The 71,203-nt window shown below is 31.7% G+C and overlaps 7 protein-coding genes and 1 pseudogene across 8 annotated transcripts; 2 read left to right on the top strand and 6 right to left on the bottom strand.

Annotated features, from left to right (window-relative positions):
• Positions 1-2,816: 2,816 nt before the first annotated feature.
• LOC149497376 (uncharacterized) lies at positions 2,817-4,276 on the bottom strand. Its single transcript, XM_089719425.1, has 2 exons — positions 3,934-4,276; positions 2,817-3,416 (listed from the first exon to the last, which is right to left on the bottom strand). The coding sequence occupies exons 1-2, from the start codon at positions 4,060-4,062 to the stop codon at positions 3,144-3,146; spliced, it is 402 nt and encodes a 133-aa protein (XP_089575551.1). The 5' UTR covers positions 4,063-4,276; the 3' UTR covers positions 2,817-3,143.
• A 13,427-nt stretch (positions 4,277-17,703) lies between these two features.
• STOMAGEN (stomagen) lies at positions 17,704-19,035 on the bottom strand. Its single transcript, XM_089719424.1, has 3 exons — positions 18,646-19,035; positions 18,293-18,339; positions 17,704-18,054 (listed from the first exon to the last, which is right to left on the bottom strand). The coding sequence occupies exons 1-3, from the start codon at positions 18,710-18,712 to the stop codon at positions 17,872-17,874; spliced, it is 297 nt and encodes a 98-aa protein (XP_089575550.1). The 5' UTR covers positions 18,713-19,035; the 3' UTR covers positions 17,704-17,871.
• A 2,043-nt stretch (positions 19,036-21,078) lies between these two features.
• Positions 21,079-24,116, top strand: NS2 (asparaginyl-tRNA synthetase 2). Its single transcript, XM_012229631.4, has 8 exons — positions 21,079-21,805; positions 21,915-22,151; positions 22,249-22,839; positions 22,935-23,120; positions 23,215-23,279; positions 23,362-23,494; positions 23,601-23,659; positions 23,801-24,116. Exons 1-8 carry the CDS (start codon positions 21,290-21,292, stop codon positions 23,982-23,984), a joined length of 1,971 nt encoding a protein of 656 aa, XP_012085021.1. The 5' UTR covers positions 21,079-21,289; the 3' UTR covers positions 23,985-24,116.
• Positions 24,117-29,548: 5,432 nt separating this feature from the next.
• LOC149497374 (cysteine-rich repeat secretory protein 55-like) lies at positions 29,549-30,523 on the bottom strand. Its single transcript, XM_089718794.1, has one exon. It carries the CDS (start codon positions 30,422-30,424, stop codon positions 29,648-29,650), a length of 777 nt encoding a protein of 258 aa, XP_089574920.1. The 5' UTR covers positions 30,425-30,523; the 3' UTR covers positions 29,549-29,647.
• Positions 30,524-40,021: 9,498 nt separating this feature from the next.
• Positions 40,022-41,061, bottom strand: LOC110008632 (cysteine-rich repeat secretory protein 55 pseudogene; annotated as a pseudogene).
• A 3,169-nt stretch (positions 41,062-44,230) lies between these two features.
• Positions 44,231-46,398, top strand: RABA5B (RAB GTPase homolog A5B). Its single transcript, XM_012229648.4, has 2 exons — positions 44,231-44,766; positions 45,966-46,398. The coding sequence occupies exons 1-2, from the start codon at positions 44,427-44,429 to the stop codon at positions 46,271-46,273; spliced, it is 648 nt and encodes a 215-aa protein (XP_012085038.1). The 5' UTR covers positions 44,231-44,426; the 3' UTR covers positions 46,274-46,398.
• Positions 46,399-46,606: 208 nt separating this feature from the next.
• On the bottom strand, positions 46,607-57,909 carry LOC105644349 (lipase class 3 family protein). 2 transcript variants are annotated; one of them, XM_089719762.1, is made up of 14 exons: positions 57,422-57,909; positions 56,305-56,414; positions 55,754-55,816; positions 55,468-55,657; positions 55,205-55,309; positions 54,987-55,117; positions 54,274-54,856; positions 52,753-52,818; positions 52,302-52,444; positions 50,210-50,491; positions 49,221-49,551; positions 48,984-49,136; positions 47,558-48,091; positions 46,607-47,081 (listed from the first exon to the last, which is right to left on the bottom strand). In XM_089719762.1, exons 1-14 carry the CDS (start codon positions 57,686-57,688, stop codon positions 46,893-46,895), a joined length of 3,147 nt encoding a protein of 1,048 aa, XP_089575888.1. In that variant the 5' UTR covers positions 57,689-57,909; the 3' UTR covers positions 46,607-46,892. The 2 variants fall into 2 exon arrangements, with proteins under 2 accessions (XP_089575888.1, XP_089575889.1); XM_089719763.1 differs by having other exon boundaries at positions 52,302-52,378.
• Positions 57,910-68,437: 10,528 nt separating this feature from the next.
• On the bottom strand, positions 68,438-70,925 carry LOC105644359 (cytochrome b561 and DOMON domain-containing protein At3g25290). The gene is made up of 3 exons (XM_012229666.4): positions 70,161-70,925; positions 69,505-69,759; positions 68,438-69,016 (listed from the first exon to the last, which is right to left on the bottom strand). The coding sequence occupies exons 1-3, from the start codon at positions 70,794-70,796 to the stop codon at positions 68,738-68,740; spliced, it is 1,170 nt and encodes a 389-aa protein (XP_012085056.3). The 5' UTR covers positions 70,797-70,925; the 3' UTR covers positions 68,438-68,737.
• Between the last annotated feature and the right edge of the window lie 278 nt (positions 70,926-71,203).

Genomic DNA, 71,203 nt, shown 5'->3' with positions numbered 1-71,203 from the left:
GTTTTTTTAATTAATTAAATAGAAAATACACAATCTTATTTGAAATCTTGAATGAATTTTGAGCAAACCTCAATTTGGTTACTACATTTATCATTTTTTTTTTATTAAAGAATCGTAGTTTTCTAAATATTTACTAGATTCAAAATGAAATTCTTATAATTTTTTATTATAGTAATACTTTTAATTAAATATATATCAACCTACTATTACTAGTAAATAAAAAGAACAATTATTACTTGACACCAGAACTTAATTAATTACGTCCACGAAATAAAGTCACAATAATTAAATATGCAATTGATCTTAAATGATACTATAATAAACAATTAATAGTAAAACATATATGCAATAATTTGAGAGTTCCAAAAAAAAAAAAAAAAAAAAAAAAAAATCAATGTTTGGTAGTGCTTTTGTCATTCGATCAATGATTAACATATTCTCCAATGGATTGGATGAATAGATGGCATCAAAGAAGGTTATCATATGAACAAAAAAAAAGAGTCTTTGACGAGTCAAAAAATTTGTCATATTTAATCGTCTTTTGCACTTTTACTTAATTCTTATTGTTATTATTACAATGCAAACTCAATCTTTTCACCACAGAACTTGTTAGTCTATGTGGAGACCAAATCATTCTTATCTTAACATCTCATCCATTACTATACTTTTGTTCTTTTGCTTCATTGTTCTTAGATCAAAATTAACAAATAAAACCAAAATTTCACAATATAAAACTTCTACAAAAAAAAAAAAAAAAACACTAAAATTCAAAAAATGATGTAAATATCTTTGCAAGACAATGGGCCCGTCTATTCAGTTGTTATTGACGAGCCCGAAAAAGGCTTTACTTGTGACATGAGATTTAATTCTTCGACGACAAGCCCAATAGCTTTGCTTGGATCATTCGAGACACATTTGGAAATACGTACGCTGCAAAAAATATGCTGCAACACGGTGTACTTTCCCCAGTATGGTTGAGGCCTTGAGTTTCAGACAGGCTCTTGATACTAATGTTTTCAGAGTCTTGTTTGAGACAGATAATTTTCAACTGGTCCAAGCTATGTCAAAGACACATGCCAGACTCTTCCTATTAGTCATTAATTATTGTAAGGTCTCTCTTTTTAACGAGCTTAAATGTATTTCGAGCATCGTTTATTAAATGAGGCAGAAAAGTTGAAGTCTGTTAAATTTTGATTAGAATCAGATTCAGAAAAGTTCAAATTGAATAGTAAAATTTTAAACAACTTTTAGATATAAACAGCTGTAAATAGTGATCCCTTATCCGTGGATTCTTCACTGAATTGAAATCATAAAAAGTTGAATGAGGCAGTCACTTTGTCTGCTGTTCTTGACTACGACCTCAACTTTGGTATGAGCTTAGACAAAACACGAAGGTCACCAAACATATTTTTTCCGTGATTCCAAAGAAGTAGAAAGTAGAAACAGAAAGGGATAATGTACATCACACTATATTGCTCGATTGAGACTTCCAACTTTCTGTAGCCCGACGAGTTTTGACAATTTGAATCAAAATCCACTAAATTAGTCAGTGGAGCAATTTAATTAATTCGACCTTTTTTTTTTTTTTTTTTTTTTTTTCCAATTCTGTTTTTCATAAGCTTAACACAACTTATATACCTGACACAAATCCAAGTTCAATAAAAAAAAAATTACCAATATAACCTTACACATTTTTATTATCTCTTTTCCTCTTTAAGTTGTTTCCCTATAACTAATAGGTCAATGTTATCCTTCCAACTTTCATTTCAAAACTTTATATAAGGCAACTGGAGTTTTAATTTTGGTTAATTTCCATAAAGTAACGTGGCTGAATTTTCATCCACAAGGAACAGAACGCATTTGGGAATTGAGGTCTTCGTCCCACGTTTTCCTTAAGAGGAAAATATTTATCCCTGAAAAAAATAATAATAATAAAAGAAAATCTCTTCACATAATTTTAGTACCCTGTCTATATCAAATACTGGAAAGAAAACCTTAGTGCCCTCTCATTTCCCACGTTTATTTTCTTTTGTTTTTTCTTTTTTGAAAAGAAAGTTTTATTTTCTAAATTGATTAAAATATAACATATACATCACCATTATGGTTTTTGTATCAATTTGACCAAATCCTTGCTAGAGGCTTGACATGAAAGTCTAAATGGAAAACAAGGCATGTAAACGTTGGGGATCATATTCTTCCTAGAGTTTCCATTCGTTTTGCTCGATTTCAGATTTGAGAGATCATTCCTAATTGTCTGGTGGATTATTATTCAAGATTGCAAATACTTTTTGCTGTATATTAAAAACTGAGATTTACATTTCTTATTAATAAAGAAATTAGGAGTAAATCCAATATTTTTTATTCTCCTTTATTATCACTAAAAAAATAATCTTTTTTCTTAAAAATTCAAAACAATTCGTAATTTCCTATCTATACCCAGAAAGCGAACAACAAAATTAACAGGGAGTCGATCGTATCATTATAAAACTTAACCAGTAGGTAAACTAATTTCGCATACTACATCAATCAAAAGCAATTTTTTAAATTATTTATTGGAAAAAAATGTAAAATAGTAAAAAATTTCTTAAAAATTATTTTTAATTAATTCGGCATACCAATACAGTGGAAATAGATAAGCAAACATTCATACCCCTGTCTGCCATTTACGCAATTACGTCATTAATTTATAAATAAGATTATAAAAAATCTGTTTACTTCATTTCACATCCAATACCAAAAGGGTTTGAAAAGGAAACAGAACATGAAAAAGAAAAAACCATGTCTATGTTGGATTTAAAGCACAAAACGCCAAAAGCGAAGAAAAGGAAACTATACGTTTTTATAATAATAATAATAATAATATCACTTCCAAGTTCCAAATCTGTCAGAGGGATTTGATTCATCTGCTAAAACAGTAACAAAATCTGCCGTAAACATAAATGCCCAAGACACAGTCTTCATGCAATGAAACCAAACCAATTTCCCCCGCCCTCCCGACTCTACTACTAGACTTTTTTACCACCATCACCACCTCTCTAATCTAAATACCTAAACCCAGTTGTCCATTTCCCAAACATAGCAAAAACACTTTTCAATTTTCAACCTCGTAGGTGATTTTCTTCAGGATCAAAAAGAAAAAGATTTTAATTTTCAGTGCCATTATTGCTATTATTATACTTCTTTGAAGAGCCTTTGCAAATTCCAACTGGGTACTTGATTGCATTTAGTTCCACTTTTCTCAATGCAGCTTTCCCCAGGTCTATTCCACATATATCAGATAGCCTTACAAGATAAAGCAACACATCTGATAGCTCTTCTCCTAAATGCACTTTCTCTTCTTCTTTCCAATCTGGCAATCCTTTTGGAACTTCTCCTTTCCACTGAAATATCTCTGATAATTCCCCAACTTCACCTACCTGTTATTTATCACTAATTGTCAGCTTAAATAGAAAAAGAACTTTCCTTTTTAGAGATTTTTGTAATTTGTTTTGGGTTTTCGGGTCTTGGGTAGAAAGGTATATAAAAGCTAAAAAGAAAGGTGGTACAAGAAACCAAAAGGCTCATCTATTTGTATAGTTGGTCAAGTTTGACTGGAGATTAAAAAAGGGTTTAAACAGAAACTAAATCTGGTTAAAAAACCCTAACTTGAGATTGAAGAAATTTCTTTGGAGAAGAAAAAACAATATAAAAACAAAGGCCCACCTTGGAGGTTGGTTCTTTACCATTAAGATAAACAAAAGGTGAAAAGCAAGAAATCATTAAATTTTCAAATAAATCCAACTGGTTTTCAATTGTATTCATTTGGTCAAACAATGAAACAAAAACTCTAATAGAAAATGAAAGAATTATACAACAATAACAGCAAATACCCACAATAAAAATTAATGATTTATAACAAAAGGATGTGGAGATTATATTGAATAGAAAGCATACCAAAGCCAAAAGCAAATTTCTTGGACTATGAAATTGATCCCAGTCTCTTTCCTTAGCAAACTCAGCCATTTTTGTCTTGAGAAGATCAAGAGAGACGCTAGTTTTTCCCTCCTCTGATACACCAGTCATGATTATTTTTTCCAAGAAACAAACAAGAACAAAAGGGAAGGGAAAGAGAAAATTTCAGTAGAGAAGAAGACTGATGCAGCCTATCAGAGAAAAGGTGGTCCTTGTGTGTACATGTATATATACAAGAAAAACTTAGAGAGAGAGAGAGAGAGAGGGAGAGAGGCCAAAAAAAAAAAGGATTTCTTTGAAGAAGAAATGGTTTGTTTTTCTAATATGGAAAGAAGTTAATTCTCTTATTTCTTTCTTTATATGCCTTGTTAGAATAGAAAAGAAGACCACCGGCTAATGCCAGTTGTCCCAGGTCATAATTCACTGGACATATGGACCTTCCTTTCCAGAGAGAAGGACACGTGTCAGTATGACCTGCTACATGCCTCGATCTTTGTTAGCCACGTGTCCTTGTGGGTCCTGCATTTTTTGCCTATTCCCTCATTTGGCTGATATAACAATAAAAATAAACATATATTAATAATATTTAATTTAATTTTAAAATCTGTGTTTATGGGGAGGATGTTGTTTATTCTGTTACGGAAGTAGTGGCAGAGTCCCAATCCGGCTGTGTCAGAGTGCCGCTGCCACAGTGTCCGCCATGCCTTTCCCCGTCCCAACACGCGCACGGCATGCCGGTAAAATCGTATTTACTTCACTCTCCTGTAAAACGAATTAATTAATTTTTGCTTTATCCAAACGTAGCTTAAAAAAAAAAAAAAACAGTCTATAAAATGATTTTCATATGGAAAAAAAAAAACCTATCATATTTCCATATTAAAACGAATAAATTCTTCAAATAAAATTCTCCTAATAGGACTAATTTTAAGTTTTTAATTCTTAGTTTGATACTTGAGTAGAGGTAGTACTTAAATAAATTTCTCTTAACAAATAGGTTGTAAGTTTTTTATTTTTTGTTTTTGTTACTCATTGATTGAGCAAGAAATAAATAGCAGGGGTTGAAAAATTTTTTAAATTTAAACGAGCAAAAATTGAAAATTTTATTATTTCATAACTAAAATTAAAAATTTTTGACATTTTAAGGGATAATTTTTAAAAGGAAGATTTGGATTAGGTGTGAGGACCTCTCCTAGCACTAACACCTCCTCATTGTTGTTTCTTTTTTAATAGCCTCGAATTTAAATTTATTTTCAAATTATATATATATATATATATTTATCTCTAAGTTATATTTAATGTGTCATTGTAATCGTTAATTATTCTAGCAACGCATGATTTCTCAAACTCTTCATTAATAAAGACATTGCATTTATATAAACACTACTGGCCAAATGAAAACTGTTAATGATCTTCAAATAAAAAAAAAAAAAAAAGAAAGAAAACTGTTAATGAAAATCCCTAAAAAGTTCAAATAGCTAAATCTAGCCCACCTTGCCAATTAAGTAATGATGGCATTAAATGTCAAAAAAAAAAGTAATGATGGCATTAGGTTGCGACAGAGTGAGTTAACGGCGTCAATTAATTTACCAATTAGGGAGCAACGATGGGAAAATCGCTAGCGTGCATGCCCTCACCGGCATTACCAATTTGGGTGTGCAGTGTGCAGGTAATAATGTGAAGAGTGAAAAGGCGTAACAAACTTGGCATTGCAAATAATTGCTTTGTAGCTATCAGTATTTTTTTTTTTTTTTTTTAATTTTCAATTTTCAAACAGGCCAAGTTATGGTAACTGCCTTATTTTCCTTTTCTATCCTTTAACATTTATGCAATAATGATTTTTCTTTGTTCTATTTATGAGGTCATTATGATGCCAACTTGACAATATTAGGTAACGTGCAATGCCCGCCTATAATTTTTGGAAATATGCAATAATTAATCTTTATTATGTTTTTATATGTTTTCTCCTTCCCGATAAGAATGCTTGCTTGTACCTTATTTGTCACAAAATTTCGAGGACATTGAAATAGCTATGCTTCCAATTTGGGAGATACCTAAAATATTTTTTCTTTTTTTATTTAATGACAAAATGTAGGAAAGCATGAAGATATTTCTTTTATAACTTTTAATAGTAATTATCATTTTGTGATGGATTTTTTTTTTTTTTATATTCATAACAAGGCTTACTTATCAGAACAATATTGTGAACTAGATAATATAGAATAATTCATCATAATACTAAAAATGGGGTAACTTACCAAATTAGTGAAAATTTCTATGATCGAAATGATTTTATTATGAAATCTCTTACTCCTCACATAGTGAGAATACCAACTAAGTTATAAATTCATACTTAATTGCCGAAAACTCTTTTATTATTAAGTTGATCCAAATTTTTTTTATATATAAAATAATAATATAAATAAAAAATTTTCTAATATCATATATGCTCATAAATAAACTGAGTCGTTGGATATTCAGCTCGATAAAAAATCGCTTAAACTCATTTGAATATCGACTTATTAGCTTACAAGTTAAGCTTTATTAAGTCGACTCCAAGTCAAATCAATAAGTCAAAAAATAATTAAACTTATATCATAACTAATAAGTCAAAAAATAATTGAACTTATATTATTACGAGACCGTTTTGATTTGGTAAATTTCAAGCCGGAATTCGAGTTATTTAGAGTTGGGTTTCAATCTAATCCAATATTTTTATAGATTATTTGTTATTTGGAAAATAAGAAAATATCTTAAATGTTTAAACTATTTTTTATAATAAAAAATATGTGAGCTCAAATAGGTATGATGCCAACTTGACAACATAAGGTAACAAGCAATTTTACCTACAAATTTTGTAAATGTGAAATAATTTATATATATAATATTTTTTCCTCGTAAGAAAGACTGCTTGCTTGCAGTCTTGTACCATATTTGTTTCACAAAAATTCATGAAAATGGCAATACTTCCAATTTGAGATAAACGCATTAATATCTTTCTCTAAAGTCTAAAGTGAAGGATATTTAATTCCAACATAAGGGAAATAGAATTAAATCCAAATCTGACTAATTAAATTACTCAAGTTTTCCTATTACCAAAAATAACTTACGACCGAAAGAGGTTAATAGGAAATACCGAAATAATTATGTGTTTAACCCTTTTTTTTTTTTTTTTTTTTTTTGGTAATGAAAAGAGACTAAACAATGCTAGCTATGGCACCAACGACCATAAATGTTTAACTCTCTCTTTCTTTTCACTAATATGTAATTATATTTAAAATTTCTAGAAAATTGAAAACAAAACTGAGATCTCACGAAAATTCAGATCGTTGTGACGCATGATGGGCAAGTTTCTGAATTGATTCGAGTTTTGCAGTCCTCGTAAAATTTGATTGGTTGAAACTTTAACTATGACATCAACAGTATCTTACACCATCACATCACCACCTGTAAAATAAAAATCCAAAATAAATTGCTTAAGCTTCTTACGTCCCCCGTTTGCCACAATTATATTATAGTTGTGTTTGATACAAGTCATGCGAAAAATATATATCTATAAAATATGCTTTCAAAATAAAAAAGTTTAGGAATTTCAAATTCAAATAATAAATAATTTCTTAAAATATTTTTAACTAAAAAAACAATATATAGGCAAGGTAAAAATAATTAAATGAATTACTTGGAAATGTAAGGAAGAATGAGATCATTTGCAATGATATTTTGAGGATGTGAACATAGATAGTGAGTTTTGAGTATTGATTGTATATGTAAGATTTTGAAAGGAAAAGAACTATGTGGTCCTTTTTCTTTTCTGATCTGTTGTTATCAATATGTCGTCCATTTTACCAATGGCGAGTGGTATGGATAACGTTGATCCATAGTCTTTTTTCATTGGTACTATTTTTGGTTTTTGTTATTAAAATATTGTGTTTTTATTTTTTTACCCAAAATTTTGATTCACATATTTTATTGTTTCTTTTCTTTTTTTTTTATTTATAAATATAAGAGAAAAGAACAAGAACTTACTGGAACATAATCTTGAAAAATTATAGCTTCAATCGGAGTAAGAATGCTTTGGTTTTGTTTCACTTTGGGATGGAAAATCTGGCTTGGGCAATGCCCTTTCTTAATCTTAAAGGAATGAAGAGTGGAAAAGAGAAAGAGAACAAGAGGCTGAACTTCAAGTAAGAGGTGGTACTTCAATGACTAAGAGCAGGCAGGGACGAAGCTAGAATTTATTAAGGAGCGGGCACACTATCATAAAAATTTATTAAGAGAATATTATGAAAAAAAAAATGAAAAAGGCAAACTGGTTAAAAGCGTTTTAAAATTTTCTTTAGATCAAAATTTTAACTACAAAGTTGTTAAGGAATTTTTTAATATAGATATATTAAAAAGACCACTTCTCCTTTATGAGATTGCTTCGTCTTTGAAAGTAGGTACTATCTTATGATTTAATCTTTTCATTTAAGAGAAAAGACTATCAAACTATATGAGTTCCTAGAAAAAAAGAAAAAGCAAAATTAGCCAACCGATCCGCACAAAAATTTGATTTTCTATAAACACATGAAATCTATTATGAAAATGAAATTGGATGGATCTGGCAATAGTTATTACTGAAACAGAAGCTAAGAAAATTGAGTACTTCTCCTTATGTATATGATATGGTGCGAGTATAATTAAACTTAATCCACTAAAATGCTTATAATATAAACTAAAAGAAAAATGAAAATGAAAAATAAATTGATTCCCATCGTCAACAAATAAATTATCATTTCCTCAGTGCATAAATATAAACAAGTAAAATTTATCTCATTAGATGGTTTTTAAAAAAGCATCAGAATTATTGCTGGCTGCTTTGAATTGGATTTTGGACACAATCAATCATATAATTTTAAACATGAAGACAATTTCGGTTCGTACCATATGATGTGGTTGACAAATAGCAATTATAGGCACGTGTGAGGCATGCCAACATATAAAAAATGTTGGATCCGTACAGGGGAACATCTTTAAAACAGAGCAACTATAAGATTTTTTTTTTTTTTTTTTTTTAAAAGGATCAAAACTACAAGATTTTTGGATACACAGCAACAATGAATGAGTATTGTTGTTTTTATTCCACGAGGGGAATTTTCTTTTTATTCTCTTAATTTAATAATACCATAAAATTAATTGACTTTTGCACTATATAATTGGATTCACTTCTGCATTTCTTTAATGGAATAAGAGCTAATTAGTTTGTAATTAATTAATTTTCTTACATTAATTACTCTCTGGCCAAGACTTTGATTTGTAATTTCACAAGTTAAAAATGACTTTCAGCCGTTTTTTTAGCTTATTGCCACCGCAATCTCTCCTATTAGATGGCATTGAATTTTCCAAACCATTCTGTGTTACTTTGAAAGATTAAGGTTATATATGAATTTTTATAATTTGCATATCTTTTTATTTGTTTTAAACAAACTTCTCATACTAAGTGGACAAAAGGAAAAGAATTAAAGAAATGAATAGCATCTTAGAATGTCTTTCCACAATACAACTTGCTTATTTATAATAGCAATGGCAATGATGATGTGGCAAGTAATTACACTATCTATATATCTACAATTTTATTAATGATGTGTTCAAATTTTTAATTAGATTGCAACAAATCTATACGACCACATCTCAAATTAAGTAGGAGATTATCTCAATCTCACCACAAATTATTATTATTATTATTATTATTATTATTATTTAAAAAAAAATCACATCCTAAATATCATTGTCAGCAACTTACAAGAATCACTACATTAAGCACAACCATTGGACATTATGCGTTAATCCTCTTCCTCTAGCTAATTGTTTATTGCCCTCGTTTCACGGGCATCATCACCTTCGAAGTGGATGTTTTCTGAATAAAATAAAACTAAGATCTTCAAATTTCTAATAAATAATATGATCCTCTAGGTTAGGGTAGCCCTAATACTTTAAACCAAAACCATATCATCAAAGGTAGATAAGGATTCGCTTGTTTGGTATATATAGTCTGGTAGATACCTAAGGAATTTTTTATTTTTTTCTCACCCTAGATTTAGGGGATCCTTAAAAAATATAGACTTGTAATGTTAGTCTTTGAGGACGACTTAATGGAAATTTTAGGTCACTATCAATGTAGGTAAAAAAAAAAAAAAAAAAAAATCTAAAATTAATTAAATTTATAAATAAATTTATTTCGTATATTGTCGGTTAGAATTTGAGTTTCAGAATCATATTATAGACAAAAAATTTTATATTTATAGGTATTCTATTTAACACAATCACAACTTGTGATATTTGGATTTAAAGAAAAGGAAATTAAAGATTTTTTTTTTTTTTTTGAAGTTTCACCTTAACTTTCAACTGGGGTAAAATTAATTAAAATTTTTAATTAAAAAAAAAAAAGAAAGAGAAAGCTTTATGATGGACCGAAAGTGAAAGACATGTGAGCATCATAAAATTTTTCAAAGATCTTCCATAAAATTTTGAGCATTATACAGGAAAGTGTCCGTCCGACCCCTAAATTTCGGCTATGAAACAAACTAATGAGTTTTAGTTACTAAGACAAAGAATAACAAAATGCAAATTTGACCCGTTTGGCTCCCTGGACTATTCGGTCGGTGTCGGCGGAAAACTGGTCCATTGGACATGATGTTGAGTCATCAAAGTTCATGTCTCTTGTTTCTTTTCTTTTTTTCTTAGTCACATTCATTCAATCTCCAACATAACTTGACTCATATCTGAATTTGCTTTCCAACCTATTATTTCTGATTTGAATTGTTGGATCGCTGTCGCAAAATTAGCTGTTTCGTTTTGATAATTGTTAGTTATTTTGATAGTATTTAGTTATTTGAATAATTTTTAATAAAATATTAAAAATATATGGGTTAATTTTTATAAAACGTTATTTTAATATCTACAAATTAGTTCAAATGCTATATTACCATACTATAAAAAATAAGCTAAATCATTAAAAATACCCCAAAAATAGCGGGTAATTTTAATTGAACCATAAATTAAACTTTTTTCTCCTAGTACCCTGAATTTTAATTTTAGTTATAATAGTGCCCTAATTTTCAAATTGTATCAAATTTAATAAATAAAATATTATTTTCTTTAGACCTATACTCTCTTATTTGAAGTTAACTAAAATTCACTATTAACGATATCCTAACTAATTATAGTGGTTAGAAATTTAAATTTATAAAAGGCAAATAAAATAATAAATTTTAGTTAGTTATAGGCATAAAATATTAGTTTAGATTTTTGTTTTGCAGTTTTTTAAGCATAAAATTTTATTTATACTCAAGTTAAATCTCTCATAAAAATAGATTTTATTTATTATGACGTTATTTTATTTTTAGGAAAGCATTAATTGTTGTTAATATTATATAAATGAATAAAAGATTTTATTTTTAAGATGAATAGATTATTTTTTATTTTAATATTTATACAAATAAACATAAATATTTATTTATTAGTCTAATTTGGGGGAAGAGGTTAAATTGAGTTCCACAAAAATAATATTTTATCCATTATATTGGATACAATTTGAAATTAGAGTGCTATTGTAATTAAAATGAAAGTTCAGGGTACTACTAGAAGAAGTTGGATTTAGAGTGCAATTAAAACTAACTGCAAAGTTTGAGGTATTTTTAACAATTTAGCCATAAAAAATAGCGTTTAGTATTTTGACCAGTCAAAACACTAAAATCTACTTAAAAAGTTGTTACCGAATATGAATGCTGTCATAAATTTTTTAAAAATAACTTTCAAACGCTAATGGGATGTTGAATTAACTCAATATAATTGAACTTTCATAAATGTACAAACTGAATAATAGCCCTTAATTTTTTATTAATAGGTGGTGTTCATAATGTGTTAAGTGAAGTTCACAGTGCAATTAGAATTAATATGGAGACGATATAATACGTTTTCATGTCAAAACTTTAAACACGGATCCAATCCACTTAATAAATGACTTATATAATACAATATAACAACTTGTTTTATATTGAACATAATGGTTTATAGTAGAAAAAATTAAAAATATTATTTGAGAGTTATTACAAAGTAAATCTCAAGACTGTGTTTAAGAAAAAAACTTTATCCATCTATGATCTTTTTTTCTTATCTAAAAGAAAATACAATTTTTTTTTTTTTGTTTATATAGAAGAAATAACACTATTTATATTCACTTGAACTCGATACAATCAGATAACTACCGGATTGGCATGAAAATTTTAAATTTTATTCATTTATATATAAACCTTTTATATTTTTTACTCTTTAACTTTTGAAAATTTCTTTTAATCGCTTTGATTTTTAGTTCTGGCTCCACTATCGATCAGTCACAAATTTACAATTAAATTAACACAATAATGACATGAATACAATAAAACTAAATCCAAAGTATTGCCACCCCTATCTTAATAGGCGGGCATGACATCGACATCCATCATTCATTGATAGAAATTTCAAATTTGTCATTTAGAAAGAAAAGAAAAAAAAAAGAAAATCAAAATTTCCAAGGCAAATCTTGTGCTTAGCCTTGGGCCCGGTTTGGTAAATTCGATTCTAAATATGGCATATTTTCTAGGATAAGTATATTTTTAGTTTCTGAATTTTCATTTTTTTTTTCTACTCGGGTGTTTCAACGGAAAATGATAACGATTGAATGTCTTGTAAAATTTTGTAATTGAGTGTTTCTGAATAACGTGGTTAACTGAAAACTGATTTATACACGCATGGGTCCAATTTTTGCAAAGCTGACAGCTAACGTGGCATCCAACTTAGCCACATCATGAAACAAATCGGATACCGCATGGATTAAGCTTTAAAATTCTATAATAGTCCAATTGTACACATTAAGCAAAGTTTTATCTCCTTTACAATCAGACTTTTTCATATTGATCTTTAAAATTTCACAAATCTCTTCTCTTTCTCTTTCCTCTTGTTTTTTTCTTTCTCTCTCTTTTTCCTCATTTCTTCTTAGTCTCCTAAAAACCCATTTGCATTGTAAAACCCTACTAATAACTATAGCCATTGCTTTCTTCATAATAATAATAATAATAATAATAATAATAATAATAACTATATCCATTGTTAAGGATATTATGAAGTGATAGACGAGTATTAATTGGAAATTAGGAAGATGCAACAAAGGTTTAGTCTTTAATTTATGGATTTGATTCTTACAAGTTTGTACTATTATCTTTTTTTGTATAATATCTAGATTTGATTCTTTAATTTCTTTAGTTTCTTTTTTTAAAGTTGATTTTTAGCTTTAATCTCTGGGTTTAACTTGAAAATCTTTAGTTTTTCTAATTTTTAGATTTAATTTCTCAGTTTGATAATATGAAATCCATATTTGGAATTGAAAACTTGTCAAGACGAACAATATATGTGTAGCAACTTTAAACAAATTGCTCCAAAAGTATAATGTTATTCTTGATAAAGTTGAAACGTTTGGTTCTCGCAAGGAACACTTGCCGTTTGAAGAATCTACAGCATCACTTATTTCAAAATCTATAGACCTAGACCCTTTCATATCATGGCAAGTGCATGTGTTCAAGTATAAATTAGTTTCAATGAGAAATATTGAGTTGCATGCATTTAGTTTATTATTGAAGTGATTCAAGAATGGTGTGATTCTAAAAAATAATTTTGTTATCAACAAACCACCATTGTCGAAGCTTGATGGATTTTAATGGGTTTTCTAGTTCTTGATGGATCATTATTCATTTTTTTTTAATTTTCATCTCTTTTTCTTTGGTAATTTTCTAGAGTTCAATATTATTAATAAGTTCTTTTTCCAATTTTCTGTTTGGTTTGTTCTTGTGGAGTCAATTTTTCTATTACAATAGTTTTGTTCTTGATGAGTTGTTACGTGTGTTTCTTAATTTTTTGGATAATTTTTTTGGAGAATTTTATGTTTATACATTGTTCTCATCTTCTTCCTTTTGAAACTTTTTCAAAAATTTGCTTGTTTATTAGTGTTTGATGGATTTATAGTTCTTAAATAGTTCATGAGACCTACATCTCAGAGAGAATCAGAAAGATTTATTAATTTTAAATTTTTTAGGCTGGCTTAGAGATTTGATGGAATGGGATAAAGAAGGAGGTTGTTACTGTTAGATTAATGTTTTGATACCACTTGTTGGATATCAGCGCAGTAATAAACTCCAAGATACAAAAAATAATAACGGGAAAGGCAACCGAAATAATGTTAATACAAAATACCAAATAATATTGTATTAATAAGAAGCAAACTTTCACAAAACTTAAGGAAAAAATTACTTACTTGCTTCTTTGGCTTGGTTTTTGCTTGGTGCTTACAAATGAGAGGAGGGGTGGTATTTATAGGCATTTCCACCTCCTCAATGTACGGCTAAGATTTGCTTACAAAAATGGACGGTCTAGATTACAAGAAATATTCTAGAGTTAGATAGATATTTCACAAAATATTTTTAAGTGGGAGTATTCTAGAATGCCCTAGGTATTTACACATTTTGTGGGCTTGGATCAACTATCTTTGGGTTAAAGGTTTTTCAAGTCTTGGCTTATTATAGCACTGCACTTTGGTGGTGACTTTTCTAAATTAATCGGTGATATTTAATAGTTACACAAAAAAAAAATGGAGGTTAAAAATATTAATTCCTCAAAGTCCACCTCATATTTAGCTTATTTAACAAATTAAAGAGCTTTTTATACACATGAGTTGCCACGTGTTAAAAAAAGTGGGTCCTAAAATTGTACAATCATATTTTCAGTTGGCCAGGACAGCCCAAAACACTCCATCGTTTTCGTTTTCCATTCAGACACTAAGAGCTTATTTGGAATAAATGAATTCCACAAAATTTGGTGGAATTCATTTGGAAATTCAAAATTGTGTTTGGAATGAAAAAAAAATACAGATTTGAATTCTACGAATTGAATTCTATGAAATTGAGCATGACTAACTCAAATTCTACTAAAAATGATGGAATTTGTAAATAAATTTCACAAAATTGACTATTAAAATGTTTATTGATAAAATTACCCTCCATTATAAACTCAATTATTTTTACTTTTTTTTTTCCTTTTTGTTTATTTTCTTTGAAAAATTCCAAACTGTAATAACATTATTATCTTTTTAATCCAATAATAACGTTAGTTTATATTTATATATATATTTTTTTGAAAAATATCAATCCAATAATTACGTTTTTGTTAAAGAATAGTAATAATGTTAGTTATTATTACTCTGAAACTATAAAAACTGATAATCAACAATTGTTTTTAAGTGTAATTAAAAACAATAGTAACATTTTTAACATGTTTTTTAGTTTGCAAATTAATTGCTTAAATCAACAAAATTTTCTACATCAATTAAAAATAATTATTATGATTATTATTACCGCTCATATTATTAATTAATTAATTAATTAGCGTGGAATATTAGTGCAGTTATTTATATGAAATTTATTATTTATATTTTAATAAAAAAATGACAAGTTATTATATTGTATATAATAAATATAATTGGTATTTGATATTTATTTTTATTAAATTATTATGTCAAGGGTGTTATAAGAAATAAAGACAAATGAATTTTCATTTAAGAATTTATTCTAAACATAATTTTGTAGAGTTAATTGAATTCCTTATTTTAAATTGTAGCATATCAAACATGATAAATTCATTTACAAATAAATTCTACTATCACGATTCATTTATTTCAAATGGACTGCAAAATAGAAAAAAAAAAAAAATTTTGAGCCACTAAAGATTTAATTATCCCTTTCAGGAAGTCCCCAATGAAATTCTATTTGGGCTTATGATTCATGAAACATTTCAGCCCAAGAGATTCTCCATTTGGGCTTTGCCTGTCTCTCTTATGTTCTATTATTTCTTTCTTTTATTTTCTTCTTAAAGTAGGTTTCTATCGTATATGAAAATGAAATCACTATTTTATTTCTCATAAAAAAAATTTATATCAATGGAAATTTTTTAGGATATTACTTACTATCATGGGCATTTTTTTTCTCTTGTAAATAAAATTCATGCTTCATAATTTTCCTCTCTTGGAAGTAAGTTATTATTTTTTTAAGAAGTAAAGTATGATAAATAAAATAATACCACTTTTGATAAATGAAGTTGGTAAAAAGAAAATTTAGCACAAGCATCATCCTCCTTTCTGAAAAGCTATGACACTGTAATAACAGCCTAACTGATTTTTTTTTTTTTTTTCATATACCTTTATTATAAAGTTCAAGTGCCAATTTATATATTTTGCCTTGAATGTATGTAATGGTTTGATCATGTCTTATATTTGCTCCGGCTCATAAATACGACATATTAATTATAGAGAGTAGTACTAAAGGACAAAGCGATAGGTGCAACGTCAAAGGCTGATAAGTAAAGTCATGATGTGATAGTGTACACAATGATGTGATTAAAAATGATTTTAAAATATGAAAACTCGTTGAGGAAAATTATAAATATTTTTTAATGTTAATTATATTTTTTAAGAACATTGATTCATTTTTTTTTATTATTATTGAAATGGAATTGATCCCGTTAATTAAAGTTTTTAGATACATCTAAAATCACATGATAGGGCATTATCTCGAAAGACACACTAGCTCTTGACATCTGTACGAACGAAAATGAATGATTCATGTAGTTTATCCCAACCAATTTACAATTATGATTTAGTTTTTGTAATTGGAAGTACGTAAATTAAATGAGCCTAGAGCCAATACTAAGTGTGAGTCGTGGAAAAGAGTCGGGCGGTTCGGGTCTCCGAGTCCATGAATAGATCTTAACATGAGCAGCTAGCATGTGGAAAACATTCCGGGCACCCAAGAAAAGTGTAATTCAAAAACAAGTGGGCAGAAAGAGGTTGTCTAAGGAAAGTGAAAAGTGCTAAGAAAGGGCCAAATGCATTCAAGTTTGCGAAATTGGCAGCATCTGCTTTCTTTTATTTTGTACAGTAAAAATTGAAAACCAAAAATATAGAGTTGGGTCATTCAAACCCTAATTATCTTCTGGCATTATTACCAAATTTTTCAGATTTTCCACTTGGAGCAATTAATTGGTGTTCAAACAAGCTGGCCCATGTGATTCCTTTGTTTTCTTATATCTTAATTTTGGGACCACTCCAAATGTACCTATTTGCAGATTGCAGATTGCAGATTCTTCCACCTTCCATTTCTCTTTCTAATTTTTACCCTTTCAAATGCATTTTCTTTATTTTCTAGAAACTCATCATTTTTAATTATTTGCTTCTACTTTAATTATATTTCTCCAACCTATCATTCTCTTCCTTTTCAATGTTTGATTGCATAATCATGTTAATTCAATTTCAAAATTTAAAAATATAAATATTTTAATATAAAAAGTTCAAATAATTCTAATACTAAGGGGCTATTTAGCAAAATTAGTTATATCGGTAGATATTAACTGTTTTGTTAAGGTTTGTGTTTAGCAGTTAGCTGTTTGAGTAGCTTTTCATAAAATACTAAAAAATTGAAGTTATATGAGTTAACTTTTCACAAAACCCTGCTTTAATTTCTAAAAATTAATTTAAATATTATGTTACTGAACCTATTTAGAATAACATTTAGTCAAAATGCTAAAAACTACTTATAAAGCAGTCGCGGAACACAACCTCAATTAAAAAAAGCAAGGATTCTAAAATTGGCTACTTTATTTCTTCTGTTAATACAAAAAGAGATAGAAGAATAATAATAATGAGAAGAAGAAGAACTTAGGAAATATTTTTCTCAAGAAATTACATATGACATTGGAATAACAGGCAAAAATTTATGCATCCAATGGATGCTAAGACACCTAATTTATAATTTTTAAAATTTCACCACCACAAGAACAAGAAATAATAGAAAATAAAAATATTTATCACCTATGACAAACACACTTGTAGTGATATGCACTGTTGATTGGGTCATTTCCTTCCACAGGAACTTGCTCAGCCCTACACTTGTATTTGCATCCTCTACACTCATTGTAAGTGCATGTTGGAGCTGTTGATCCTATCATCAGTCTCCTTGAATTCCTTGAACTCTCTTCTTTACTGCCACCCTGCACAATTTTTAAGTTTTCAAATCAAAATGTTCTAAAAGTTACAACAAAATCAATTAACAATATTATAATAATATTTTTAAAAAAAATTATTTCTTGATTTGTAAACATATTATATTTTGAATAAGTGATACTGAACTCAACTCAGTTTTGGAAGATTGCGAGTTTAAATACAGTCAGAGTGAAATTAAAAGAAAAAAAAAATTCTTCGATGAAAAATCTTGTTAATTAATCTTACCTGTATTGGATGATAACTAGTAATTATTGTTTGAGTAATTCTGGATCCTGCAACATATACAAATATTAGATATGTAATAATATCAATTTCCATTTAATTAAGCAATTAAGTCTGATGGATTACGAAGGAGAAAAGAAAAATAAAAAAAAGAAGAATAATTACAATATATAAATATATTCTTGGCAACCAAACACAATGAAGATAAGATACAGTAGATCTATCTTGTAATACAATGCAAGAAATTAAGAACTAAGTGAAATTATGTTCTTACATATAACATATATGAGAAAAAATTAATAATAAGAAAGAGAGTAAAATTTAAAGAATTGTAGCAAGTGGGATTTGGTTATAACCTTGAGTAACATATGCTGCAAGGAAAAGGCAGAAGAAGAGTAAGTTGCATAGTTTAATATTTGCCATGTTTCTTTTCTCTTCTCTTTATTGGATTGAAGGACTTTGGTAATATGAACAGAAAGAAAGAAAGAAAGAAAGAAAATATTGAGACAGAGAGACAAGAAGAAGAGATTAGAGAGTTGTGGTCAATTAATGACCATAAAAGATAGACTGAGTAAAAACTCAGAGGGACCCCAAAAACTTTTAAAACCGACAGATTGCCTGCTCTTATTTCGAAAACTACCAAAAGGCCCTTATTCTTTCGTCGTTTTGTTCTCCAAAATACGATTTGCAAGGGGTTAAATTGGAATTCTAGTGAATTAGAGAATCATTTTGATTTTTTCATATCATGCATGGTAGTAGAATATATATGATTGAGTTTGTATGAGGGTGAAGAAGAGACATATCTCTCACCCACCCACCCACCAAAGGGCTTTGAGGGTAGGAAACTGATGCCCACTCCACAGTAATATATTATATAGAGAGACCACAAGTTTCGACATACCCAAAATAAATACTCTAAGCCTGTATATTATCCTCTGTCTTTCTTTGTTTAGAGGCATCGGGAATGCTCCTGTCTCATCTCTCGCTTTCCATACTTTAGACATTCATTTATGGTCTATCTATGCATATATGTTTGGAACAAAAAATAAAAGTTACTGTAATTGGGTAAATGGGTAAGTTTCACATCACACAAATAGGGATAGAAGAGGGGCAGTATTTTATTTTTCCAACGTCGATACTTCCTGATTTGTTTAAGGGATTGATTTGCCTAGATCTAATCTATGAGCTCATTTATGAACATAAAACGAGAAGAGCGCACTCTCATGTCCCGGAAATAGGCAGCCATAGAGATGTGTTGTCCTCTTCCTACAACCAAAACGACTCTTAGTAATTTATATCTCGACTATTGCATCAATAAGAATGCAGTGGATGCGATACTTGGTATGGATCGCAAAATTCGCAACCTGTAATGTAACTATAGCTCTACCAAGTGAGCTATACCTTCAAGCCAAGTGAAGCATCGTGAAAAATGATTTTTTTATTGAAATGATAGTATTTTTGATTACACATTAAGCAAAAAAAAAAAAAAAAGAAAAAGAAAAAAAAAGATAAAGTACTTATAATTTTTAAAAAATTTTTATTTCCATTGGATTTGTCCATGAGTTAGAACACATATCATATCTTGGTAAGTTTAATCCTCTATTTAAAGTGGATTTTCAACATAAGGTAAAGGGATTTGAACACGTGTTTTAAAAGAAATTTTCAATAAACTTGAAGAATATATGATTATTAAAATGGTGGAATATATGATCAGCAATATTGATTGGAGTGATAAGCAACTTTAGTTTTTATTAGATGTTAAAAAAATTGAAAATTATTATTTCAAAAGTTATACTAACTATATATCCAATTAATAATTTGTTTAAAAAAAATAAAAATTTCAAAAATTAATATTACTAGTGTAGAGAAATGTGCAATATCACTAAATCCTTAACCTTAAAGATATAATAAGTGCCTATTAAATTTTGAGGTATCATAAGATATATATATATATACACATGACTGTTTGTATATATTTTAGCCTTATTAAAATTTTAAATGGACTTGAATATGGGTAATTCAAAATTGAGGAATACGGTTTCTGTCCCTACACACAATAATTATTGCAATGGGCAAGTTTAAATGAGTTTTATAATTGAATTTCAATTATTTTTATAAGATTTTATTTCATTTTATTTAATACTTCATCAAACGATTGGTCAATTTTTGCCAACCAACTTCACTTATAACAGTATATTTGGTTTAATTAGGGCGTGCTATCTTATGTAATAATGTCTTTAGGTACATTCAGACAATGGTCAGATATCTTACTTTTATTCAAAATTTGCCTAAAACCTACAATTATGTACTTTCTTTGTCAACATGCATTGTCAAACGACACAGACATGACATTTTATCATTAAAATGGTGCATTAAATATGGTTGGTTTGATTACTTAAGTCTACTGACTAATTTAAATTTGAAAAGAAAAAAAAAAATTGGTTATTTATTTTGTAATTGTGTTTGATTTACCTTAGTAAAAATAAATATATCAATATCTATTTGAAAAATAAAACATGATTAGATTCTTTTTAGAGTCCAATAAGTCCAGATCAAATTATCCAAAATAAAAATAAATAAAGAAAGCAAATAAGAAAGGAGACTGTATGCATGTACACACACTTGGGCCACAAATTTGTTGCTGAGCCCAAAAGAGAAAGCCCATTTGAACGTTGCCTCTGTTTTGGGTTGGCAGTTTGACTTTTAAGTTCCCGCGAATGTCCAGCCTTGAAGAATACCAAACTTTGCCGCTCACGTTTCTCCCTTTCTTTCACTCTAAATAAAATTTCTATATTTGATATCAAATCTCTGAAACAATTAATCCCTTTCCTTTCCTCCCATTCTCTTCCTTCTTCAAGAAATCAATTCCAAAGCAAAGCATCCTTCTTCTTCTATATCATTATCGCCACAACCACCATTTCCCTTAATCTGTTTCAGCATAATCCATTCACTTTCCAATTCCCAATTCAGAAAACCCACAACTTTTCTTAATCCAAAAAAATGGCATCCCAAGAACCTACTATTCTCTCTGAAAAATCTAAAACGGAAGCTCAAGAACCCAAAACGACACCACAAGAACAGAAAACGACATCTCAAGAAGCAGGAGATTCCCAGCTTCCTCTGATCCCACCATTTAAGTACTCGAAAAGAGTAGTCCTTAAAACCATACTAGAACGAGACGATGGTGGGGTTGGCTTGGCAGGAGAAAGAGTTGTGATAGGAGGGTGGGTTAAGTCTTTTAAGGAGGTGAAAAAAGACTCTCTGCCATCATCATTAGCAGAGGGTCATGAAAGCGATATTGTCTCTCCAGGGCATAAAGATGTAAGCTGCATGGAGATTCTTCAAACTCGTCTACCTTTAATTAGGTCAATAGCAAAGATTTTTGGTGGTGGGGGAAGCAACCCAATTCGTGCAAAGTTGGAGCCTCAGCAGCCTGTAACCTCTATACCTAAACCAGCTTTGTCTTCAATCGTTAACTTGCTTGTTAGCGATGGTTCTTGTGTTGCAACTCTTCAGGTACTTTAACTCGAACTGAGCTGAATCAAGTTTTATTTTACATGCTTGAGTTTTATTGAATCCAATACTATCAAAGCCAAATGTTTGACATATGTCAAAAATTTTTCAGGTTATTATAGAGTTGTCTGAAGGTTTTCCCATCCGATCTCTGCCTATTGGAACTTGTATATTAGCTGAAGGTGTCCTGAAAGTTTTATCAACGGTAGGAAAACGTGGTATTGAGTTTAAAGCAGAGAAAATTCATCATATAGGAACAATAGAAGAGGACAAATATCCATTATCAAGGAAGCGATTGCCATTGGAGACCTTGAGAGACTGTTCCCATTTTCGGCCCCGAACTACTACTGTGAGTTGCAATTGCAATCTGTTATCCCCAAAAATTTATGAAATAAATTTGCAATTTTGTTTTTCATGTTGATGTTTTTTTTTTGTACACTATGTAGGTGGCATCTGTTATGCGAATCCGAAGTGCCCTGACTTTTGCAACTTACACATTCTTCCAAAATAATGGGTTTCTCAGTGTGCAAGTTCCCATCATAACAATCACAGATGGTGAAGGATTTAGCGAGAAGTTTCGAGTTACAACTCTTTCTGGAACAGAAGTTAAAAAGGAGTATCCCAAGATTACTACTGATGATACTGAAGGTGTTAGTTTTGAAACTGTCAAGGCTGCATTAAAAGAGAAGAATACTTTGGTTCAACAACTCAAGAGAAGTGATAGCAATAGAGAGGCTTTGCTTGCGGCCGAAGAGGATTTGCTAAAAATAACTCAATTGGCATCACTAATAGAAGCAAAAAGAAAACTGAAATCAGAAACTTTAAGCAAGGCTAGTGAAGTTCATGTTCCTGAAGATTTCTTTTCTCAACAGACTTATTTAACTGTTTCTGGTCTCCTTCATCTGGAAAGCTATGCTTCTGCTCTTGGCAATGTCTACGCTTTTGGACCCAGATTTCGAGCAGATAGAAGAGGATCAGCTAAACAATTGCCAGAGATGTGGATAGTTGAAGCTGAAATTGCCTTTTCCCAATTAGAGGTGTAAAAATCAACGGTTTCTTTCAGTATGAACGATATGTTTAGTACTGTTGTTTCAGCAACTAACGGATTTCTATTGTTTCTTGGGTTTCTCAGGATGCAATGAACTGTGCGGAAGACTACTTCAAGTTCCTCTGCAAATGGGTTTTAGAAAATTGTTCAGAAGACATGAAATTTATTTCCAAACGTATTGACAAAAACAGAATCAATCTTCTTGAAGCAATGTCACGATGTGCATATGAAAGGATCACTTACATGGAAGCAGTGAACATTCTGAAAAAGGCAAGTTAGTTGCATCAATCCATTTCATTACAGTACTAACAAATACATTAACCTCTAACAAGTTTACCAAAATGTTTTGAATTTTGTCAAGTAGGTTACTGATAGAAAATTTGATATTCAGCCCGAATGGGATGCTCCTCTAACATCCCAACATCTAAGGTATGAAGTGAAATATCTTACATTTGTCAGGTGGATACACTGTCATCTTTTGGTACTTACATTATATTTAACGGATTGGCAGTTGTTTGACCGATGAAATCTACAGTAGGAAGCCTGTAATTATATACAATTATCCTAAAGGACTTAAACCGTTTTATGCACGCTTAAACGATGATGGGCAAACAGTTGCAGCATTTGACATGATTATACCCAAGGTAAGCTAAAAAAAATAAAAGAAAAAGAAAATTCAAATCCTAGTTTAATATGTAAAGAGTATTCATAAAAGTGGATGGGATTTTTTTTTTCCGAATTTTTTTGCAGGGTGGAATATTGATCACTGGAACCCAAAATGAGGAACGTTTCAATATGCTAAATACAAGGTAATACTAATTTGTTTCTTAAGATTATAAGTACATATGCATACATAAGTTTTTAGAATTTAAGATAAAAAAATTCTTGAATGTTTGTTTCTATAAAAAAATTCTTGAATGTTTGTTTCTAATTAATTAACTTGGTTGCAGGATAAATGAACTAGGGTTGGCAAGAGAGCAGTATGAATGGTACTTAGATCTGCGAAGGCATGGAACAGTTAAAACATCTGGTTTTAGTGCTTGGTTTGATCTTTTGGTTCTGTTTGCTACTGCCATTCCTGATGTTAGAGATGCAATCCCTTTTCCTAGAAGCAGTGGCAAAGTTAACAACTAATTATGTAATTTTAGCATAATCTGAAAGAAATGATAAAAAATAAACAAAAGGAGGTACATGTATATAATATATACGATTGACCTTATGTATATGTTATTGAAAGTTGAAATAAAATTATTCCAAGTTTGTGCATATATCTCTAAAAGCTTCTTTTTGATCTGAATTCATTATTTAGAAGTATTCTCAATCTTTATGATGCGATGTTGGTGTTAAATTATGTCATTAACCACGTTAACTAGTTCACCAATATTGATCGATGTTCATTGAATTTCATTATAGATATGAGATGGGTAAGTGATGAAATGCAAAATTATCAAATCAGTTAATTAATTAATGCCTTTAACTTTATGGAAATTGGAATTCATGTCAAACACCAACAACTACTAAGAGTTAGAATTTGAAATAGAGGAGTTTTTTTTTTTTTTTTAATAATAAAACTAAAAATAAAAGAAATAATATTAGATATTTTTGTATGAAAGATCATCCAAGCTTTTGATCTATGAGTATTTGTAATGTTTGATATTATAATTAATGAATTATATATTTAAAAAAAAGAAATAATGGAGATAAACACAATCCAAAGAATAAGATGAAGATACCTACTAAAATGACAGTCAATTCTCATTTTAAGATGCAAAATGAAATGTATGCTGAATATCAAATCCATTTATAATTTTATAACTGTTGACTCCAAGATAATGCCACAAATCATGCTAATAAACCTTTAATTATGATTTGTGGTATATTATTACAAGATTATAGATTTAATATTTGTGTTCATGATTTGTGGCATCAAATTAGAGTCAATAGTTCTTGTTCGCTTAGCGGGCCTTCGGGCATGTTTGTGGAACCAGTTAACGGGTCTCAGTTGCCAATGGACAAGGGGGATCAGGTAAGTGATGTTATTGGACTTGGGTCTATTGCGGATGGGGCTCTCCAAGCTTCACGTGATGTTACTTTGGGTGTTGACTTGGCAAAGACCACTGCGCCTCCTTCTGTGGGTGCAGGTTTGAATATGGTTAAGGATGGGTCTCATAGTCGGGTCCTGCGGTGTGTTGACAAGTTGAAAGATCCTGACCTGCCTGACCCACTAGTCATTGCTGAGTTTTCTTTGATTTTACAAGCACAGTTTGCTGGTATTGGTGGGGTTGGTGCTGACTACGTGGCATCAGGTTCTTTTTCTAGTGACGATAATGAAGAGCCGTTTTCTGGTGGTGTTGCGGCTGGAGGTACTGTATTGTCCGACCGTCACTCTCGTAGTCGTAGCCCTAGCCCTCAGCAGTCTCATTGAAAGGAGTTTTTCTTGTGTTCTTTTTTTAATTCATTTTTTATGGATTTAAAAGTTATTATTTGGAATTGTGGTGGTGCGGCTAAAAGGGGTTATAGAATTCAGGTTAAGGAGTTTCATCAATTGCACAGACCTGATATTTGATTATTGTGTAGCCTCGTATCTCTGATGCTCGTGCTATTTCTGTAGCTCGTAAGCTTGATTTTTTGAATTTAATCTTTCTCATCCTGTTGGTTTTGCTGGTGGTGTTGGATTTTGTGGCAAAATTATTCTTGTAGTATTCATGAGCTGTAAGTTAATTCTCAATTTGTGCATTGTTCTATATTTGTGCCTGGTTATAATGTTTGGTTTTTAACTATTGTTTATACTAGTCTTGTCCATTCTCAGAAGGATTTATTTTGGTCTCAGATGTTTGATATTGCTGGTCAAATGGTTGTGCCTTGGGTGCGCCTTGGTGATTTTAATGATATTGCTAGCCCCGTGGAGAAGATAGGTGGTGTTGTTGCTTCTGTTTTAAATTGTAGGCGCTTTTTGGATAATTGGGACTGTTGTTCCTTGATGGATTTGGGTTGGTCAAGGTGTCAGTTCACATGGACTCATTCTATTGTCGGTGTTAGGGTCATTCATGAGCGTCTAGATAGGGCTTTATGTAATTCAGATTGGCGGTTTGCTTTTTCTGAGGCGTCTGTTGCGTCTTTGCCTCGTCTTGCTTTTGATCATTTTCCTTTATTGTTGGCTACTAAAGGTTTTCCTCTTGTCCCTGTATTTAAGCCTTTTCAGCTTGAAGCTGCTAGGGCTACTAGGGAAGATTTCCAAGCAGTGGTAGAGTCGACTTGGGCTCAGCTACATTCTTCTATATCTATTACTCTTTCTAATATTCAGGAGCAGGCTTGTAGTTGGAACCGGGAAGTGTTTGGTAGTCGACTTGGGCTCAGCTACATTCTTCTATATCTATTACTCTTTCTAATGTTCAGGAGCAGGCTTGTAGTTGGAACCGGGAAGTGTTTGGTAATATCCATTATAATAAGTGGGTCCTTGTTCATCGTATTAAGGGGGTTCAGGCAGCTTTGTAGCGTCAGGTCTCTACCTTCTTTCTTAATCCAGAGAAGGATTTGCTATCTTAGTATAATTTGATTTTACAACAGGAGGAAGTTTTCTGTTTCAGAAATCTCTCAATTCTTGGCTTCGGGGTGGTGATCGGTGCACTAAATATTATCATGCTCTTACTCGGGTTTGTTGAAAATAAAATAAGATCGAATGTCTTAAAAGTGATTGGATTTCGGATCCTCCTACTCTGAAGGGTTTAGCTTGTGATTATTATGTTCTTTGCTTTCTACTGATTCTCAATTTTCTCCGTCTGTGTTCTCTAGTATTATTTTTCCTCATTTATCAGCAAATGTTATGGCAGATATGATGAGGCCGGTTTTTAGGGATGAGGTTTGGGCGACGGTCTCTAGTATGGATTCTTTTAAAGCTCCGGGGCCTGATGGGTTCCAACCTTTATTTTTTAAGAAGTACTGGGATATTGTAGGTGATGAGGTGGTCTCCTTTGTTAATCACACGTTTTCCACTGGTGTGATGGATCTCCATTTGGCCAAAGGTTTTATTGTTCTCATTCCTAAGGTACTCATTCCCAAGGTTGTATTGTTCTCAGTTCAGGCCGATCACTCTTTGTAATGTCTTATATAAGGTGGTTATAAAGGTTTTGAGTCTTCGATTGTGACCCTTTATAGATGGGTTGATTAGTCCTTTTAATAGTAGCTTTATTTCGGGATGTACTACGGTTGATAATATTATTATCACTCAGGAGCTTCTTCATTCTTTCCGAAGATCTAAGTCTAAAATGACTCATTTTGCTTTGCAAGTTGATTTGGAAAAAGCCTATGAAAGAGTGAATTGGGATTTTCTGCTGTTTGTTCTGGTTTCTTTTGGCTTTTCCAACTTATGGGTTTCTTTGATTATGAGTGCTCTTGCCCAGTCTTCTTTACCACTGCTTTGGAATGGGAGTCCTTCTGGTTATTTTGTGCCTTCTTGGGGTCTGCATTAGAGTGACCCTTTATCCCCGTATCTGTTTGTCCTTTGTATGGAGGGGCTATCTTTACTGATTCAGTGTCAGGTGGTTAGGAAAAAGTGGGTTCGGCCTGTGCTTCGAAGGGTGGTCCTCATATTAGTCATTTGCTATTTGCCGACGACTTGATTATTTTTTAGAAAGCTTCTGTTCGGTAAGCTAAAGTAGTTCATGATGTTTTGGTGGACTTTTACGGGGGTAGTGGGCAGAAGGCTAATCTGGCCAAATCTTGCAATTTTTTCTCTAGAACGGTCTCTCGTCCTATGCGACATAGGTTCCAGCCATTATTTGGTGTCGCAGTTATCTCAGATATAGGCAAGTAGCTGGGGGTTCCTTTACTTCATGGACGGTCTTCTGTGGCGCTGTATCAAGACATTATTTAGAAGGTGGAGGTTCGTTTGGCGAATTGGAGGTCCCATTTGCTTAATCCTGCCCGTAAGGAAGTTCTTATTAAATCTTCTGTTTCTTCTTTACCTGTTTATACTATGCAAACTGTGTGGTTACTTTCTTTTATTTGTGGGACTGTTGATAAGTTGTCTCGTAATTTTTATTAGGGTCCTACGGTGGAGCGTCATAAGATGCATTTGGTTGGGTAGAATTGGCTTATTAAGCCTAAGAAGTTTTGGGGTTTGGTTTCCAAAGTTCCCGGTTGTTTAATGTTGTTATGTTGGGTAAGTTGGGTTGAAAGATTTTTATGCATGACTCAGCTCTTTGGGTCCAGGTTTTGACTCACAAATATTGTCATGGTCGCTCTTTTCCTTCGGTCTTATAGGTTTGTGATTCTTTTACTTGGAAGGGGATTGTTCGTAGTTTTCAGCATCTTCAGTCTCATGTTTCTAGGCGAGTAAGGGCTGGTCGACTAATCAGTTTATGGTATGATTCTTGGTTGCCTGTGGATCCCTTGGTGGATTTAGTAGGGTCTATTTTTGGGGGTGAGGAGCATCTTCGGGTGGGCGACTTTATTCATAATGGTTCTTGGGATCTTTCTATGTTACGTACCTGTCTTCTGGATGATATTAAGTGCTTAATTTATGCGGTTCCTCTTCCTTTGGTTGCTTCTATTCAGGACTCCATTTTGTGAATTTTTTTTCTAATAGTGAATATTTGTTAAAGCAGCCTATTTATCTTTATTATTGGAGGAGGTGCATGTAGGTATTGATTTTATTTCTTTCTCATGGATTTGGTCTGTTGATGGTTTGCTTAAATTGAGACATTTCCTTTGGTTGATTCTGCATAGCCTTTTACGACTAATTCTTTTTGGTTTCAGAGAGGTATGACTCTTTCTAATCTATGTAGTTTATGTTCTATGGAGGAGGGGTCTCTGTTGCATCTTTTTCGTGATTGTGTTGTGGTGCTGGCATGGTCGCAATAGCGGAGTTTGCCTCCTAAATTTTTTGGGTGGATGATGTTGTGTTGTGATTGCATTTAAATTCATCCTTGCACATGCCTGGTCCCTTTGGTATCTCCTGGCATCATTGGTTTTTAGCTGCTATTTGGTGGGTCTGAAAAGCGAGGAACTTGTATGTTTTTCAGAATGAACTTGTTGTTGTTTTTGCTTTAGGTCATTGTGTTTTTAAAGTAGCTTTGGATATTGTGAATTCTTCTACTCCTGCTGTTTCTTTGGCTAGAGTTAGTAAGCAGTTTTGTGTGGATTGAGTTAAGCCTCAAGAGAGTTGAGTGAAGTTAAATTGTAATGGTAGTAGTCTTACTAATTAGGGGTCGACTAGTAGTGATGGTGTGTTTTGTGATTGCTAGGGAAGGTGGTTTGGAGGATATTCTCTTAATATTAGTCATTCTACTATTTTAGTTGGTGAGTTGTCCTCTATTCAGACAGGGCTTATTCTTGCTTGGGATCGTGGTTTCCATAAGGTTGTTGTTGAGTCTGGTTGTTTGGAGGCTATTCGGCTGATGAGCTCAAGGTTATCTATTGCTCATCCTTTGGTTGTTCTTATTTTGGATATTCAGAGCTTTATGACTTGTGATTAGGAGTGTTTTATCCATCATGCGTTTCGTGAAGCTAATTATATGGTTGATCATTTGGCCAAGTTGGGGCATGTCATCCCTTCTTCTTTATTAATTTGGGAAGCTAATCTTAGTTCTTTGTCTTTGATTTTTTGAGCTGATACCTGTAGTATTGACTTTTTGATAGGTTTCTGCTTTTTGTTCTGCTCTTCTTTGCCCACCAAAAAAAAAAATTAGAGTCAATAATTGCAAGATTATAAGTTTAATATGGTTAATTATTTTTTTCTTACAACAAGTATTATTAATTTATAGCTCAACAGAGCTTCTGGTGATAAAGATTCCAATTCAAGGATAAACCTTTACAACACAATTACCAACAGATGAAGAATTATTAGATGAATCGAGAGGAAAGAAAAATGGATAGAGCTCATATCGGACATAACAGTTACTGTAAATAGCTCTGCAACCCTTTCTGTTGTTACAGAAGTTAGGGAAATTACCGACGGCAATGGCTATACACTGAGCACAGTCTACAACAGCCAAGTCTCTTGTACATTGCGCTAATGCATAAAGTGTAACCAAAGGTGTCAACTTTGTCTCCCCTTTACCAATCCCTTTACTCTTTTCCATTACAGCTTCTGATCTAATTTCATCAATCAAATTCCCCAATTTTCGGTTAAAAGCTTCAGGGTCTATCACCGTAACATTTTCAACGTTGATGTAAAAAAGAGCATAAGAAGTATCAAGCTTTCCGATAAAATCTTTATTGCTATACCTTAAAAAGCAATAATCATACCAAATTCTTGCATCAACTTGATTCGGACAGCGCTGGCCGATTTCTTTGGCAGCGTCAAGGAGGCAGCCGGAGCAGTCGTCGGTGCTAACATCACCTCTGCATTGCGCTAGGCCGTATATTTTATCTTGGCCTTGGCCGGAGGTGGTGGTGAAGTAACCGGAAGAAGAAGCTTTTGAAACTAGCTCGGTTATTAAGTGGTTGATATTTTGGATGGTAGTTTTATTATTAGTTTGTTGATCATTGCATAAATTACCTAAAGGATCTTGACCATTGCAGTTGGTGGTGCACAGAGATAATATGATGAGAAGAAGAATTGTGTAAGTCATAGTGTGTCTGTAATGCAATATTCAGAGATGAAGATGAAGGTGCATATGCTAGTAAAGGTGGTCTCCTCTTAATGTCAGTGCAAGTGGGGATATGCATGCGGATATTGTTGACTTAATACAGTAATATTTAAAATAGCTCGTCACTTAAAGACTATGAACAGCAAGTGGAGGACAGGGATGTTTCTACTTTCTAGAAAGTCTTTAGATGAATTATCATCCGTGCTCTCTCTCTCTCTCTGAAATTTTTTTAAAAGATGAAATCATGATTAGTGTAATGGATTACATAGCAACATAGGATTAATTCAAACATAACCCTTTTTTTTATTTCCTTCTATCTTTGAATTTGATGTCTCGATTAAACCTGATCTATGCGTGCTACAAACAGTCGCTTATATCCTCAGCTTGGCAATATTTAAATGGAGGAAATTTATTATTTTTTTATCTTAAACTTTTGTTTCTTTCTTTAATTACTTAAAATTTAGTCACTGTATTGTATTATAAATTCTTACCCTTTTTTTTAAAGTTAATTAGAGTATGAATAAGGATTCGGTCTGTTTGGTTCGATAAAATTCAAATAAATCAAATATTTTTAGAGAAAATAGAATCAAATCAAATTGTTTATAAAACCGAACCAAAGAAGTTCGTTCAGCTTGATATTCTTATTATTTTAATTTAAGTTTTAGATTTAATCAATTTGACCTTAACTAAATAATAATAACAGAACAGAGTCCAAAAAATTTTAATTTATTAAAAATAAAGTCAACCTAAATTTTTAATTTAACCAAATCGAATTAAACTGGTCAATTTAATTGATTTTTCCGAATTCAGCCATACGTATTTCATAAAGGCAACACCTAATAAGTCATGATCATATCTTACGCTAATGTCTATGTACAAGCTTGCACACAAAATCACCGAGATGAATTGGTACTCTTGGTTGACCTATTAATTCTCCTCTTCAGGATGGAGTAATAGATTTTGTCAAACATGAAATTCTTTCATTCCTATCCATGGTTGTTTCCAAAAGTTAACAAAAGGATATATAATTATTATTATCTCAATTTCTTAATACTTATCACATTTGAAATTTCACGTATTCTAAAAAAATTATTAAGTTTGTCTTAATTACAATAAATTATTGAGTAAATTGATTATATTACCCTTAATTAAATATATCCAAACACTAAATTTAAACAATAATTATTGATCATATACAGAGGGTAAATATGAAAAAAAAAGTTAATACTTTTTAAAATCACAAATGTAATAAGTATTTTAGAATATAATATCTTTTCAAATGTGATAAGTATTTAAGAACCGAATGTAGCAACGTGATTTAACTAATCATTTATCTTCAATTAATTTGATCATGAGTTAGTAATCAAATTTGAGCCAATCAAATCTGACCGGCCAATTGGTTAGCTCATGAACATATTGACTATTGGTCCAGTTTGATTGATGAAAAGAACGGAAAAAGTAAAAAATTGGGTTCAATGATTAAAAAACCAATTAGAACCAGCTCATCTGAAAATTAATAATTGGTTTAAATGATGAATCACTTGAAAATTATTATATTTAAATTTTTTTTTCAACAATATATTTAAATTGTTACAATTTATGTTGGATATTTCTATTATTATATTTAACATATAATATTTGATGTAAATGATAAATGGTTTTAAAATAAGTAGTTTCAGATTGATTTAACCCAGGTGTTTGCCATGGGTCAATATTTATATTTTTATGTATGGATTTTAATCAAAAGAAAATAGATAATCTCTGATTAATTTTTCAATAAGAGAGCTACTATTTATTTATGTTAATTATTACAAGATTCTGATTTTTTTTAAAAATTCCAGAATTTATTCCACCCTCGAGAGAGAATACAAATATCATAATTTGATATCATGTATGAAAAAATTATTCAATTTTTGCACTTTAAAATTTGCTTTTAAACCATAAAGTTTAATTTGTTTCATTATTAAAAATTAAATATATCAAATATAAAAATGTATATTAAAGAAAACAGAATCAACATAACAGTTTAATTGAAAAATAAATCGAACTAATTTTAAACCGAATAAACTGAATTAAATGCACTTACTCTTTACTCAATAGTACAATAGTTTGATTCCAAAACTATCTTATATTCTATAACTAATAATTAAAGATCATTTACAGATTTTTAATTGACAAAAGCATATATGGATATTTAGACAAGTATCTAGGGGTTCCTTTATTTTATGGGCGGTCTTCTGTGGCGCTGTATCAGGACATTATTCAGAAGGTGGAGGTTTGTTTGGCAAATTGGAGGTCCCATTTTCTTAGACCTACCGGTGAGGAAGTTCTTATTGAATCTTATGTTTCTTCTTCACCTGTTTATACTATGCAAACTGTATGGTTACCTTCTTCTATTTGTGAGACTATTGATAAGTTGTCTCGTAATTTCTGTTAGGGGTCTATGGTGGAGCATCGTAAGATGCATTTGGTTGGATGAAATTGGCTTATTAAGCCTAAAAAGTTTGGGGGTTTGATTTCCAGAGTGCCCGATTGTTTAATGTTACTATGTTGGGTAAGTTGGGGTTAGAAGATTTTTATGCATGACTCGGCTCCTTGGGTCCATGTTTTGATACATAAATTTTGTCATGGTTGCTCTTTTCTTCCAGTCTTGTAGGGTTGTGATTCTTGTACTTGGAAGGAGATTATTCGTAATTTCCATTATCTTCAGTCTCATGTTTCTTGACGGGTAGGGGATGGTCGACTAATTAGTTTATGGTATGATTCTTGGTTGCCTGTGGGTCCTTTGGTGGATTTGGTAGAGTCTATTTATAGGGGTGAGGAGCATCTTCGGTGGCAATCTTATTCATAATGGTTCTTAGAATCTTTCTGTGTTACGTATTTGTCTTCCTGATGATATTAAGTGCTTAATTTATACGGTTCCTCTTTCTTTTCGTTACTTCTATTCAGGATTTCATTTTGTGAATTTTTTCTTCTAATGATGAGTATTCTGTTAAAACAGCCTATTTATCTTTATTATTGGAGGAGGTGCATGTTGGTATTGATTTTGTTTTTTTTTTCTCATGGATTTGGTCTATTGATAGTTTGCCTAAATTGAGATATTTCCTTTGGCTGATTCTGTATAGCCATTTGCCGACTAATTCTTTTCGGTTTCAGAGAGATATAACGCTTTCTAGTCTATGTAATTTATGTTCTATGGAGGTGGAGTTTCTGTTGCATCTTTTTCGTGATTTTGTTGTGGTGTGGGAATGGTGGTAGCAGTGGAGTTTGCCTCCTAATTTTTTTGGGGTGGATGATGTTGTGTTGTGGTTGCGTTTAAATTTATTCTTGCACATGCCTGGTCCCTTTGGTATCTCCTGGCATCATTGATTTTTAGCTGCTATTTGGTGGGTTTGGAAAGCGAGAAACTTGTATGTTTTTCAAAATGAACTTCTTGTTGTTTCTGCTTTAAATCGTTGTATTTTTAAAGTAGCTTTGGATATTGTGAATTCTTCTACTCTTGCTGTTTCTTCGGCTAGAGTTAGTAGGCAATTTTGTGTGGCTTAGGTTAAGCTTCAGGAGAGTTGGTTGAAGTTAAATTGTAACGGTAGTAGTCTTACTAATCCGGGGTTGACTAGTAGTGGTGATGTGTTCCGTGATTGCTTGGGGAGGTGGCTTAGAGGCTATTCTCTTAATATTGGTCACTCTACTATTTTAGTTGGTGAGTTGTCCTCAATTCGGACAGGGGTTATTCTTGCTTGGGACTGTGGTTTCCGTAAGGTTGTTGTTGAGTTTAATTGTTTAGAGGTTGTTAGGCTGGTGAATTCAGGGTTATCTATTGCTCATCCTTTGTCTGTTCTTATTTTGGATATTCAGAACTTGATGACTCGTGATTGGGAGTGTTCTATCCATTATGTGTTTTGTGAAGCTAATTCTGCTGCTGATCATTTGGCTAAGTTGGGGCATGTCATCCCATCTTCTTTATTCATTTGGGAAGCTAGTCCCAGTTCCTTGTCTTTGATTCTTTAGGCTGATGCTTGTAGCATTGACTTTTTGAAATAGGTTTCTGCTTTTTGTTCTGCTCTTCTTTTGCCACAAAAAAAAAAAAAAAAAATTAGAGTCAATAATTACAAGATTATAAGTTTAATATGGTTATTGACCCAAATTTCACATTATAATAGAATATCATTGTACAATAATGAAATTTCCTATTCTTGTCTCTCTCTTGATCTTATATAAATGGTTGGTCGCATTGTACAAAACCATTCAAGTGAAATACGTGCAATAATACTGAGTTTGGTTATGGATAAATTTTTTTAAAGAATAAATAATAATTGTATTTAATTAATTTTATGTACAATAATACTTTTAATTTATGTATCTTTACTGATATTCTAAAATTTTATGGTACAAATACTAATTCAATAAATTTTTTTCTGTTAATGAATTAATAGGAAATAAAAATATTTTCCAAAAAATAATTAATAAATATAACATAATAAGAATTAAATTGAATTATGAAAAAAAGCTTTGGCTCCCCTCTGTACAAATATGAAACATGAAAGTTCAAAAAAATCTGATGAAAATTATTTAATGAAATGCTTTTATAATTAAAGATCATAATATTTTCATTACATAGGAAAGCAATTTTCCCACCTTTTTGGATGGTAAAGTACTTCCCGTGTACATATAGAAGTAGATGTTATATACGCGCGCACACACACAGCGAATCATTACAATCAAAGTCAACGGGTAATGCTCCTGTATGTTCGCGACTATATTAATTTATGATAATTTTATTGTTCAATTAGATAATAATATATCTTTTCAAAAAAAATTAGATAACAATATTGTTAAAGTTACAGCTACAGCTATTGATGCAAGTGTTGTTGATAATTTTTGGAGGTATTTTGTTAAAGTCATTTAGATTTTGTTGTATTTTGTTGAAATCAAGAGGTAGGTGAACTACCTTGCTTTTAGGTAGGTTTGGTGAACAACCTTCCTTGACTTATGGAAGGTTGGTGAACAAACTTTAGACTAGCTCTACTATAAATGTTTACATTATGCTGTAATGGAATTAATAAGAAATTAATTGTTTCTTCACACTCACAAAATCTGCAGCTTTTTCTTTTTCTGCAGAATTTCCTTCTCTTCCTTAATTTTCTGCTCTTCTAAACCAACAAGTGGTATCAGAGCAACCTTGATCTCAAAGGGCTGTGTGTGTGTTTGAGTGAAAGTCATAGAGAAAGCCACCAAATAAACCAGAATTTGAGAAGTTTTTCTGTTTATTTGCTTTTCCTCAAATGGCTTCCAGCAGCATGTCTCTTTCACCACCTCAGTTTAATGGGGAAAACTATCATGTTTGGGCTGTGAAGATGAGAGCTTATTTCAAGGGGCTTGCATTATGGCAGTATGTGGAGGAAAACAAAGTACCTCCACCTCTTAATCAAAATCCAACCCTTCAGCAGATTAGACAACATGAAGAAGAGGTTGCTAAGGCTCCAAAAGCTCTGTCCTATATCCATGCAGCTGTTGCAGATCCTATCTTCACCAAGATTATGACATGTGAGACAGCACATGAAGCTTGGGAGAAGTTAAAAATTGAGTATCATGGATCTGAAAAAACTAGACAGATGCAGATATTCAATTTAAGAAAAGAATTTGAAATGTTGAAAATGAAGGAAAATGAAAAGGTGAAAGATTATGTTGATAGAGTTATGAAAATTGTAAACCAAATTCGATTGTTGGGAGAAGAGTTAGAAGAGAAGAGAATTGTGGAGAAAGTTATCGTGACTCTCCCTGAAAAATTTGAAGCCAAGATTTCTTCTCTTGAAGAAACTTGGGACATGTCACAAATATCCTTGAATGTGCTTTCAAATGCTCTACAAGCTGTAGAACAAAGAAAAGCCTATAGGGAAGAAGAAACCATTGGAGAGAAGGCTCTTGTTGTGACTCATAAAACAAAAATGCAAGAAGGAGGTTCAAGAGGCCAGCAAACTGACAGAAAACCAAAAATGAAGAAGAATTTCAGAAAAAATTGGAGGAAGGACAGATTTCCACCTTGTCCACATTGCAAAAAAACAAACCACACTGAGAACTACTGCTGGTTCAGACCTGGAGCTCAATGTAAGGTGTGTAAGCAATTTGGTCACACCGAGAAAGTTTGTTCTACAAACCAGAATCAGCAAACACAAGCCCATCATCATGCACAAGTCACCGAAAATTCTGAAAAGTATGAAGAACAACTATTTGCAGTAAATGAAATTGAAAAATGTGGTGTCTCAATTGAAGCTAAAGAAGCATGGCTTGTTGATAGTGGCTGCACTAACCACATGACACCAAACTTGGTGAATTTCGATAGCTTGGATACAACCTATTCTTCAAAAGTCAGACTTGGAGATGGTAGGCTTGTTGATGTCAAAGGCAAAGGAGATGTGATTGTACAAACTCCTTCAGGTACAAAGCTTGTTTTCGATGTTCTTTACGTACCGGAACTAAATCAAAGCTTGTTTTCGGTTGGTCAATTGCTGGATAAGAATTACAGTTTGCTATTTAAAGATAAAACTTGTGAAATAAGTGATCCTTCTGGCTCAAAGTTATTTGCTGTCAAAATGAAACGGAGAAGCTTTCCTCTAAATTTAAGAGACTTCAAAGAAGAATCTTGCTTGAGTCATAAAGAAGAATCTGATTTGTGGCATAAGAGACTTGGTCACACCAATCTCAATTCATTAAAATTGCTACAATCCAAGAAGTTAGTTGCTGATTTGCCATCTATAGTTGAAGAAGACAGCAGTATATGTGAAATATGTCAGTTAGGCAAACTCAGCCAAACACCATTTCCATCTGATCAAGCATGGAGAGCTTCTATGAAACTTGAATTAATACACACTGATGTGTGTGGCCCTATGAGTGTCTCATCTTACAATGGCAGCAAGTATTTTCTATTGTTTATTGATGACTACACCAGATTCTGCTGGGTATATTTCCTCCAATTCAAATCTGAAGTTTTCAAAATGTTCTTAAAGTTTAAATCAATGGTAGAGAATCAAGCTGGCTCCCCAATCAAGATTTTAAGATCTGATAATGGGGCTGAATTTACATCCAATCAATTCAAGCAATATTTGCAAGAAGCTGGCATTCACCATCAATTAACAGTAGCTTACACACCTCAACAAAATGGTGTAAGTGAAAGAAAGAATCGATCTGTGATGAATATGGCGAGATGTCTCTTGTTTGAGAAAAATCTACCCAAAGTTCTTTGGGCTGAAGCTGTAAACACTGCTGTATATCTTCAAAATCGGCTTCCAACCAAAGCTATTGATGGAAAAACTCCTTTCGAAAGCTGGTTTGGAGTTACACCATCGGTTGGTCATCTCAAAATCTTTGGAAGCATATGTTATTCATTTATTCCAAATGCAAAAAGAGGGAAATTGGATCAATGAGCTGAAAAAGGAATTTTAGTAGGCTATAGCAGTGAATCCAAAGCCTACAGAATTTTGAATCATGTTACTAAACAGGTGTATGTCAACAGGAGTGTCAAATTCGATGAGAAAGGTGAATGGGATTGGAGTAAAATGGAACCAGAAAATTCTAAATCAATTCTTGATTTTCAGCAAGAGCAAGAACTTCCAGTTGACAATGAAGAAGAATCAAATGAAGATGATTATGCAATTAGAGGAACTAGATCCCTAGAGGAAATTTACAGCAGATGTAATGTTGTCTCACTTGAACCAACTCAGGTGGATGAAGCCTTAAAATTGCCTGAGTGGAGAGCTGCCATGGAGGAGGAGTTGAAGATGATTATGAAGAACGAAACATGGATTTTAGTTCCTAGACCATTGAATAAGCATGTAATTGGAACTAAATGGGTATTCAAATTGAAATTAAATTCTGATGGCTCCATCAATAAGCACAAAGCAAGATATGTTGTTAAAGGCTACGCTCAACAGCAAGGGGTTGATTTTACAGAAACCTTTGCACCAGTTGCAAGATTTGACACTATCAGATTGATTTTGGCACTAGCAGCAAGTGAAGGTTGGCAAGTCTTTCAATTGGATGTGAAATCAGCTTTCTTAAATGGTTCTTTGAAGGAAGAAGTGTATATTGAGCAGCCTGAAGGTTTTAATGATGGAAGCAATAGAGTGTGTTTGTTGAAGAAAGCACTCTATGGTTTAAAACAGGCCCCAAGGGCCTGGTATGCCAAGATTGATCATTACTTGCTGAATTTGGGTTTTAAACGAAGCTTGAATGAGGCAACACTTTACGTAACTCAACAAGGAAGTGATGTGCTTATCGTTTCTGTGTATGTTGACGATCTACTTGTCACAGGTAACAATTTACAATTAATTCAAGAATTCAGATTGAAGATGCAGCAGGTTTTTGAGATGAATGATCTTGGCTTAATGTGCTATTTCCTTGGGATTGAAATTGCTCAAGATGAGCAAGGGATTTTTATTTCACAAAAGAAATTTGCTTGGGAGCTGCTTAAAAGGTTTGAACTTAGCAAATGCAAACCAGTGAGTACACCTACAGCCCATGGAATAAAATTGCAAAAGGATGATGGTTCTCACTCTATAGATGCTTCAACTTATAGGAGCATGGTTGGTTCTTTGCTGTATTTATCTGTAACAAGACCAGATATCATGTTTGCAACAAATTTACTGTCGAGATTCATGAATTCTCCAACTGAAAACCATCTTACAGCAGCCAAACGAGTTCTGAGATATGTGCGAGGAACTGCTGAATTTGGTTTGTTTTATAGAAGATTAAATGGTGTGAAGTTGTTGGGGTTCTCAGACAGTGATTGGGCTGGTTCATTGGACGATATGAAGAGCACTACTGGTTTTTGTTTTTCACTTGGTTCTGCTGTCATTTGCTGGGGAACAAGAAAGCAAGCTTCAGTTGCTCAATCAACTGCAAAAGCAGAGTATGTTGCAGCATCTGCTGCTGTAAACCAAGCTATATGGTTGAGAAAGGTATTAGTTGATCTGAATTTTCAGCAAGAAAATCCAACTAAAATACTTTGTGACAACAAATCAGCTGTTGCTATGGTTAAAAATCCAATCTTCCATGGAAAAACCAAGCATATCAAAATCAAGTATCATGCAATTCGTGAAGCTGAAAAGGAAAATGAAATTCAGATTATTCATTGCAATTCTGAAGACCAAACAGCAGATATTTTCACCAAGGCATTGCAAAAACCAAGATTTGAATTTCTTAGGAATAGACTTGGTGTTTGTCTCAACTCTTGCATCAAGGAGGAGTGTTAAAGTTACAGCTATAGCTATTGATGCAAGTGTTGTTGACAATTTTTGGAGGTATTTTGTTAAAGTCATTTAGATTTTGTTGTATTTTGTTGAAATCAAGAGGTAGGTGAACTACCTTGCTTTTAGGTAGGTTTGGTGAACAACCTTCCTTGACTTATGGAAGGTTGGTGAACAAACTTTAGACTAGCTCTACTATAAATGTTTACATTATGCTGTAATGGAATTAATAAGAAATTAATTGTTTCTTCACACTCACAAAATCTGCAGCTTTTTCTTTTTCTGCAGAATTTCCTTCTCTTCCTTAATTTTCTGCTCTTCTAAACCAACAAATATATATAGAAATATTAATATATCTTTATTGTATATATTAATCCATAACACGCATGCAAATTGCAGAAATTTTTTTTTTCTTACAACAAGTATTATTAATTTATAGCTCAACGGAGCTTCTGGTAATGAACATTCCAATTCAAGGATAAACCTGTACAACCCAATTACCAACAGATGAAGAATTATTAGATGAATCGAGAGGAAAGAAAAATGGATAGAGCTCATATCGGACATAACAGTTACTGTAAATAGCTCTGCAACCCTTTCTGTTGTTACAGAAGTTAGGGAAATTACCGACGGCAATGGCTATACACTGCGCACAGTCTACAACAGCCAAGTCTCTTGTACATTGCGCTAATGCATAAAGTGTAACCAAAGGTGTCAACTTTGTCTCCCCTTTACCAATCCCTTTATTCTTTTCCTTTACAGCTTCTGATCTAATTTCATCAATCAAATTCCCCAATTTTTGGTTAAAAGCTTCAGGGTCTATCACCGTAACATTTTCAACGTTAAAGTAAAAAAGAGCATAAGAAGTATCAAGCTTTCCGATAAAATCTATATTGCTATACCTTAAAAAGCAATAGTCATACCAAATTCTTGCATCAACTTGATTCGGACAGCGCTGGCCGATTTCTTTGGCAGCGTCACGGAGGCAGCCGGAGCAGTCGTCGGTGCTAACATCACCTCTGCATTGCGCTAGGCCGTATATTTTATCTTGGCCTTGGCCGGAGGTGGTGGTGAAGTAACCGGAAGAAGAAGCTTTTGAAACTAGCTCGGTTATTAAGTGGTTGATATTTTGGATGGTAGTTTTATTATTAGTTTGTTGATCATTGCATAAATTACCTAAAGGGTCTTGACCATTGCAGTTGGTGGTGCACAGAGATAATATGATGAGAAGAAGAGTTGTGTAAAGAAGAGGAAGAGGAAGAGGAAGAGTCATGGTGTGTCTGTAATGCAATATTCAGAGATGAAGATGAAGGTGCATATGCTAGTAAAGGTGGTCTCCTCTTAATGTCAGTGCAAGTGGGGATATGCAAGCGGAAATTGTTGACTTAATACAGTAATATTTAAAATAGCTCGTCACTTAAGACAATGAACAGCAAGTGGAGGACAGGGATGTTTCTACTTTCTAGAAAGTCTTTGGATGAATTATCATCCGTGCTCTCTCTCTCTCTCTCTCTCTCAAATTTTTTTAAAAGATGAAATCATGATTAGTGTAATGGATTATATTGGCAACATGGGATTAATTCAAGCATAACCCCTTTTTTTATTTCCTTCTACAGCTGTATTTGATGTCTCGATTAAACCTGATCTCAGCTTGGCAATATTTAAATGGAGGAAATTTATTATTTTTTATCTTAAATTTTTGTTTCTTTCTTTAATTACTCAAAATTTAGTCATCGAATTGTATTATAAATTCTTACCCTTTTTTTGTAAGTTAATTAGAGTATGAATAAGGATTCGGTCTGTTTGGTTCGATAGAATTCAAATAAATCAAATATTTTTAGAGAAAAAAGAATCAAATTAAATTGTTTATAAAACCAAACCAAAGTAGTTGGTTCAGCTTGATATTTTTATTATTTTAATTTAAGTTTTAAATTTAATCAAGTTGACCTTAACTAAATAATAATAACAGAATAGAGTCCAAAAAATTTTAATTTATTAAAAATGAAGCCAACCTAAATTTTTAAAAAATTGAACCAAATCGAATTAAACTGGTCAATTTAATTGATTTTTCCGAATTCAGCATACGTATTTCATAGAGGCAACATCTAATAAGTCATGATCATATCTTACGCTAATGTCTATGTACAAGCTTGCACACAAAATCACCGAGATGAATTGGTACTCTTGGTTGACCTATTAATTCTCCTCTTCAGGATGGAGTAATAGATTTTGTCAAACATGAAATTCTTTCGGTCCTATCCATGGTTGTTTCTAGAAGTTAACAAAATGATGTATAATTATAAATATCTCAGTTCCTAAATTTTTACGTCTTTTAAAAAAATATTAAATTTATCTTAATTACAATAAATTATTGAGTAAATTAATTATATTATCCTTAATTAAATATATCCAAATATCAAATTTAAACAATAATTGTTAATCATATACAGAGGGTAAATATGAAAAAAAAAATAATATTCTTTGAAATCACAAATGTAATAAGTATTTTAGAATATGGTATATTTTTAAATGTGATAAGTATTTACGGTAGTGTGCTTTTACTAATCATTTATCTTCAATTAATTTGATCATGAGTTAGTAATGAATTTGAGCCGATCAAATCTGACCGGCCAATTAGATTGGTTTGCTCATGAATATATTAACTATTAGTCCAGTTTGATTGATGAAAAGAACGGAAAAAGTAAAAAATTGGGTTCAATGATTAAAAAACCAATTAGAACCAGCTCATTTGAAATTTAGTAATTGGTTTAAATGATGAATCACTTCAAAATTATTATATTTAAATTGTTTTTTCAAGAATATATTTAAATTGTTACAATTTATGTTTGGAAGTTTCTATTATTATATTTAACATATAATATTCGATGTAAATGATAAATGGTTTTAAAATAAGTAATTTCAGATTGATTTAATCCAGGTGTTTGCCATGAGTAAGTATTTATATTTTTATGTATGGATTTTAATCAAAAGAAAATAGATAATCTCTGATTAATTTTTCAATAAGAGAGCTACTATTTATTTATGTTAATTATTACAAGATTCTGATTTAAAAAAAAAAAATTCCAGAATTTATTCCACCCTCGAGACATAATACAAATATCATAATTTGACATCATGTATCAAAAAATTATTCAATTTTTGCACTTTAAAATTTGCTTTTAATTCATAAAGTTTAATTTGTTTCATTATTAAAAATTAAATATATCAAATATAAAAATGTATATTAAAGAAAACATAATCAACATAACAGTTTAATTGAAAAATAAATCGAACTAATTTTAAACCGAATAAACTGAGCTAAATGCGTTTACTCTTTACTCAATAGTATAATAATTTGATTCCAAAACTATCTTATATGCTACAACTAATAATTAAAGATCATTTACTGATTTTTAATTGACAAAAGCATTTATGAATATTTAGATTTTCATCCAACCAAGAGTAGAAGAGAAATTAAAGAAAATAGCAGACCTATTAATTCAGGAGGTTGATTTCAACAATCTTGGTTATTAGAAATGATGAATCTAGGTAGGAAAATTCAGGCCAAATTACGAAAATGGGCCTAGTTAAATAAATACCTATGTGATGATGCTATTAAAAGACACAATGTTTCAATTCTCAACTAATTCGAGTGGGCTGCTTTGGCTAGGCTCTACTGTAGTGGGCTGAGAAACACAATGCTAAGATCTTACAGGAAGAGGCAACGTGTTTCATCAATGCTCAGGGGTAGTGCTCCCTATCAGGCGTTTTAAATCAGAATGTCAACACCTGACCAGTGGTCCAAGCCAACGAGACTATGCCCAACATACCTAGTAATTCCTTCTTTTTTTTTAGCTAAAAAAAAAAAATTCAATTGTCAAAAGAATCCAAGAGCTTAACTTTTGATGGGTTGGGAAATTAAACAATCATAAACAAAAAATTTCTAACTTTTAACAAACACCAATTACGTTGAGGATTTAGGAGTGTAATAAAAGATTTAACATGATGTAATTTTTTTTTTAAAATTTAATTTTGTACATATGCATAAATAATCCAACTGTTAAATTTACTTTTTTATTTTATCCAAATTTCTTTCTAACACTAAACAAATTACCTGTACATATAAATACTTTATACTTAAAAATAAAAAAAAAATCAAGAATAGAAAAGAATTTAGGGTGACAAAATCCATTCTGAGAGTTGTTAGGGTTTGATCTTGTGACTGGTGAGTCCTAAAATTTTCCTCAATAAAAATGAAAAATTATTGAGTATTGACAAATAACTTTTGAATGCATAAATCAGAATATTTCAAAGAAGAATTTAATTTAGATTTTTTTTTTTTGAAAATAGGAGTTTAATTTAGAGAAATATGTTAAGTTTCAGTAAACATTTCTTTTATCAATGTATCCATTTACAGTTTACACCCTATTTGTAAATAATAATAATAATAATAATAAAAAGAATGAAATGAAGAGATATTTCTCGAGAAAACAAACAGAGCCTTAGCCGAAAGATAGCCACTGGTATGAAGTGTAACTATAAGACTCGCCCAACTAAACAGAGTCAAAGCAACCACCAAATTTCCTTACAGAAAAACCCCGCCAATTACGCAGCTGTCTGTGCCACCACTTTTCCTTTTCTCTAAAACCCTACTTCACAATCACATTCACACGCATACCCATTATCATTTAATCCCACAAATCCTCACACAAACCAAAGTCACATCAAGAGAACACATTGCAATGGGTAAGGCTCAACAGGGAGAAGGAGGTGAAGAGTATTTGTTTAAAATAGTACTAATAGGTGATTCTGCAGTAGGGAAATCTAATTTACTATCAAGATTTGCTAGAAATGAGTTTGACAGCAATTCTAAGGCCACAATTGGTGTAGAATTTCAGACCCAAGTGGTAGATATTGATGGTAAAGAAATTAAAGCACAGATCTGGGATACTGCTGGTCAAGAAAGATTTAGGGCTGTTACTTCTGCCTACTATAGAGGTGCTGTTGGGGCCTTAATTGTTTATGATATTACTAGAAGAACAAGCTTTGATAGTGTCAAAAGATGGCTTGAGGAGCTTAGTAGTAAGTAACTATTTTCTCTTCTTTTGTTGCTTTTTCTGTATGCTTGCTTAGATAGTGGAGAAATATTGGTTTTGCTCTTGATAAGCTCATTATTGGCTAACTATTTGCTAGTTTGGGTGCCTATTTTTATTTTTGTTTATGTTTTTGAATTGATAACTGAACTATATTTGTAAATAACTTTGTGATTGATTTCTTTATTAGAAATCTATGGCCTACATTTTCTTTATTAGCTGAAGATAGTAAAGGAAATAGAGTAAATGAAGATTTGGGAATTATACAGGATGAAACTGACATTAGGAGGACTTCTTGTTAAATAGTTTGCAATTGCATAAAATTCATTTAAAAAATTATTTTTCTCTCTTTAGTTTTTTAGAAACCAAATAAAGAAATTATCTGCTGAATTTTCATGATGGATTATTGTTCAGTTCCAATACTGGGAATTGCTTAAAATGATTCCTAATGTATAAGTAGACATTGACCAAACCAAAAACAGCATTCATGTTATTACGTAATTAGTTATCCAATATCAATAGTTAGCTGATTGGAATTTCTTTTTTTTTTTTTTTTCTCATTTTCGTTCAGTATTTGAGAGGTTTAATGTGCTTGACCTCATAGAGAATGTAGTTCTAGACAGATACTTTTACCGTAGAATTCGTCAAGCCAGTGCCAATTCTGAAATCAGGGTTTAATTGAACTGAGCTAACCAGTGTTTGCCATAACCATTGAACTGGAAACATCTGTCTCATCCTTTGATCCATGAAATTTTTGAAATAGCAATCTAGTACAGTTAACTCTTTATAAATTTGTAGAAGTTTGATTTTTTAAAGAGAGTTATTTCCTTGCTGCACGTTACACCATAAGAATTCTGAGTTTCTGGAACCTAATAGCATTTCATGCTCTGCACCTACGCAGTTTTAGCTCCCTGTTCTTGTTTCACATGAATGAATCTGAAATATGAAATTCATCTATAAGCAATGAAATTTGTTGTGGTTGCTTTGAATTCCATAAAATTAGATTCATGGGGGTGAAATAAAAATTTTCCTTCACACCCAAACACGAAAACATGAAATTCTTTTGTACAGCTCATTTACACCAAACAAGCCCTAAAGGAAAATTTTCAGGCTGACAAGTATTTTAGTTTGCGGTTTTTTCATTTTTCAGAATCACCGAGTTTGACTTTGTTTTAAATAATCTTGCAGCTCATTGTGATACTGCAGTGGCAAGAATGCTCGTAGGGAACAAGTGTGATCTGGAGAATATTAGAGAAGTGAGCGTAGAGGAAGGCAAAAGCCTTGCAGAAGAAGAAAGTTTGTTCTTCATGGAAACATCAGCCCTTGATTCTACTAATGTTCAGACTGCTTTTGAAGTCGTAATCCGCGAGATCTATAAAAATGTGAGCCGGAAAATTCTCAACTCTGATTCATACAAGGCCGAGTTGACTGTCAATCGAGTCAGTCTCGTTAAAGATGGAGCTAAGCAAAGTAGTTTTTCATGCTGCTCTACATGATCTCTGTTCTTTCAATCTTGTCCACCTTCTTGTTGTCGATAATTGGTGCTGATCATTTGAGTATTTTCAATTTCGATTTAAATATACGATAGAAGTTATACATTGACCTCTTTGGAATTGTGTTATCTTCATTTTTGATTTGTGGGGGTTAAGAATTGGCAATATTATCTTCAAACCTTTTTATGTAAAGAGGGGATTCGAACATCAAAGTAGATAAACATCCCTTGTTCTTGAAAACTATTTAAAATGTTTAATCTATTTATACATACAGTACTTGCATCTATAAACTCTCCTCCCTCACACATCTAACAAAAGCATTTGCCTCTCAAATCATGGGTAAAGACTGTATCATAATAACCATTGATGAGATTCTTATAATACATAGGAGAATTCAAGCAAGCATCTCAAGCTCGCAGTGAATTTACAGAGAGAATTGAATAAATAAATGGCTTACCAGTAGCTATCCACACATCTAAACTACTGAGAAAATATGATGTACATCAGCTAGGCGAGTTCAACATCTAAAACATGCATTGTTGACTCAATGGTGAAAGAAAAATACTCAGGGCTTCCGACATCTAAAACATGCATTGGTGACTCAATGGTGAAAGAAAAATACTCAGGGCTTCCGTAAAGCAGAGGCGGCACCCATGACAACGGCCAAGACAAGTCCGACACCAGCCCCAAGAGAAGCACCCACAGCTGCAGCTGTCAGCGAAGATGCCTTAGCTTGAGACTCTCGATTTGCATCGATTGCCATTGCAGTCTCCCGTGCCAGCTCTGCCAAAAGTCTATCTCTAGCTAGTTCCTTGAATCAAACAAAAAAACACATAAGATTCAATATCTCTTTATGGACCTGTATGAAAAACACGAGAGCTTTGCAGCATACACAAAAAGTTTTCTCATCTGCAGCATACATAATAACACGTGCAACTCTTTTTGTTAGAGAAATTTAAATTCATTCCTTTATTATCAAATACTATCTGCTTCAAGTATTTCAGGCTCTATCAGTGATCGGTAGACTTAATAGCTAAACCAATCACTTTTAACTTCAATTTGTAACATAAATCACTCAATCGTGTGTTTGAATAAAATCAAAATTACCGTATTTTATTTGAAATTCAGATTTTAATAGGACATCCAACAAAAAAACCTCGTTCTTTTTAAATCATGTTTTGTGATTAGAGGTAGGTCATAATACCTCCTTACCCACCTTATCTACTTAACATATACCAAGTCAACGATAATATATCTTCAGAACCATACTTGATTAAGTCTTTCTACCTGTAAAGAGGCCTCCTCGTGACTCTGCAACACACGGTGAACAAGTTGACAAAGGGAGTTCACACCCTCAACGGGAAAAATGGTGTCTCTCCTCTGAAAGGACCTCCGAACAAGATTAACTGGTGCAAAAATAAGTTTTTGGGCAACCCCACCAGAATCTCTCTCAGTTGCAGCCAATGACAAAGAAGCACTGGCTGCAGCACTGTGGATAACATAAGGACAGGAATTCACAACTTCTGTGGTGCTTTGAGATGCTTGATATGCCTGCAAAACAGCATCAATTGCTGCCTTTTGTTGGTGTGCACTAACAGAGAACTTATTTGTTATGGCAAGAACCCAAGGAATTCCAAGAGCTTTAGCCTCGTCTAGAAGAACTGAAAGGACTGGCTGTTGCAGTGATGCATTTGAGTTATTACTTCGAGGAATCTTATGCGACATGTTATGCACAAGAATAATCAAATCTGTTTTCCTAGTAAGATCACGAATTCCCATCCACAGTTCATCCCTGAAACGAAAGGCCTCCATATTCAGCTCCTGCAATACACATAACAGAGACAAAGCAAAGGGTAAAAAGACCTTAAAAATAATTTGGTGAGCTGAAAAAAAAAAGGAAATAGAGATAAAATTAACAATACACAATAGAAATGATTATTCAAAAACCAAAATTATTAACCATTTCTTATTTCCAAAAAGAAAAAAAAATGAAATGAAAAGCCTAAGAATTCAATGTGTTCCCATCAAATGCCCTATTGTCATCTCTCTCCTTTTAACCTGCATCAACGGTGTAAACTTGCAATCTCTGGCGGAGTATCTATATTCCTAAGGGTAAAATTGCATAACATTTACTTCCCTAAGACAAAGATGGAACATTCTAACATAAACTGTCGAACAACTGTCATTAGGAAGAAAGCCAGTGCAATTCTATAAATGATGTGCACCCTCTACACTGCTGTTCAGCATATATCAGAAAAAGGGATGTATCAAGGTATGTATGGTAGGATGTAACAAAATGGTACACGTTCAAGAATATAATTGGAGTAGAATGCAATGAAGTGAAATATAATCACCACTCCATTCTTATGTCTGGTTGAAATTATTGCAAGTTAATAATGACAATTTCTATGTTTAGTTTATATGTGGTTGTGGCAATGGCAACAGTGGGGTTGGCAGTGGTCTTGGTTGCTGGGTACTGGTGGCAGATGCCAGGGTACACAATGGACAGTAGCAACAAGGATGGTAGTGGAAGTAAAAAGAACGTGGTAACCTTTGCATGTAATGGCATTCCATTACTTAAATTTAGGTACTGATTGTTAAAGGCATTAAATTACATGAATTATTCTTTATTTAACAAAACAAATTCAGCATAATTGAAATCAAGTTACGGCACTGATTACGTCCTGTCAACATAATGTAAGGGCAAAAGTACCTGTAAATTTACACCAGCTGAATCAGTGTAGCATACACCACCAGCAATGCCTTCTTGAACATTAGCCTCTGTATGCATATTCTCAAAATTCGTTATATGGGTCAGTCTGCCTTGACTCATGATTGCCTTAAAAAGAGACGTTTTACCAGCACCCTAAAAAATAAAAAGAGTTGTAGTTACATGAAAAACAAATATTTAGAGAGCAAATACAGTTTAGAAATTAGAATATACAATTACCTCAAGGCCAAGTAATCGTACCCTACGAGTTCTGAGGTGGACCTCCTTAGAGACAGTAGCAAAATCACTTGTACAAAAAATGCAAAAATCACTCAAACCTTCAGGAAGGAATTTCTCTTGATGCCCTAAACTATGCTCTCTTTTGAGATTACCAGCATCTGAACCAATAGAAGGAAACACAGGCATAAAGGAATCCGCCACTATTGGAAGCTTTGGTGGTCGTTTTAGAGGAGCTCCAACCAAAACCCTTATCTTTTGTAGTTCTGGCTTTACTTCATGCCCCGAAGAGTAGCTGGGCACTGAAGGAAATGACTCCACTGTAGTTGAACACCTGGATCCATAATGCATAAGCATAGGCACAAAATTAAGTCACACATATAGCCTTCAGAGAAAGTCACATATGCAAAAGCATAGACATAAAATGATCCAAATGCAACTCTATCTACCCCACACTAAATGATATGAATGAAAATGGTCCATATGGTAGGGCCCAATCAGGTAGTTGAGTTGAAGATTAGGGAGGATGATGGCTGATTCCTTTCATGTAGCACACATGTAAATGCCCCCCAGTGGATGAAAAATGATATTTTGGATATAATCCAAAACCATATCTAAACAAGTAAATGGTTTTTGAAAAAAGAAACTTGACAAGTAATTGAATTCACAAATGTGCATGAGATGAAGAGTATGTCCTCATTAAGAGAGGATTTAGAGACAATACACATGGTGGAGGCATGCACAAACAGAGAATAAAACAAATTCAGAAAAGAATTAGGTTCATGTAGACCAAAGAGATCCAGCTAAAAGAAATGGTAATATGATTATTAGGACATTAGGTGACAATAAAGCTTTATCATATCTTCATATCAAACAAACTTATCAATGCAGATTTGCAGTTAATTGGCAGTGCATAACCCTCAAATCACACTGATTAGCCATCATATTAGATGATCAAAAATTAAATAGGAAAAGGAGACAAAGGGTAATACCAGTTACCATTAACTTGAGCATGAACCAAGTTACAAAGGTGCAAGCCAAAACCAGTGATATCAACTTTTAAGGGTTCTCCATTTTTCTCACCAGGAACACCACTCCATCCAAGAGGAACAATAGATGTGGCTGTGCGAATAACTGGCAATTCTACAATCTGAGCAAGCTCTACAGCACCTGCTACTGCAAGGCCAAGCCACTGTTGTAAATGCAGAAACTGAGGCAGTTGCTCCATTCCTGGGAATGATGAAGCACCATCATCCATGCACATTTCATAGATTCTGCACATTAGCAGGATAGAAATATTTCATTCTACTTAACCTTATAAACACTATCCAAAATTGCATAAAGATTTTCAAAAGCTATGAGAGAAAGAAGTAGTTTGAAATCCAACTCTTTCCCTAAAATGATCAAATCATCCAAAAACCATTTCTTTTGTTTGCTATTTGAATCTCTAGAAGTATGCCCTATTTTCACCACATAATTAAACGACTGATCCAGGAGAAGGGAAAAATTCCTATGGAGGAGAAAATAACGCATTGCATGTACATTCATGGGTAATAATTAAGATTTATGAGAAACATACCAAAAACATGCCACTTTTAAAAACTATGAACAGGTAATCAAAACCAGATTTAGTAGCCATTTGGACTCCTCACCTCAATGCACTTCAGTAGCTTCTCATGCAACTCCCTATAAAACAATTTGAAAACAGTTTTATGATCATTTATTGTTTCACAGAATTATTGTCATAGACCTACAATTTTTAGGGAGGAAACAATCTAGGCCACCTGTCAAGTGAATATTAACAGGTAGAGATGTATTTGTTGAATGTTGCAACAAAAGAAGTATAAAAACTAAAGTCTCTCTAACCTAGCAGTTCTGAGCTCCAATGCTGCACTTTACCCTAATGCATCCCTTCCAGGCACTAATAGATATTAGATGCTAAGTAGAATCATCTACACAATGGAAACATAATGAAAAGTTCAAGATACCCATGTTTGACATGGTTATGAACCTAACAGCAGCAATAAAGTCAGAGACTCAGAGGTAATTTCCCAGTCTTCCACCAGAACTAAGAACATTGACAAGAAGGAAACCCCCTGTTCCAGATGGAAAATGTCCACTTTCATCTTCAAAAAGAATAGAAGTTTGAGCTATTCATGACAAGAGGGAAACAAAATTACCACTATAAATTTAGGCCATTAACATAGCAATAAAACTCTCAATTTCTGGTTTATTCTTCAAAACCCAAACTCTCAAATCCCAGTTTATTCCAAAGATTCTAAATATGGCGGGTACAGTTATTTTAAGAAATTCCCAGATTCTTCCAAATAATTGACAATGCAACTCAATTATCTCTTCCTTCATTACATTTCTAATAAGGACATTATCTCATATTCAAATCCAACCTTGCACAGATAACACCTCTCTTCAAAACTAAAAATGGACCTGATAATTTGAAAACAAGTAATGAGCATGATACATTCAATTGATCAAAGGACCAATAAAACTAGAAAAAAAAAAAAGAGCAATTCTGATGGCACCACAAATTTCCCAAAACACATCATTCCTAGGTGGTGGAAGCAGCAGCATTTTCAGAGAAAGAGGCACCACGCAGAGACCATTGTCTTCTTGATACCATTCCAAGCTGCTAGCAACTGAAGATGCATGAAACTCCAGTTACTCAAGTTTCGATTGTCCTCCAAAAGATGGTATCAGGACAAGAAATTTTAAGTAAATATTGTTGTTAGACAGAGGAAGATCTGGTAGTTGAAAATTTCTGTTGCTAACATACTCGAACATTACAAGTATATATTGTTAAATTTACCCAGGTTACATACTAAAGCCTGTTCTATTGTTGCAACCATTGGTGTCATATCAAAGTAAAGTTGAAGCTAGTATAAAAGTAAAATAAACCTAGTCAGAAAGATTTGCAAATTGGACTTTGGAAATATGGCACTAGCAGACAACCAGCTCATGTAAAGATAGTTACAAATTGGAAAGCAAAAAAACATACCTAGACTCCTAGCAATTACAAAATACACAAACAACTACAAAGGGTAAACTTCAGCAGACAATAGTAAATACCTCTGAAATCGAAACCGATAAGATCGCATCGAATGTGATTGAAATCGTTCCCTTAGTTCAGCAATCACAGATCTGACCTGAAAATGTCTTTGCCAGAAGAAATCAAATAAATGGGAGGTCCCAAAATCAACTACCTCCAGCCACTACAAAGAGAGATGAAAAGTTATGATAAATCATGCAATTTGTACAGGACAAAGGGATGACCCAATGCATGAAGCATCCCACTTTTTGTGGCCCCTAGGGAGGATTGATGTCCGCAGCCTTCCTCCTGCTTTTTAGAGAGGCTGCTTCTTGGTTGTTACTATGGATCAAACTCATGACCTCCAGGTCAATGAAGTTGCTTTACCATTATACTAAAGCCACCCTCTGCTATTTGTACATGACATGATATTTAAATTTCAGCCAGAATTAAGAAGAAAAAAAAAGGTTGGTGAGTGAAGGAAACTCTTACCGATGTTAATTTTGAGTACTCTGCACCTGATAGTAATTCCACTGAAGAACTCCCCAACAGATACAGCTGATACAAATAAGATATCATTACCGTCACATGATAATTAAAAGACATCATGTTCAGTTACATTATGGAGGTTGTAATATTGAGTACAAAAGATAGATCCACAGGTTGTAGGGTCATCATACATTTAGAAGACTCATTATTTTAAACAAAACCTCCATAGCAACTTGTCACAGAATTGATTGTCTCAAGCAAAGCACATAACTGAAGGCAAAACCAACATGCTGGTTGGATTGTAAATTATGCTTCAAGGTTATTATAAATTGAATTACATTTTAAGACCATTGAGAACTCTTCAAAATTGATAAGACATTTAGACTGATTTAGATTGTTTGGATGTTTTTACATAATCTTAAAAGTTTATGTTCTGAAATTATGATTTTTGAATTTTTTGTGTTCTGGGTACATTTTTTTAACCTTTTTTTCAATCTTTCACAATTTAGAAATTAGGGATTTGAATTATTTTGGAATATTCATGTTTTGCAGTAAACTTAAGGCAAGTTTTAATCCTTTTTTTAATGTGGGTTTGTATACATTAATGTGGCACAGTAAAAGCCAACAGCTAATAAGTCACTAATAGTTTTTACCATAGTCTTCTGTGCATAAAATAAATTTTTAGTATTGGCGTATAGGTTGAGCATAGAAGTTAGAGTTTACTATTATGGCCTTTATCTGTTTATGATTTCTTTACATTTAGGTGGTTTTTGATAGTGCAATTCAACTCTTAAAATTAAAATTTAAGGACTTCTTATTTTGGAGATGTTAATTGTGCTTATATACAAATCACTTAAAAGCTTCAATATTGGTTCAGAATAAGAGCGAGAGTTTGCAACTATGGCCTCATGTGTCTACAATTTCTTTGTATTTAGGTGGTTTTCAATAGTGCATTTCAGCACAACTTTCCAGGGCTTTTATTCTTTTAGAAGTTTAATAATGGTTTTGTACAAATGACTTAAAAGCCTCAATTAAGTTTAAAAAGATAATTTTAGCTTAAATTGAGCTAAACATGCTTAGTCATTGAGTTTTTAAACAATTTTGTAGTTTAGAAATTTCAGCACCTATATTATTCAATACTCAAAATTTAGCTTTAAAATTTTCAGATTTTGATTTTCAGCTTTACGTGTTATCTTGAACAAGCCTTAGAAGTTATCCCTTTTGTAGTATTTATGATTTGATCTGAATTTCTGGATGCTTTTTCATTCAGTTATTACCATTTGCCAATTGAAAATATTATTTTTCATACAAGCAACACATTCTAATAAATGTGCACCTCACATCCCTCAGGCACACATTTGGGCCAAAAGTATCCTGTATGAGGTATTATAGGTTGTGCATTTGACTGCTAGGAGTGAACATTTCTACTGCTTTCAAGTTTCAACCAATTTTCCAGCTCTCATGAATGTTAGCATTTTCAATAAAACAGATCGTAATATAGATAAACTATGTCCACGTTCTTACCTGCCCAAATGGGACATATGAAGGTAAATAAGGCACTCCACACCAATTTCTTCTCTCTCCATTTTTATCGTTGCCTTTTTTGCCCAATTTTCCATCCATTGCTACATCAGATGGCCCATTATTGGTGTCGGATAACACTTTAAGTGATATGCCATCAGAACCCTCTTGGATTTCAAGAGACTGAGGTTCAGCTACATCGTCCTCAATTCTAGATAATATCCCACAATTAGTTGTCACAGATGTCTCTGTGGAAAAACCTTGTCTTCCTGTATATTTATTCAATTGCCTTCTAAAACCATCTAAAGGAACAAGCCTCGAAAGTCTCCAAAAAGAAGTACGTACAGGGCCTAAACCAAGAACCAACTGCTCTCCCTCATTCTCCTTTGGTTTCTGTTCCCTTAATTTTTCTATTCGTTGCTGATGTTTTGACACTGATTGACTACTATTTTCAACCTCAGCAGGCATCGATAAAGGTTGCGCATTATAATGATGAAAATAAGCTGGAGAAAGGATTCGGGGCACCAGATCCTCAGGAATGCAATAGCTCTTAAAATAGTGCTGCCAGCCTTTTTCATGCACATAGCTGAAGGGGGCAAACAAGAAAAACAAAGACATAATAAATTAAACTTGTCACATTTCAGAAAAGAGCAAACCAATAAGTTATTTAAACTTTCAATTTTTTACTTCTGAAATAGAGATGAAAACAGACGTACTCTCTTAAAGCAGCATTCCCAACTGGCGGTTGCGAAAATGTTATACATTTAACCTGAATTTTTTCATCTTCCTTTGATGGAGAGGACGCAGCAATAACCCTCAGAATGGCAAGTGTAGCCAATGCTGCTACCTACAATTGAGAAAAATTAGAAAATGAAAAATTCATTAATCAAAAAGGAGTGGTTTCCATAATGCTAAGGATGTTAATCAAACTTACTGCTCCACCAAGTGAATGCCCACACAATACAAGTTTGCGATTCTTTTTTTTGGCAAGCCTGTACAACTCTAAAGCAGGTATCCCTTCAGCACGAGCCAAGAAACCCTAAGAAAATTACTTAAAATTAAACGGGCAGATACAATGGAATTTGGCTGGAGGAACATAAATGCAAAGCATAATACAGACAAAATAGTCAAAGATTTATTGACATATATAAGAACAGCATATTCAAAAGGATAGCAAAAATGAAAAAGCTATCTTACTCGATGAGCAGCAGGCTTAGGCTGATCTTTCATTTGCTTAGGCTTTGGTTCGAGGGGGTGCCGTTGACCTTCCCCATTTGCCTTTTGGCTTTCACATTGTGATGATTCAAGAGCTTCCATCTGGGTAGCAACCATGGCATCTTCATGAAATATAGCACCTTGCAGTATATTTACATCGGTCACAACATCCCTGATAATAAAATTAGATAGAAAAGGGAAAGAATCACATTTTTAAACGTCATAAATAACATGGAAAGCAGAACCATGAAATTTCCATAGCACTTACTTGTACTGCTTCGTCCCAATAAATGAAGCAAATAATGTGTCGCCTGCTTCTGCCAATAGGTACCTTCAGCAATAAAAAGGCGACCAAATTATAATATGAATGCAAAGTAAAGAATAAATATCAGATAAAATATCCTAAACTAAGAATATCAGATAAAATATCTTAAATCAAATATCACAGTATGCATAACTCGAAATCTGTGAATGTCTAAGCAATATCCTATTATCAACTGCTTTACGCATTCCTCATTCAATTCTCTTGAAGTTTCTAATATCAAGGCTAATATAGCGGTTGTTAACATGGCTTAGAAACCAAACCTACATCATGAACTGGATTCAGAATGTAAGAATGTAATATATGTAGCAAAAAAATTCCCATTGTAGATTATTATCCATATTCTGAACTTCTGCAGCAGAAGATATCAAATGATTTGAACTACTAAAACAATGAATCTAATCAACCTGGAATTACAACTTCTAAGTTCTAAGAATTTATAGAGTCACAAACTGGTCAGCAATTAATGAAGGGTTAAGCAAGGAGTGCAAAAGAACCTGTGAGGAACATGATCCGAAGAGGGCTGGACACGCTCCAAAGAAACAACTTGTCCTCCAAAATCGGCCTTAAATTTGTTCACAGCACGAACCATTTCAGTTGCTGGTCTCTATCATGTAATGAAGAATAAACATCATAAGTAAATGAAAAACATTTTTCATTTCTGTAAGTAGACCAGTCACCACATTGAAAAGCCAATAGCTCCTAGCAATCAAAACTTTTACAATAGATTGTTTCATGTCAAAAAACACTTAGATCAAATTTAACACTTTATGAAGAGCAATTAGAAGTTCATTGGCTATAATAAGTACCTGTAAAAATATAGAATCTTCCTTCGATATGTTTAGAGCCATTCATTTAATAATTTTTACTTTCATAAATTCTGTGGATAGATTTTGTATATTGTATACCCCTAGAATACATTGGTGATGCCAACAGTCCTTCAGTGTGTTTTATTAATATCGTCTTGAAAAAAAAAAAAAGGAAAACAAAGAAATAACCTGAAGCATACATTGAGATAAATTGTAATCCCAGTAATAACCCACTCCCGTTCAACTCAAATAACCTAACCTACAATAATTACAGATCAACAACAAAGCTTACAATTAACAACAACCTCCTATACCGAGTTGCAATAATAGAGACATCTAGTAAGGCCAGTTTAGCAAAATCAAACGCCGACCATCAACAGTTCACACCAGAACCGAATACTGCTTACTCCCAAAAGGACCAAATTAAATCAGATCTTCGGTTGATTGTAAAGAGAATAGCAATTAAAATGACAGTTTGTCATAAACAATCAGTTATAAAATTTCATAATTTCGAGTTTCTAATGTTTCCTTTTTCAGCGTTTGTAAGATCAGAACCACACAGCTGTACCTTAATTTGAATTTGCTAACTTTAGAAAAAATAAAAGAAAAGGGGAAAGGCCTACGGAAATTAAAGTTCTGGGTATTGAAAGTGAAAGTAAAGCTCTATTCTTCAAAACCAAAATACAAAACTCTGATTCTAAGCAACCATTTCCATTCCTGAAAAATGCAAGTTTCCTAAATTCCATTTCGCCCTAATAGCATCAATTTCTTCTCCAAAATTCTCCCACTAAATAATTAGTGTTACCTTGTAAACACACTCTGACAAGACCATGCAACAAAGAATTTCCTGCAAATCGGCGACGGACTCAGCCTTGAAAGCGAGACAAAGATCGTGGAGTTGCTTCCTTCTACGTTCATATTCTTGTTGAATAATCTTCTTCTGTTCTCTGTCGTCACTGTTAATCCATGGAGGCCATTTCATCCTCCACTGCAGCGGACCCCAAGATACCTTGAGGATCTTCGCTCTCTGGTCCTTGATCCATGATTCTACTCGGCTCTGTATCGATTCCATTGTGGATAGAAATAGATTTTGAGAATTATGTTGTTAAATTATAAAATAAACCCTGCAATTTGAATTATATTTTAGAATTCTACAAGGAGAAGGCGCCAATGGAAATGGAAAGGGAAAAATAGAATAAAGAAAACGGAGAAATGTTGCGTAGCCGTGCAAGAGAGTGCAGTGGGAAATAGGATCTGCAAAGCATATGCCCGATCCGAAAGGCTCAGTTGTTCTTTATTTTTTCTATATATAGATAAATAGACAAAAGCCTTCGCCGTTAAAGCTGTTTTTTCCGTTTGGAAAACAAGTTATTTAATGGTCTGCTGAAAGGAAAATAATAATGTTATATTCTTTTCCTATCAATTTTCTATATTTTTTACTATTTCTCAAAAAATATATATTTTTATTAAATAAATGGATAAATTAGTTAATTTTGATAAAATATGAAGAAAAAATAATTATTAAATACATGGATGCATTAATTAATTTTAAAAAATTATAAGAAACAAAATAGTAATTCTAATAAAAAAAAAGTAAAAAAAATTGATAGAACAATACAACCGTGCAATGGAAGCAAAAAAATGAAAATAAAACTATATATTTCTAAAAATGTAAGTGCAATTATATGTTATAATAAAATATAAGAATAAAATTCTTTTTTTAAATATAGAGTTATAAATGACTCTTAATTATATTTAAATTCGTAAATGATAAAAAATTGAGCTTAAGATTCTAGTCTTATCGTTTCAAAATAAATAGGTTTAAATTCAATTAAACTCGAACCAAATTCGAGTTCAAAATTCTTAAATTTGATTGAGCCTAGTCAAGTTAGATAAATCATTTACATCATTAATTAAAGAAATAAAGCACAAATATTTAAATAAAAACTCAAAATTGTCATTTTCACTCAATTTACCCCCTAAATTTATAATTTGACGTGAGATCTTGTGATATCATAACATTTTAAACTGTTTGACTGTAAGTTCGCATAAAATAATTATTTTCTGAAAATCGCGTAAAACAATGAATAGTTGATAGGCAAATTGTCAAAATGTCAAGTTTTTGTTTTTTATTCACAAGGTCACCGCGTGACGGGACAATTTGAAATTTATTTTTATATTAATGGCTATATATATAAAAATGCCATAAAATTCAAACATTTAACCATATGGCATACTAATTTTTTCAAAGACTTATTATGTCCCTCAGTTTATAAATTTATATTCATTAAACACTCAAAAAGTCATACCGAGGACACTTAGCATTAATATTTTACATATAAAAGAAAAAATTTTACAAATTATTATTTTAGTATGAAGAGGGATACAATGTATCCAAATGTATACAATTTATGCAAATCAAGAGTATAATAGATCTTCCATAAAGTTTAATATGCCAAATAATTAAAATTATAAAATCCAAAAATAAAAGTTATGTATATATCCTTTATTAAATATATAAGGTATATAAGGCTAATTACATTAATTTGTTTTTATTTTGCTTAAAAGTTTATCATAAACACCCTTTATTTCAGTAAAATAACTCGTAGAAAAATATTTTTTACAATTTTTCGTTATTTTGAGTGTTCAGAAAAATAAGTCAACATAAAATATTTTTCTGGTTAAAGTAAAATTAAGTCATATTTTAAGGAAAATAACTTTTCATTTTTGAGAGAGTAAAATAGTTTCCGAACATTACAAACCTTATAAATCTATATTTTTTTTAATTTATTAATCATTGCAGTCACTATCATCGGTCACCATTTACCATCGACCACTACCAAAGCTCTCATAATTTACATTTTTTTCATTCTTCCCATATTTAACAATAAAATTTTTAAATTATAAAATTTCTATTATTATTATTATTTTTGTGGTATTATGAAATAAAAACTTTAATATTTTTAACTGATTTTCAATATTACAACCAAATAACGGAAAATATGTCATTTGGAAAATATTTTTTAAGGATATATTTTTCCATGAAAAATATTTTTCAGCAAGTTATTTTACAGAAACAAACGGATCATAAGTATTTGAATTGATAACATTTATATACTGCCTCTGTTCTAAAAATAGTCCACTTCCTTTTTTCACACTGATTAAGAAAGTAACAATTATTATGGTTAAAGGACAAATTTATTCATATCACTTTTCTATTATGTACATCTTAAATAACACGTGACAAATTATTTTATAAAAATATTAATTATATTCCATAATACTTGTTACATTTGAGAAAATAGTTTGTTCAAAAATACTTGTCACATTTGTAGTTTCAAGGAATAACAATTTTTTTTTTCATATTTACTTTTTGTATATGACTAATAATTGTTACTTTAATTTAATGGTATTTTTAGATAATTAGTATTAAATTAAGAGTAATATCGTGAATTTTGTAATTTAGACAAATTTAATGATTTTCTTAAAAAATTTGAAATTCTAAATGTAACAAATATTATGGAACAAAAGTAGTAATAAGTAAGAATTAATGAGGAATATTGAAAATAAGATAAATTTTAATAAGGGTATAATAAATAATTTACGGATTAACTATAGTGTAAAAAAGGGAAGCGAATTATATTTTGGAACAAATTAAAAAGAAAAAATGGACTATCTTTTTAGGAGGGAGGGAGTAATTAAATACATTTAGCTAAAGTTTTCATTAAAAATCAAAATTAACCATTTTACTCTATTGTTTTACTTTATTTATTTATATAGATTATTATTTTCTTTTTCTTATTTATTTTTGTAACTCTCTTTTATTCTATTTTGGAATTTAAAAACAATTAAAAAGAATTTTTGAATCTTTTTTTACAAGAAATATGAGATAATAAAAATTTAAAAAAATAAAAAAGTGACAAATTGAATGAATGTTTGTACTTTATATTATTCATTAAGTAAAAAGGTTCATTCTAGATTTTCTGTCATAATAATTCAGATATTTAATCATAATTTTTTTTTTTTTCATTTCCATTCAGAAACTAAAATGGAAAAACTACACACATGGTGTGTATCATTACCGTTAAACGACATCGCATTTACTATGAGAGGGATACATGGGGAATAAAGTTTGTTTTAGGCCTTTTGGGCTTTTACTACACAGTTCCACTATGAAAAGGATATCCAACGACGTTGTCATTTTGCAAAATGGAAAGATTTATGGGTTCTCTTTTCGTTTGGGCCAAACCATTCGTCACACACGAGGAAATTGGTGAGACGTGAAATCTCAGGAAGTATGTTGAAATAGATAAATTCACCCTGTGTTTTCCGCAAAAAATTCTTGTGCGGAACTGTAATTTTTTTTGGGAAATCTATTGTGCCTCTAAAGTTATTAATTTTGGAAACATTGTACATCTCTATTTTAATACTAATTTTGAAATTTTTTTATTTTTATATATAAAATATTGATTTGATGTGCGATTAGTACAACTTCCAGAATAATGTTTTTCGCATTTTTAATATATTAAGTGTTTGATCGATCTAGTTTTACAAATTGGAACATTAAACATAATGATTTAAAAAGTTAAAGTGTTTAATGAGTATAATTTTATAAATTGAAAATTTAATTTAATGAGTCGGTAAAAGTTATAGGTATCAAATATTTTTAAAAACTCTTTCTCAAAACCTAAAATCTAAAAGCACTTTCTTCTTTCACGCCTGCTAGACCAATGGTCACTCCTTTTCCTTTTTTATTATTTTTTTTTTTTGTAAATAATCATCATATCTGTTTACAGATCTAATTTATTGTCGTCTAAATATTGAGATTGATTGTTGTCCATATCTTGAAATTTTATTCTCTGATCTAGTTCTGAGTTATTGTTATCACCATTATGATGATTTTGTCTGGCGTCTTTTATTATTTGGATAATTATGCAAAAAAATAAAGTGTAAATTTCCTCTCCAATAAAATGAAGAAATTTAAAGGTAATCAGACAAACTTGTAAAAATACCATGGAGTCGAACAGTGGCCATGAATAGCCACCAAGTGGAGCAAGCGATCGCTATGACACTAATATTATGTTTTGTCAACTCGATCAGATACTTCAAATCAAGATTGTATTTTTTTTTATTTTTTTGTATAAGTGGTTTTTTTATTAGATTTACTATACAAAAATATAGAAACACATCGATATGTATCATATATTTTTATATATTTTCCAATTAATGAAATTTCTAGTTTGATTTATTCTAAAAAAATTAAAGGTATCATGAGATTTTTCGCAAATATATATAAGTGAATTTATATATTTGGTCAAAGAAGTATTTTGCTTTCTTTGTGGATCTATTTTTTCAGCCTTAATATGGATATTTGCTTTGGTAGAAACATACATTTTATTTATTGAAATGTACTTGTTGAAGTAGGAAGCTAGTGGATTTTTTGCAATTTTGAAGTGTTGCTTTCATCTACCATTCTACCTTACTATGTTTATAATACTAACAAAAGAAAACTTTAAAGGAATAGAAATTTGTTTTGAAATGCATAGATATTTCTGAAGTAATAAATTATTGTAACAGATATAACACATCAAAATTATTATGAAATATGAACAAAGTTGTCCACTAAATATGAGTATTGATTAACTGAGGTGAAAAAAATGTGAATAATTTTACTATCTTTTATTTTTGAAAAATAACTTATTTTTAAAAAATATTTTATAGACAATTTTTATTGTTTAGTTGTATTATTGAAAATTAATTAAATTTAAAAATTTTAATTTATAAGACCGTAAAAGTCTTTATTTATGAGATTTTATATTTTAAGATTTTAATATTAAATATAAAAAGGATGTATAAAAATATAAAAATTGCGGTGGTGATGGGGGATAAATGATCTTACACATTTTGAAAAAGACTTATAACCTTTAAACATTATATCATCAATAGGTCCCTTATTATTTTATACATTTCATAATAATTTTGCCTTCACATTAATAAGATTCAAGCTTTGGCTACAACATCTTCATTATGCTCTCATACCACTTGAATCACAAAATTTAAGGTTGTGGAAAGTGTCTAGAAATTTTGTAAATAGGGTTGCTAATCGTTAATCAATAATATTCGTTTATAAAGTTATCGTAAATTTATCAATGTAGCCATTTACATAGTCACAGCTTACCTTCCACATCTCCATTAATTTCTTTATATTTAACATTATGGAATATATGGAAATGGCAGAATGAGATTGTTTTTCAGGATTGCTGGTTTAATGAACAGGCGAAATGGAGGAGTCTTCATGTTACTGTGAATGCTAGTGCTTGGCGTTTAGATTTGGAGGGCACGATCCCAAATCAATGTAATATGATCTCAGTATTTGGGTCACCTCTTCCAGTGGGGTTGGCTCAAACTCAACACTGCCGGTGCATCGAAAGGTAATCCTGGTCCTAGTGGGTGTAGAGGTGTGTTGCGTGATAGTAATGGTATATGGATTCAGGGTTTCTCCATTTTTACAGGCCATTGCTCTTCAGTCAGTGTTGAGTTGCAGGGGTTGGCTAATGGTCTGGAGTTGGCATGACATATGGGTAGCAGGCGCTTGGAGGCAGAATTAGACTCACATGTGGTATTGCAACTGATTTCTTGCAAGGAGATCCAAAACAAGCGTTTTGCTAATTTAATAGCTACTATCCGTGGTTTGTTGGCAAGTGAGGTTGAAACACTGTTACAGGGAAGCAAATAGGGTGGCCGATGGTTTAGCCAATATGACTGTGGATGCTTCTCAAAGAGTTAATATTTACACTGCCCTAATCCCTTCCGATTCCTGTGCAAGAGTTGGTCCGTTGGGATCATTTTGGCACAGCTTCACCAAGATTAATCGTTGTTTAGTCTTTATAGGGTTCTGTGCCTTCCACTTGTATTAAAGAAAATGATTTAATTTTCTCTTTATCAAGAAAAAAACATTTTATTCTGCCTCATCTTTCTAAGCAATTTAAGCATAAGAAAGAAGTTATTTTCTCAAGAAAAGAAACTTTAAATCAAATAAATTTTTGTACAAAAAATTAAGGTCAATCTATTCCTTATTTAAAAAACAAAAATCAATCTATCCCTTAAAAGCATGAAATGATATTTTATCACTCTTGTCTTCTTATGGCAATTGTGAGTAATAAATATGTTTAAAGAAGATTTTGGTGGGGAGTAACCTTTTGGAATGATGCGTTTAATTTTTTTTGATAAAATAATTAATCATATTAATATTAACTGTTGACCGTTGCAAAATAAATAAAGAAACTGTAGATAACTTAAGTTTAGAGCTTCTCGTCCTATATTATTGACTGACCGTTGGACAATGCTTGGTAACTAAACTTAATACGCGGGATTTGTCTCTTTGAACCCATTTCCTAAAAAAAAAAAAAAAAAAAAAAAGTTGTTTGATTAAATTAAGGGAAAGTAACTATTTAAATATGATTTTAAATTTTTTTATACCAAATATGTCCTCAATCTTTTAATTAAGTATCTTCTCACTCGCAAACACTAGATGTCTTGCTTAAAAATTTTGAATTCTTTTCACTCAGATCAACTCTTATTGATTAAATATGATATCAACATATATAAATTCTCGTTGACTGCTATAGCTTTTACTAATCTAATAATTTATTGAAAATGCTATTTTCATTATACATTTCATAATATTATTTTCACCCACTGATCCTCCTAAATGAATGAAACATCTCAATCAAGCATTTAAGTTCATCACCATGAGATTAGAGTATCAACAAGTTAAGCTTTGATTATTTGAGGGATTAACCTACTAAGTAACCTATTTGGCAAGCTGATGATGGAAGAGCAGAACTAGGTGGAGTAGAGGGCTAGTCCATTTACTCAGTGGTTGGTTGAACCAAAGGTCAAGACTCAGTACAGGACCACCAGTAGAAACTCTTTCGGTAGCGTTAGGGTTGACCCACATACCAAGTGAGTAGCCCAGCTAATAACAGTCCTAGCTGCTACATCTACATCAACTAGAAATAAAATAATACTAATAAAAGTAAATTAATAACTGTAACAATTCTTCCTTACGTCGATTGTTTATTCGTTTTGGTTCAACAATTATATCTTATAGTGCGAAAAGCAATGTTCTTTTAACGGAGCGTGAAAACGACATATTTATCCATTAATATTTAAAACGTTAACTATACAAGCCTACGAAACATTAGAGTTATAAGTAATTTTCTTTTCTTGTCTGATTTGAAAAAGTAGTATTTATTATTTGGAAAAATACATTTCTTCTATCAAGTGTTTTTAGTAAAAAATTTAAGTTGTACTTGAATATTGAGAAAGTTACGATTGTGATTTTTCTCCCCTTTTTTTTTTTAATATAACAAATCTGAGATTTTTCATAACAAGTGATTTGATTTTTCTTAAATTATTTTAATGAAAATATAATATTACGGAATATTAAATTATTTAAAATAAAACAATTAATATTTAAAATATGTTATATTTTAAAATTTGAGAGATTATAATATAACAAAATAAATTGTTGACCGAAACATAGTGAAAAATTAAATTTTATAGTCTCAAACTAAATACATTAAAAATATTACTTTTCATAATAATTAAAAAAATGAGTGAGTCATTTCAATTTTAAAAAAGAGACAAAGATAATTCATTCTCTTTAATTAATAATTATTTTATTTAGATAAAGTTTCGTGTAAATATCTAGACAATACTTTTCTAAAAAAAATCTAAACAATGATAAAATCGAAATAAAACAATTAATATTATTTCAATTTTCTAAAAGTGACGTCTAAATGCAATAAAAAATTAACATAAGTTCAACAATACAAAGAGAATATATTATTTTTGTCTTAAAATTATAGTTCGAAATATTTTTCATATAGTTTAAAAATAATTAGTTAAATAAGATTTATTTTTTATTTTTTTCTATATATTTTTTATTGTCTAATAAATTTAATTAAATAATAATTATTTATATAATTAATAGACAAGAGTGTCGTGGGCAAGTGGCATGTAAAAAGAAAAATATTGCAAGAAATATAAGAAAAAGAAAGAAACAGCACTTTTTTTATTATTAATAATTATGTAGTCATCCTAACGTCATTATGACATGGCCCATCTTATTATTGTCAGTTTTGAAAATTGGTCGCTATCGCTCATTAAATTAAAGAATAAATAAGAATAGACTAACGCGTATGCGTTGCTTCATTAATGTGTTTTTCACGTTTTCTCTAGAAAAGGACCTTGCACTCTAAAATACCAGTAGAATAAAATATTCCAAAAGTAGAAAATTAATATTCTCAAAAAATAGTAAAAATAAAAAATAGTCGTATAAAATAAATTATTTTTTTGTGCTGAACTTTACATATAAAATAAATTATTACAATTTTATTTAAGTTGTTTTTAGGAAATTTATGATATTTACATAATATGACTAAGTTGTTTTTTCATAATTTAAACTTAATTAATGAAAATAATTATTTAAGAAAAAAAAAAACTAGGGGTGAAAGTGAGTTTGTACTTCTAAATGACAAAGCAATATACTTTAATCATTTTTGATTGCAAGGAGAACAGCTACGTGTGGTTCGGCGGTCATAATCAAAACATATATCTCTTACGTGTTGCGTCTCGAATACTCCTCTACCCACACACTCCCAGAAGTCCAGAACCAGTTTAAAGTCGTCAAATAGCAATCCTACCAACTCTCCACCCCTTCAAAGTGCAGAACCCGTCCTACAGAATATGACTATTAATGTATTTTTAAAATACTACATAAATTAGTAAATAAATACCATAATAGGTAATAAGAGAATAAATAAAATATTATTTTTGCATAAAAATTTTCACTTCTCTCCATTATTATTTTTTTAAATTAGAGAGATTCAAAATATACTTTTTTTTCAATATTTCTCTTATTTTCTATAGAGAAAAAAAAAAATCTTTCTCTACATATTTTTTTATAATTATTTTCCTTCTTCCAAAAAAAAAAAATACTAGTATTACCCGAACAAAGGTTAATCTTTTTAGACGCTGGAAAAGTGTGAAGCAATTAACATGATAACAATACTACAAACAGGATAACAGGAATAATTGACGAGATTACAGTGTTGTCCCTGCCATTAGGTCTGTGAAAAGACTGTTTCGGAACGCATTTTTGTCTCCCTTTAATGATAAACACAATAATATGCTTTTGTTAATGAGTAGACAACCCAACTGCTTCTCGGAAAAAATTTTCAAAATTTCAAAATATTAATTAAAACAAATCTAGCACATTTGGTGCTAAAATGTAAAATTTAAATATCCTAATTGTTACAAAATGAAAAATGAATAAATAGCAAATATTATTTAATGAATATGACTAGATTGATCTTCTCCTTTACACCATTTAATTTATAATTTCTCTCTTCTATTATTTGTGGCGAGACATCTTTATTCCTTGTACCATAATATAATATATTTAAAAAAAAAGAAAAAGAAAAAAAAATAAAGAAAAAGAGCTGGGTATGCATTAGATAAAGGAGTGAGAGCTATAATAATAATAATAATAATAATGAAATAATGAAAGGGAAAGCAGCAGGAGAATAGAAGCATGTGCATGCCTTATTATTACAAAGGGAAATTAAATGAAAGTCAAGGTTTAAGTTCTAATTAAAATAAGATTTTGGTGAATTATGGTTGAGCAAAGTGTCTTTAGTGTGACAGATAGCTACCTACCTACTACAAGATTCTATGAAAGAGGCTTTACGTTTGTTTAATTAGATTATGATACTTGACAGTTAAGACCCCCTTTGCTAACATCTTCTTAGAATTTTCATATTAGCAATTCGACAATCTTCCATCAAAAATTATAAAATAAGACAACTCACCATAAAAGTAGGGTTTATTATTGATGCAAGTACAGTGAATTCTCTCGTGATGGAAGTCTTTGTCAAACAAATACTATTATTTTTAGCTTTTTAATTTTATATTAAATATATAATTAATTTCTGTTAAAGATATCTTTCACTTGCCAATTGACTCAAACGTTCTTGAATTTGATTTTGGAGCTTTATAAACCAAACTTTGCTATTAGTTTAATCATTCTATCATTTGTCTAATATTTAAAATAACTCTTATTAGAATAACATCTTTAAAACAAACTTTAACTGTAAGATTAGAGGCTCCGGTAAAATTAGTTTTTTTTTATAACTGTTAACTTATTTTAATAATGCTTAACTGTTAATTTTTTAAGTAATTTTTCACAAAACACTAAAAATTAAATATTATATTACTTAACTTTTTATAAAACACTACTTTAATCTCTAAAAACTAATTTAAATATTATATTATCACACAAGATATCATAAAAAATGCTGTTGCCGCCGAATACAGTTTTAATACAAACTTTGCCTGGGAGACCAAAGGTTGAAACCTACAGTAGTGACTGCTATTAGAAGGGGACCAAAATCAATACAGATTTTTATGAGGTCTTTTAAATTTGAATATAAAGAATAAGGTGGAAGGGAATTACTTAAAGAAAGTTGTTCCTTGTCCTGTAGCTTATCAAGATAAAGCAAAATTTCCTTGAAATAGAGATACAATTTTGTAGCATTTAAGTTATGAGTTTCCCAACTCAAAAATCAAAATCCATTAGTAGCACTCAATTCCTAATCCAAGCATCCATCCTCAGCCATGCATTCTTTGTTTGTTACTGGCAAGTGAAAGCAATTTTTGAATTATAAAACAAGAAATTGGCTTTCCAGTTCAAGAGAGTTTGAAGGCATAAGCTAGAAACCATCATACAGCAAAAAGCTGAAAAAGCAATCTACAATAAACAAAAAGAAGAAAAATCAATTTCACTTCTAAATTCATTTCAGTGCATATTCATGCCTTAAATTGTTACACCCTAACTGTAAAGCATAATGGAAAAGTAAAACTGAGACACACAAATCTGTACCGGGTAAAGACCAAACCATTTTACAATATATCAAGTAAAATAGGCTACAAACGAGAAGGAAAAAAAATTGATAAAAAAAGGCATTATAAAGGAGGCAGGCCCAGTAAAATCTTAAGTTAAGCAAAGGATTTTACAAATGATGATCTACCAGGAAGGCTGGTCTTAATCGGTCGATCATGGCTGTTGTCCGTCGTAGGGCTTGGTTGATTTGTTAGACCTTCTCAATACTGCAATCCAAGTAATTACTTCCAGCAACAATGCAATACCACCCAAAACAGAAATCACAGTTATGAAAGCCGATTTCCATTTCTGTTCAGGATGCAAGATGTCTAGACCTTTAAACACATTCAAAATGCCAAGGACGAGTACAGAATATCCAATACTGTGATGATATATATTCCAGTAGAATCTATATTTGTGGTCCTTTTTCGGTCTCAAGAACAATGCAAAAACCTGAAAGGGCCAACGAAAGAGTTGGCATCCAAATTAAGAACAAAATGGTAGTAAGATCTTAGTCATGGGTACCACTGCCAGCCAAGAAGATGGACAAGTAGAGCAAAAAGACATAAAAAAATGTGTACTTTCCTAGTAAAGAGGGAAAATAAAATCAAGAACCAAATTATGGTAATGCCACTAGACAAAGCAACAAGAGAAGCACCAAGAACCATATGTTTTATTCAAACAGAACTTTCTGTATCTAATTTATATTCAATAAAGATTATAAATAAATTCAATTTAAAGAGGAGTTATGTCAATTCAATTTTACCACCATATCTACTAATTGCAAGAAACACATCAGGATTTAACAAAGAAGGAAAAAATAAATCAATTTTTTATACAAACACAATCTACCACTATATGTAGAAGGCTAAAGCCTGCAACTTTTTAACTTTCCTATTTCTCTTTCACGCATTGAACAGTTCAAAAGGAAAAGAATTTACCTGCAATGTTGCAAAAGCGAAAAGAGTAATTCCGATATTGCGATGAGCATTATACTGAATGCCTTCGGATTCACTTCCAAGTTTCATGCCAGTTGCCCAACCAGCAACTCCAATAGCATAGGCAGAAACCTGGCAGGAAATATGGAGATAAAACCATGCTGGATCTGCAGACTGGAAAGGTCTCAGGTACCTTGCAAATATAATTCCAGTTGGAAACAGAATTCCCCAGCTCACAGCATTCAGTATTCCATGAATCTGACACAAAAAGAAACACAAATTGTTAATTACTTCTCAAAAATCGCAGGACAAAGAATCATCATATCCAAATCACTTCCCTAGTTCTTAGAATTATGATTTCGTTGATTTCAATTTCCTCCTACTTCAGTTTATCGAAATAATGGAACATCAAAACGTGATCTTTAAGGAAAAACTTCAATCAACAAAATTTTCCAACAAAAAAAAAAAAAATCTCGACTTTTGGCATCTAAAACCGTAAAAGGAAAGAAAGAAAACATTTTCTAATAATAAAAATTTTACCTATAAATGAAAATAGTGAACAAAACAGAAAAAGGAAAATTATGTTCCTGAACATCTAATCCCCAGAGGAAAAGGAAGAATTAAAAGACTCAACGGAGAAGAATTATAGCAAAACTGACATTTCTCTTTTTAGTCTTGGAGTCTACTCCACCGGTAACAGCAGTCTGTCCTCCTTTCAAATCCAAGGTACCTTTAGCGTTTAAATTAGGGGTACTCATGGCATGCTGCGTTAAACCTCCTGTATCATCAACGCTAGGCCCAACTTGCCAAACCTGATTCACCGTCCCTTTCGCCGCCAAATCTGCCGGCACCTTAATCTTCGCAAAGATCCTCATAAGGCCATCTTGCTCCTCCGCCCGTTGATCCCACACATCAAACGCCAACTTCGACTTCACAACCGAAGAAGACGTATAAGAACTGATATTATACGTATTAACGGTCATAACACTTTTTGAATTCTTATAAGCCACCAACGCCTGTGCTCCCGCCATTCCTGTCCCGGTTGGATTTATGGCCCACGAAACCCAACCTGCCGATGATGGAGGAGAAGCAAGGAAGGCGATGGTGAGAGTAGTATTGGATGAATCGTAAGAGAAGTGAAGATAAGCGGTGAGCCTAGGGAGGTCTAAACAGTGAGCATATAAATCATTGCCGGTGAATTTCTGAGAAGAACAGGTTTGCGACTGCGCCGGTGAGATTAGAAAAACCCATAGGAAAAGCCCCATAATTAAAGCACAGAAACGAAGAGAAGCCATTGTTGAGACCTTTTTCTTTCTTAAATTCCTGGTGCTAAATCTTTGGCAGAATATGTAAAAAGGGAACAAATAGAAGACAAAAAGGCCTGAAAATGCGAAGAGAAACAGAGAGATAGATATACTGCAAGAATTATAATTTAGAAAATATTTTTTATTTTGTGCCCAATTAAGAAACGCAAGTTTTAAAATCAAATTTGGATTTTTACGTGGCATTTTCTAAGTAACTATAAGCTCGTGGTGATCACGCGCAAGATGTGAGAGGATGGAATGTAATTTTGATTTGAGTAACGGCATGTGCGTAATGAGTGCTGGTTCTAAATCATGATTTGAATTGGTAATTCTTCGAAATACACGGTGATTAGAGATGCCACGTAGAATATGAGGCCTGAATGGTCCCATGTAATAAT

This window comes from Jatropha curcas, chromosome 3 (assembly GCF_041381405.1).
Source record: "Jatropha curcas cultivar XTBG-Jc1 chromosome 3, XTBG_Jcur_1.0, whole genome shotgun sequence".
Classification (NCBI taxonomy): domain Eukaryota; kingdom Viridiplantae; phylum Streptophyta; class Magnoliopsida; order Malpighiales; family Euphorbiaceae; genus Jatropha; species Jatropha curcas.
The sequence above is the reverse complement of the archived record's forward strand: the minus strand, read 5'-3'. Positions and strand labels throughout refer to the sequence as shown.

Excerpts from the sequence above, each read along its gene's own strand:
- LOC149497376 (XM_089719425.1), bottom strand. The coding sequence starts at position 4,062 with ATGACTGGTGTATCAGAGGAGGGAAAAACTAGCGTCTCTCTTGATCTT. Across the intron at positions 3,417-3,933 it reads GAAATTTGCTTTTGGCTTTG|GTAGGTGAAGTTGGGGAATT; the intron begins GTATGCTTTCTA and ends GATAAATAACAG.
- STOMAGEN (XM_089719424.1), bottom strand. The coding sequence starts at position 18,712 with ATGGCAAATATTAAACTATGCAACTTACTCTTCTTCTGCCTTTTCCTT. Across the intron at positions 18,340-18,645 it reads TGCAGCATATGTTACTCAAG|GATCCAGAATTACTCAAACA; the intron begins GTTATAACCAAA and ends TATATGTTGCAG. Across the intron at positions 18,055-18,292 it reads CTAGTTATCATCCAATACAG|GGTGGCAGTAAAGAAGAGAG; the intron begins GTAAGATTAATT and ends AAAATTGTGCAG.
- NS2 (XM_012229631.4), top strand. The coding sequence starts at position 21,290 with ATGGCATCCCAAGAACCTACTATTCTCTCTGAAAAATCTAAAACGGAA. Across the intron at positions 22,152-22,248 it reads TTCGGCCCCGAACTACTACT|GTGGCATCTGTTATGCGAAT; the intron begins GTGAGTTGCAAT and ends TACACTATGTAG. Across the intron at positions 23,660-23,800 it reads TTCAATATGCTAAATACAAG|GATAAATGAACTAGGGTTGG; the intron begins GTAATACTAATT and ends ACTTGGTTGCAG.
- LOC149497374 (XM_089718794.1), bottom strand. The coding sequence starts at position 30,424 with ATGACTTACACAATTCTTCTTCTCATCATATTATCTCTGTGCACCACC.
- RABA5B (XM_012229648.4), top strand. The coding sequence starts at position 44,427 with ATGGGTAAGGCTCAACAGGGAGAAGGAGGTGAAGAGTATTTGTTTAAA. Across the intron at positions 44,767-45,965 it reads ATGGCTTGAGGAGCTTAGTA|CTCATTGTGATACTGCAGTG; the intron begins GTAAGTAACTAT and ends ATAATCTTGCAG.
- LOC105644349 (XM_089719762.1), bottom strand. The coding sequence starts at position 57,688 with ATGGAATCGATACAGAGCCGAGTAGAATCATGGATCAAGGACCAGAGA. Across the intron at positions 55,310-55,467 it reads CTAAGCCTGCTGCTCATCGA|GGTTTCTTGGCTCGTGCTGA; the intron begins GTAAGATAGCTT and ends TAATTTTCTTAG. Across the intron at positions 48,092-48,983 it reads CAGCTGGTGTAAATTTACAG|GAGCTGAATATGGAGGCCTT; the intron begins GTACTTTTGCCC and ends TGTGTATTGCAG.
- LOC105644359 (XM_012229666.4), bottom strand. The coding sequence starts at position 70,796 with ATGGCTTCTCTTCGTTTCTGTGCTTTAATTATGGGGCTTTTCCTATGG. Across the intron at positions 69,760-70,160 it reads CCAAGACTAAAAAGAGAAAT|ATTCATGGAATACTGAATGC; the intron begins GTCAGTTTTGCT and ends TTTTTGTGTCAG. Across the intron at positions 69,017-69,504 it reads TCGCTTTTGCAACATTGCAG|GTTTTTGCATTGTTCTTGAG; the intron begins GTAAATTCTTTT and ends TGGCCCTTTCAG.